The sequence below is a fragment of the Mauremys mutica genome, chromosome 12, assembly GCF_020497125.1.
Source record: "Mauremys mutica isolate MM-2020 ecotype Southern chromosome 12, ASM2049712v1, whole genome shotgun sequence".
NCBI lineage: Eukaryota > Metazoa > Chordata > Testudines > Geoemydidae > Mauremys > Mauremys mutica.
The window spans coordinates 14386292-14450139 of NC_059083.1; the positions used below are offsets into that span (position 1 = coordinate 14386292).

The following is a 63848-nucleotide window of genomic DNA, read 5'->3' on the forward strand; positions in this document are numbered from 1 at the left end:
TGATTTAACAGAATACAGGAAACCTTTGGATAGCTAAACATAGACGACTACAGTTACCCCTCTTAGAAACATAGAATATCAGGATTGGAAGGGACCTCAGGAGGTATCTACTCCAACTCCCTGCTCAAAGCAGGACCAATCACCAACTAAATCATCCTAGCTACGGCTTTGTCAAGCCTGACCTAAAAAACCTCTAAGGAACGAGATTCCACCACCTCCCTAAGTAACCCATTCCAGTGCTTCACCACCATCCTAGTGAAAAAGTTATTCCTAATATCCAACCTAAACTGTCCCCACTGCAACGTGAGATCATTACTCCTTGTTCTGTCATCTGGTACCACTGAAAACAGTCTAGATCCATCTTCTTTGGAACCCCCTTTCAGGTAGTTGAAAGCTCACCAAATCCCCTCCCTTTCTTCTCTTCTATAGACTAAACAATCCCCGTTCCCTCAGCCTCTCCTCATAAGTCATGTGCTCCAGCCCCCTAATCATTTTTGGTGCCCTCCGCTGGACTCTTTCCAATTTTTTCACATCCTTCTTGTAGTGTGGGGCCCAAAACTGGACACAATACTCCAGAGGAGGCCTCACCAATGTCAAATAGAGGGGAACGATCATCTCCCTCCATCTGCTGGCAATGCCTCTACTTATAGAGCTCAAAAGTCAAGGAATAACACATCCACTGCTTTTCCCTCATCCACAGAGCCACTTATCTCCTCATAGAAGGCACTTAGGTTACTCAGCCATGACTTGCCCTCTTCTTCCAAGTCTCTAAAAATACACAATTACATGTCAAACTCTAGCTTATCTAAGGTGGACAAACTTTTAAAATCTCTCTCTAAAAGTTGAATCTGAGTGAATTACACGCAAGTTGCTTAACCCTTTCTTGCCATGTGTCACAGAGGTTTAGATTCTTTGTGGATTCTTCCATGTTTAATGAGCTCAGACCTCCATATGAAACCTTTCCCACACTCCAAGCACTTGTGGGGTCTCGCTCCTGTGTGTAATGCCTGATGATGACTTAGGTGTGACTTCAGTATGAAATTTTTCCCGCAGTCCAAGCACTTGTGGGGTCTCTCTCCAGTGTGGATTACCTGATGTTCAACAAGGTTTGACTTTCTTAGGAAACTTTTCCAACAGACCAAGCACTTGTGGGGTCTCTCTCCTGTGTGGATTGCCTGATGTTCAACAAGGGTTGACTTTATTATGAAACTTTTCCCACACTCCAAGCACTTGTAGGGTCTCACTCCTGTGTGGATTGCCTGATGATTAACAAGATCTGACCTTTGTATGAAACTTTTCCCACAGTCCAAGCACTTGTGGGGTTTCTCTCCTGTGTGGATTGCCTGATGTCTAACAAGGCCTGACCTTTCTATGAAACTTTTCCCACACTCCAAGCACTTGTAGGGTCTCACTCCTGTGTGGATTGCCTGATGTACAACAAGGTGTGACCTCTGTATGAAACTTTTCCCACAGTCCAAGCACTTGTGGGGTCTCTCACGTGTGTGGATTGCCTGATGCTTAACAAGGTTTGATCTTTGTACGAAACTTTCCAGTAAGTCCAAGGACTTGTGGGGTCTCGCTCCTGTGTGTAATGCCTGATGACGAACTAGGTGTGACTTCAGTATGAAATCTTTCCCACACTCCAAGCACTTGTGGGGTCTCGCTCCTGTGTGTAATGCCTGATGACGAACTAGGTGTGACCTTCTTATGAAACTTTTCCCACAGTCCAAGCACTTGTGGGGTCTCTCTCCTGTGTGGCTTAACTGATGTCTAATTATTTGCGTCTTCGAAATGAAACTTTTCCCACACTCGAGGGATTGAGAGGGTTTTTCTCCACTGTGGCTTCTCCCGTGGTTATTAACATTGGAGAGCTTACTGAAGCTTTCCCCACGGTCCAAGCATTGAACGGGTTTCTCTCCAGTATGGATTGTCTGATGTGTCACAAGCTGTGATCTCACAGTGAACCCTTTCCCACACTGAAGGTAGTGCCAGGGTGTCTCTTCCTTGGGATTTGTCTGCTGCGCTCTGGGATCCTTCTCTCCTCCCCTACAGTTAATAGATTCATCCACTTTCTTCCCTGGGAGCTTTCCCAGAAGCCTCTCTGATCTGTGGTAATTTCCCCAGGATTCTCCCTGCTCCAAGCACTGGGAAAAATTTCCTTCAGCTCTTTCCACAAAGGTCCCCTGTGGTTCCACTTCCCCGGGATCTTCCTCATGATGATTCCCCTCCACGTTCTCACTCCCTCGCTCAGCACCTGCTGGGAGAGACACAATCCAGACACGAGTCATTGTGCTGGGGAGAAAGAGGAATAGCACCGAGGGAAAACCCAAGACAAAGACTGAGCAATTGGACTCTGTCTCCACATCCCACCCAAACACTCACAGGGCAGGAAAGCTGGGAAGCAAACTCCTGCAGGTAAGAGGCTGGGTGGAATGGCGTGAGCTACATCTGATGACTGCAGCCCTGTCCTGGTTGAGATGAGGAAGAACTGAGGGTGCTTACTCACACCATATTTGGGGATTCTCAACTTTTTCCTTCATTCCCTAGATGGTTCTTTGTCGGTCCTCACCTGAATGGGGGCATCTCAGAAGCCTTCTTTCCTCGCAGGCCTGGAGATCCGGCACCCACAGCTCTTCCCCTTGTTCCAGCTGGACAATCAGGTCAGGTTTGGGAATGGGAAATCCTGCGCAGAGGGTGAAATCAGACCAGATCAAGGTGCCTGGAGTATTGGTGGAGTATTTGTCAGAAAGGACATTCTGTGAGTGGAACCTGTCCCTGTGCTCTGCTGGAGCAACGTGGAATCCAAGAGGACGGAAATATGGTCAGTGAGCCCCCTTGCGGAGAGGAATTTGTCTGGGGAGGTGAGTTGAATTATTACTACACCCTCACTGGGCGATCCCAGAATCTGTGCGCTCTGGGGGCCTTGCTGACTCACACACATCTCTGCACTTAAAACCCTGCCTCTTTCTAAACCTGCAGAGTCCAGAGCCCTCCCCTGGGCTGGAGCTAGTCCCAATGAGGGAGGTGAAAAGGGATTGTGTATGCAGCCAAGAAACAACACAGAGACAGGACAATGATGCCCCTTTGAAAGCTGGAGGGGTGGGGATGGTTTAGTTCGTCCATTGGGTTTTGCAACCATGTCCCACTGCAGAGGGCAAGGAGATGCAAGTCTCCCTCACATGGCAGCTGTGCATTATGGAACCCACTCACCTCTGATTTAACTGACATGGGAAGAACATGATCAGATTCAGACATGCAGACCCCATGGCATCTGGTATCTGAGGGGATGGGAATCCCTTACCCAGCGAGATCACCGTCTCGTAGTTCTCCTGCATGACATCCCTGTAGAGGGCTCTCTGAGCGGGGTCCAGCAGAGCCCCCTGCCCCTGGGTGAAATACACAGCCACCTCCTCGAAGGTCACCGACATCTGAAACAACAAAAGGCCCCAGTCATTACCTGCTGCTCCAGCCACAATTCCTCTAGTCACATGGGAGGAAGGATAAAGAAATGGAAGCTCTGGGAGGGTCAGAGTAGCAGAATCCCACCCCCACCCTGCTCACAGCAGCCAGGAGGCTTCAGGGGGTGGGAGAAGGTGAGAGCTCCTTGTCCCCCCAGCACACGGAGCAGGGCAGCGTCTTCTCATTTTTCACACTCCTTCCAGACACAGGCTGATACGGGAAGCAGAGCTCTGAGCCAGGGACAGGGACAGGAATCCCAACAGCTTCCTGTTACATCCTTGGGGGCAGCCGGTTTAGGAAGCAATCTCTTGAGGCCAGAAAGCAGACAGCTAACAAAACTACCATTTTATTTACAGACACAGAGCTCACCCAACCGGCGGAAGCTGGCTGGGCTATCCCCTAATAATCTAACTCAGTTGCCATAGGAACAAAAACCATGACAACCAAATACACAACACTTCCCTGCGTATTTCACAGCAGCCTCAGGCTAGTGGGGTCTCACTCCAGCACTGGGAGCCTTGAAAATGTTCCCAGCCCAGTGCAAGGGGGTTGTATCCTGTTTGAGAAATGGGGGAATGTCCCGTCTCCCCTCCCCCATCACCAGTGGGCCCACTCAGAAAATCAGCAGGTTTATCACACCCTGTCTCCTCCCTGCCCCTGCCCAGGAGCTCCCTGAAAATTCCCTACCCCAGCTGGCTCCATCACAGACATTTCCCTTCCCTGCGTCCTGGAAGACGGGCCCATCTGGACCGAAACCTGGAAGTGATTCCTGAGCCTCTCAGGGCGAGAGAGGCAATGAGAGAGGTTACAGAAGGGGCTTCAGTCCATGTCACACCCGGATTCCCATCCAGACTCTTCAGACCCTCCCAGTAACAGCATCTCTGAGCCAAATGCTAGAAAAAGAGCAGAACTAAAGGGGCCACTTTGGGGGATTTCCCCGCACTGCCCTGTAAACTCCTCTCCCTGAGGAACAGCCGGAGCCCTCTGGTGGCATCACCTGAAGAACGAGCTGCCCGGGACGCCTGCAGCAGCCCCCAGGGACAGGCAGGCAGAGGCTGAGCCCAGTGGCCCATCCACACTCCCTGCCTGCCCAAAGCAGCAGTGACTCTGGTGGGGCTGAGATGTGAATCCTGCCCAGAAATCAGACCAGGGCCCCGAGCAGACCCCCAAAACTCATGAGACACAGACCCCGCCAGCACGGGGGTGTCTGACAATAACACACACTGGGAGCAGAGTGGGGGGTGGGGTGGGGCTGGGTTTTTGCCTCTGTTCCCCGCCAGTCTCCCCACACACCCCTTCCCTCGCAGTGCCCCCCCTCACATTTTCCCCAATCCCAGCCTGCCCCCCGCAGCCCCAGCACCCGCCTCCTGCCCCCACCCTGCTCCCCCGCCTGCCCTCACCCCCGGCACCTCTTTAGCCTCCGCCCCCTGCAGCCCGGGGGTGCCGGGGGGGGCGGGTCTCTCTCACCTTCCCTCCGAGCGGGGCCCCCCGGGGCAGGGGCCGGGCCGGGCTGGGGGCTCTGCCCTGGGAGAGGCTCCTGGGGGGGAGCAGCGGGAAGGGCCCTGCTGGAGATTCCCCTCTCCCGGCTGCAGCCAGGGCTCCGGGCTCCCAGCACCAGCCGCCCCACGGGGCTCGGGGATCTCGCCAGGAGCCTGGGAGCCAGAGTCACCGCAGCGGCTGCGAGTCACTTCCTGCTGCCGGGCCGGAGCCCAGCGCTCGCTGCCCCGGATCCGCCTCCCGGCTGCTCCTGGGTCCTAGCGCTGAAGGGATAGCGCTGCAGCGTCTCTGGTTTCGGCTCCTGTTCCGCTCCCAGGCGCTATGATCAGAAGGGCCCATCACGAACCTCTGGCCCAGGGGGTCTCATGACCAAATTTGGTGGCCTCAGAGTGTGGCCAGCAACTCTCGCTGGTGGCCGCTCTGACACTTTCCCCTATAATCCTAACTAACTTTAGGAGAAACCAATAAATATGCACAGAGGTAAGAGGGGGGAACGTTCCTGCCTCTCTCTTTGCGGGGAAGAGGCAGTGGAGGGGGGCAGCCCAGCAGGTCACACACAGCTTGTAGTGCAGCCGCATTGCTGGGAGAGAGCTGCTGCTGGTCGTCCAGGGAATTATCTCAGTCCATCAGCAGGGCACCCTCCTCTGGTGGCGTCTCACGCTCTGTCACTGCTTCGCTGACTCCATGTCTTCAGAAGCCAGAGCCGCATCTCTCCTGGACCAGTGTCCTCTTCGGGGTACAGCCCCCTGGCTGAGCCCCAAACTCCGTTCCGCTCCTTTCTGCGGTGTAAAGGTTTGCTTTAGTGGGACACCACTGAGAGTATCCAATTCAGGATGAACTGCTGAGACCAAGGGCAGGCACAGCCCATGATAGGTAGTCCTTCACTCACAAGGTACAGCGAAAAGCAAACTTCTTTGTCATCGCTCTGGCTAACAAAGTCAGAGAAGCAATTCCCTCGGATACTCCAGTCCCCTTGTATCACCACTAGAAGCATTGCTTAGAGGGATGAGTGGTCATTAAAATCAGTGTCCCCAGTTAAAGGTTCTCCTGATCCCAAAGGATCAGCTGCACACTCATGTCAATATACAAATCAGATCTTACCCAGAAATCATGCTGCTGCCAATTCTTTAGTATCTAACATTTAAAAGTTTATTAATAAAAAGAAAGATGAGTTAAAATTGGTCCAAGGAATCAAATACATACAATAATCACAAAGCTCTTGATTCGGCAGCGATGGAATAAACTGCAAGCTTATATCAAGGTTCCTGTTACTCACAAATCATTAGAAGGACCTCCGTTCCCCGATTGGAATGCTCCCCTTCATATAAATGCATAGTCCAAGGGTTTGAGCAGCAGAGAAGCTGGAGCAGGAAAGAGGTAAGATGGAAATGTTTCCTGGGTCTTTTATATCTTGCATCATGTGCAGGGAATCCCATTGAAAAGAACAGTAACAATGTCTAGTCACATGAGCCATCACATGGGCAAATCACCCATCCACGCATTACTTTATAGGCAGAAGCCATGGCCCACATGCTAGTTTGAATGTTCCCAGGAAGGCTCATCAGATGTGTACTGGCATCTCCCAAGGCCCATTGTCAGTCAGGTACTTCTTGATGGGCCACGCAATTTGAATCGTTCCTTCACAATACGCTGGCCAAATGCTTCACTGGGGCTACTGAGACTCAAACTCATGGAAGTACAAGTATGTAGCCAATACTCATAATTTCAAACACATCAATAACATATGCATGCAAATAGAACAAACATACCCAGCTATTGCTATCCTTTCCATAGGCACCTCACTTGACCACCTTTGCACAAGATTTCTTGCAAACGTAGAACAGTGGTTGCAACAATGATCCATATGATATTTTAATCAGGTCACGTCATACAGGAGAACCAGCAGCTCTTGCTCCCAGCCTGTCGCCGTGGCGCCAAACTGCAGCCCCTAGTACAGCCCTTCCCTCAGGGGCAAACTGCGGTTCTTCGATGGGCCACTCTCTTTGGCAGCAAGTGGGACAGACCCGCTTGCTTCTCTGGGCCCCTCCCCCAGGACCCTCTAGCAGCAGCACTTACTGCCTCCCCTCCAAGTGCTGCTACTTACCTCTTTATCCCTGGGCCACTTCCCTGTAGCCCCAGCCCCTTCCCTGCCTCCTATCGGGGCTTCTGTCTGGCAGCCAGTCAGGCTGCAGCTCCGCTTACTCGCCTGACCCCACCCTGCTGTTCCTGACACTTCTCTTTATAGACAGCTAGTCCTCTTCCATCAGGCTGGAGACAGAGACTGCTCTCTGCTCTGCAGAACAGTCCTTTTTATATGGCCCTCGCATGCTGCTCCATCAAGCCTCCTTTCCATTGGCTCTCTCCGCAAGTCCTCCTCTCATTGGCTGGGCTTTGCACAGCCTCCCCAAGGGCTGCTTTAACCCCTCTTCTCCCAGAGTGGGAAACTGCACTACACCTAGGGTGACCAGACAGCAAATGTGAAAAATTGGGATGGGGGAGTGGGGGTAATAGGAGCCTATATAAGAAAGAGACCCAAAAATCAGGACTGTCCCTATAAAAATCAGGACTTCTGGTCACCTTAACTACACCTCACCTTGTGAATACCCCTGCCGCATCCCCTCCAGCACCCACTCTACCCCCTCCAGCTCCCACCTTCCTCAGTGTCTCTTTTTGGGCACCTGGGATATGGTCACCCTAGCAACAAACAGACACTAAAAACTCACCATTCTACATGCACTGGTGTTACACGCATTTCAACGGCAGATCATGACTTTTCCAATGATCCCTCACCAGGCCTACGTTGTACACGATATATCAGAACCATACATAAGTGGTGAGCATGGGGGGCAAAGAGAGTCTCTGTCATCCCAACACAGGACACTGAGGTAGATGGGGAAGGGGTGACCGGGTGGACTGTCGGGTACCTCATCTCCCTCTGGCCTCAGTGATGGGGGTCGGCCTGGCTTCAAGGCTGCCCAGGTCTGTTGACATCCCCGGCTCCCTTCTTGCCTCAGCCCAACTTTGGCATCTCAAGAATAGGGAGACGCTACTGCCTCCCCTATCATTGTCCGGGGTGTCATTCATGGACCTTTAGAGTTCAGGGGCAGCTTCACACGACACAGCCAGTCCACGTTGAGTCCCTCCCTCTCTGGTACCAGTGCAGCGAGTTCACAGTTCTCAGCCTTGGCTGTCAGGCTCGGAGGAGCAAACCGAGCAGTTTCCCAGCTCTGTTCCCCCAACTTCTCCCCCTCCCAACGGTATCTCACATCTCTGCAGGGATCAGACAGTGTCATGGAAATTACCCAGGCGTTGCATTTGGAACAGACAGCCTGAGGCTTCTTTATTGTAATACAAGCATGCGGGGAGAGACAGCTGCACCGAGCTGCTCTGCAAAGATGAAAACAATAAAAGCTTACATAGATTTTTAACAATATACAGATAAGGAAATATTAATGAGGAAATGTGCTTATTAGGAACACAGCAAAACCAAGTTGTCCCGTTTTAAAGAGTTGTTCTTTTGCAGTTAACTGCTTTCTTAAGATTACCTGTTGCAATTGTGTTTCTCGGAGCTCCCTCATTCCCCCTCTTTATCATGTACACAGTTAACTTGACAAAAGTTTAGGCTCACTTAACATTGCTTTCACAGGCAGTAACTTCCATTTCAGTCTCTGCCTCTTGCATTCTGAATCTAGGGGCTGGTCTACACTGGGGGAGGGGGTATCGATCTAAGATACGCAACTTCAGCTACATGAATAGCATAGCTGAAGTCAAAGTATCTTAGATCGATTTACCTCGGGTCTTCACGGTGCAGGATCGACGTCCGCGGCTCCCCGTGTCGACTCTGCTACCTCCACTTGCTCCAGTGGAGTTCCGGAGTCGACAGGAGCGCGTTCGGGGATCGATATATCGCGTCTAGATGAGACGCGATATATTGATCCTCGAAAAATCGATTGCTACCTGCGGATATGGCGGGTAGCCTGGACGTACCCTACTGCGGATATGGCGGGTAGCCTGGACGTACCCTAGCTCTCACCATCAGTGTTCATGCTGAGAGACACTGATCACTGGAGGGATAGCTCAGTGGTTTGAGCATTGGCCTGCTAACCCAGGGTTGAGGGGGCCACTTAGGGATCTGGGGCAAAAATTGGTCCTACTAGTGAAGGCAGGGGGCTGGACTCGATGACCTTTCAAGGTTCCTTCCAGTTTTAGGAGATTGGTATATCTCCAATTATTATTATTATTGTCATTGTTCAAACCACACACACAAAAATCTCACGACAAAGGGTTACACAAACATTAAAATAAAATAATATATAAAGAAGGATGATTCGTGCAAATGACCATTTGTCTCTTGAAATCTGCAGGAAATCTGAGCTACAACCTATCCAACTAAACTAATATCAAATACGTGACCTCACGGCCTTCACAAAGAGAGAAAAACCCACAGGCCAGGGTGGACTATAAAATGATTTCACATTCATAAAGTAAAATCTCAGAGACTCTCAAATTTACCCATTTTCTTCTGAACCAGAAGAAACCTGTTGCAATTGTGAACAACAGCTGTTGCAATTGTGAAGCTAAGCCAGCTTCACTTCTCACCTCCTTATTCGGCTGTATGAGTTACAAAAGTTTTAGCATCATCATCATAAAAGAAAGAGAATGAAAGACAATACAACCTTCCAATCTATAAATGATCTGGACTAAACCTAGAAAAAGCCAGGAAGCAATTTTATCAATAGATGGAAATAGGGCTATAAAATCTGAAGGTCAAACTGTGCTTTGAAGTTCATTGAGATTACCCTGACCACTCCCACATCCGTGACACTTCCTTCTCCAGCACTCAGGCATCTGACCTAAGACCATAGCCATCAAAGCTGTGACTCCTAAGCATGGAGAGCCAGGTACAGGGTGGTAAGTGACACCTTGGGAGATGGAGGGATAGAATGGAGACAGGTTAAACTTTCCATTGCTGGGACAGAGCCTGCTGTGTTGAGAGTGGAGCGTGACAGTGACAGGGGAAGGAGGTTTTAGAGTGGGAGCCGTATTAGTCTATATCCACAAAAAGAATGAGGACTCCTTATGGCACCTTAGAGACTAACAAAGCTAAAACACCCCATTTTACTGTCCCTGCTCCCCACTTTTTTAGCATCTAGTTAATTCTGGTGCATAAGGGATAAAATGTACAAACACTAAATGCTTTCCGGCACGGCCTGGTGTAATGCGAGACTATCTGGGAAGGAGAAAGTCTGGCCCCCAAGGGGGAACTCAGGGACTAGCAATCACTCTGCTGACGGGAGATTGGGGTGGGGGGGTCAGAAACTGTGTTCCCTGCAGGCTACGCAGCTGCACTGCAGGCTATCGAGGGCCGTGGAGGCAGGCAGGGAGGGGCCCCTCTGAAGGCTTAGCCTGGGTCCACTGGAGCTGCAGGGGAGAGGAACCCCTCCCTCAGCCCGGCCCAGGACCACAGGAGCTGCGATGGCTGGGGAGAGGTGCCTCTCACCCAGGGCCGGCTCCAGGCACCAGCCAAGCAAGCTCTTGCTTGGGGCGGCAGATTCTATGGGGCAGCAATGCCCAAGGCTAGGGCGGCACGTTGCTTCCTGCTCTGGCCGCCCTGTAGGGGGTGGCAGTGTGGAGGAGGGGAGCGCACTGCAGCAAACTCAGCACTGCAGCCCGCGTCCTTCCCTCCCCGCCGACCGCAGCACAGAGGCCTCCCGGCAGGCGGCGCGGCGATCAGGGCCGCGGGGTGAGTGCCCCGCTGAAGCCCTCGCCACCCCCTTTTCTCTCTGGCCCCCGCTCCCTCCCCATTAGACCAGGTGTGCACTGCAGCACAGGGAGTCCCCTGGCTCCGGCAGCCCTGGAGGGTTTTGTTTTGTTTTTTCCCCCGTTTGCCGGCCGCGCTGTTCCCCCCCCCCCCAACACACCCCGCTTTGCCGCTCCAGAGGTTGGTTTTTTTTCACCTGCTTTGCAGTTCCGGCCGTGCAGTGTTTTTTGTTTTGTTTTTCCCCCCGTGCTTTCCCGCTCCGGCTGTGCTGCAGGTTTCTTTTTTCCCCCTGCTTTGCCGTTTCAGCCGCGCCATTTTTTTGTTCCCCACACCCTGCTTTACCGCTCCAGCCGCACCATGGTTATTTTTGTTTTTTTTCCCCTGTGCTTTGCTGCTCCGGCTTTGCTGCATTTCTCCCCCCCCGCCCACACTTAGCCGTTCCAGACGCGCTGTTTATTTGTTCACCCTACCCCGCTTTGCCGCTCTGGCCGCACTGTGGGTTTTTGTTTTTTTTCCCCTGCTTTGCCACTCCGGCGCCCCCCCCCTTTTTTTTTTTTGCTTGGGGCAGCAAAAAAGCCAGAGCCGGCCCTGCTCTCACCTGGCCCCGAGCTGCTGTGGTGAGAGTGGGCTGGGGAGAGTCCTGTCCCCAACGCAGCCTGCAACCCAATTCCCTCGTTCCCAGCCCCACCCCACAGGCCTAGCCAGAGCCATCACCCCTCCACACCCAACCCTCTACCCAGCCCTGAGCCCCCTCCCACTCACCGAACCCCTTGGCCCCACCCCCACCACATGAATTATCTTCTGTGCGCCAATATGGAGATGATGTGTCACATCCTGGTGCATAGAACCAAATTCATTCCGCACATGGATGTAAAAGACGAGGGAGCACTGGTCAGAGCACACAAGCTGCTCAGAGTGAGTTTACACTAGGAAATCTGGTGGAGGATCACAGAGATCTGCTGGCTAATCCCCACCACACCTCCTAGCGGAGCCAGAACTTCAGAGGCTGATGCTGCAGAGGCAGAGGTGGGGTGTCCAGGCCTCCCACAAAAGGCCCTGTAGGAACCAGTCCCTCTCAGTGGTGCTCTCTGCATGCAGACGGGCGGGGGTAGAGGGGCTGAGTGAAGAGAGGCAGCACCTCTCTACCCCGTCAGTGGACAAGGGAGAGGTTACTAGCACTTTATCTTGTCCTTTTTTCCTGCTGCCCAAAAAAAACAGCGGCACCAGAAGGAGAAACAGGCTGATCATCAGTCATAAAGTCCTCTTGAGGTGGAGAGGCCTTTTTGCAGTGAGAAGCACGGGTCCAGGCAGTCAGTTCTTGGCATTTTACAGCGGTGTTGGTAGTCAGCAGGACTTGATAAGGGCCTTTCCAGCGTGGAGCCGGGGTGGTCTTTCGCTGATGGACCTTCATGTAGATCCAATTTTCTGGTTTCAGCAAGTGGCAAGGTTGTTCATGTATAATCATTATTGTCGATTAAAAAAAAGGTAGAAAGTCTTGTTCCAACTGTTTATCTTTGGAGCCCTATCTGGAGTAAGAGAGATTCCCTGCCCGGGTGTGCAGTTCCCCTCTTGCAATTGCTTAAGAATAAACTGTCTCTGATTTGTTACAACCAACCTAAAAGTAAAAACTCTTTTTTCTTCCACAATTATTGATGCCGTGACTCGGATGGTAACGCTCAGCTGAGCCCGCGGCAGCTACTGCGGACTGTTCCACTTCGAACCCCAAGGCGCCAATCAAGAGGTAAGAGACCTTCTGAAATCTCTAATGGGGTATCGAAGGAGGACTGCCCGTGGAACCGTCTGTCCCTCTGGGGCTCATGCCATCCGAACTTATTGATTTTGTAACAAAATCAAATGCAGAGAGGTACTGAGGAACTGTTGCCGCTCTCAATAAGATTAGTTTGAAGTGATCAGGGCCAGCTCAAGCTTTTTTTGACACCCCAAGCAAAAAGTGCCACCCCAGGCACGTGCTTCCTCGTCTGGTGCCTGGAGCCGGCCCTGGAAGTGGTACTGAGGATTTAGTTTTCCCTGACATGTAACAAGGCCTGATTTGAGTCAATTACATGGAAGCTGCTTAACCCTTTTTGTCATGTGTCACAGAAGTTTAGATCCTGTGTGGATTCTCTCATGTTTAATGAGCTGTGATCTCTGTATGAAACTTTTCACACAGTCCAAGCACTTGTGAGGAGTCTCTCTCCTGTGTGGATTCTCCCATGTGGAACGAGGTCTGATCTCCATGTGAAACTTTTCCTACAGTTCAAGCACTTACAGAGTCACTCTCCTGTGTGGATTTTCTGGTGTTTAACCAGGACTGATCTCTGTCTGAATGTTTACCTACAGAGCAAGCACCTGTGGGGGTCTCTCTCCTGTGTGGATTGCCTGATGTCGAACAAGGTGTGACCTCAGTTTGAAACTTTTCCCACAGTCCAAGCACTTGTGGAAGTCTCTCTCCTGCGTGGACTACTTTATGTCTAAGAAGGTCTGACCTCCGTATGAAACTTTTCCCACAGTCCAAGCACTTATGGGGTCTCTCTCCTGTGTGGACTGACTGATGACAAACAAGGTCTGACCTTCTTAGGAAACTTTTCCCACAGTCCAAGCACTTGTGGGGTCTCTCTCCTGTGTGGATTGCCTGATGTCGAACAAGGTTTGACCTTCTTATGAAACTTTTCTCACAGTCCACGCACTTGTGGGGTCTCTCTCCTGTGTGGCCTGACTGATGACAAACAAGGTCTGACCTTCGTATGAAACTTTTCCCACAGTCCAAACACTTGTGGGGTTTCTCTCCTGTGTGGACTGACTGATGACAAACAAGGTCTGACCTTCGTATGAAACTTTTCCCACAGTCCAAGCACTTATGGGGTCTCTCTCCTGTGTGGATTGCCTGATGCTGAACAAGCTGTGACCTCCCTATGAAACTTTTCCCACAGTCCAAGCACTTATGGGGTCTCTCTCCTGTGTGGATTGCCTGATGTCGAACAAGGTTTGACCTCTGTATGAAACTTTTCCCACAGTCCAAGCACTTGTGGGGTCTCTCTCCTGTGTGGACTGACTGATGACAAACAAGGACTGACCTTCGTATGAAACTTTCCCCACAGTCCAAGCACTTGTGGGGTCTCTCTCCTGTGTGGACTGCCTGATGACAAACAAGGTCTGACCTCTGTATGAAACTTTTCCCACAGTCCAAGCACTTGTGGGGTCTCTCGCCTGTGTGGATTGCCTGATGTTTAACAAGGTGAGACCTTTGCTTGAAACTTTTACCACAGTCCAAGCACTTATGTGGCCTTTCTCCTGTGTGGGTTTGCTGATGATTAACAAGTGCCGACCTATATGTGAAACTTTTTGCACAGTGTAAGCACTTATGAGATCTCTCTTCTGTGTGGACTGCCTGATGTTTAACAAGGTCTGACCTAGGTATGAAACTTTTCCCACAGTCTAAGCACTTGTGGGGTCTATCTCCTGTGTGAATTGCCTGATGTTGAACAAGGTGTGACCTGTGTTTGAATCTTTTCCCACAGTGCAAGCACTTGTGGGGTCTATCTCCTGTGTGAATTGACTGATGTTGAACAAGGTGTGACCTCTGTTTGAATCTTTTCCCACAGTCCAAGCACTTGTGGGGTCTCGCTCCAGTGTGGATTGCCAGATGTTGAACAAGGTATGATCTCTGTATGAAACTTTTCCCACAGTCCAAGCACTTGTGGGGTCTATCTCCTGTGTGAATTGACTGATGTTGAACAAGGTGTGACCTCTGTTTGAATCTTTTCCCACAGTCCAAGCACTTGTGGGGTCTCGCTCCAGTGTGGATTGCCAGATGTTGAACAAGGTATGATCTCTGTATGAAACTTTTCCCACAGTCCAAGCACTTGTGGGGTCTATCTCCTGTGTGGATTGCCTGATGTTGAACAAGGTTTGACCTTCTTATGAAACTCTTCCCACAGTCCAAGCACTTGTGGGGTCTCGCTCCAGTGTGGATTGCCAGATGTTGAACAAGGTATGATCTCTGTATGAAACTTTTCCCACAGTCCAAGCACTTGTGGGGTCTCGCTCCTGTGTGGATTGCCTGATGTTTAACAAGGTGTGACCTTTGCGTGAAACTTTTCCCACACTCAAAGCACTTATGGGGTCTCTCTCCTGTATGGCTTTTGTTAAGTGACTTTTGTGCTGACTTTGGACTGAAACATTTCCCTTCAGCTCCTCCCACAAAGGTCGCCTGTGGTTGCACTTCTCCAGGAACTTCCTGATGATTCTCCTCCTCCTCATTCTCATTCCCTCGCTCAGCACCTGCTGGGAGAGAGACAATCCACACAGGAGTCATTGTGCTTGGAAGAAAGAGGAATAGCATCGAGGGAAAACCCAACAGAGAGACTGAGCAATTGGATTCTGCCTCCACATCCCACCCAAACACTCAAAGTGAAGGAGAAATGGGAAGGAAACTGCTGCAGCTAAGAGGATGGGTGGAAAGGCTTGAGCGATATTTGCTGACTACAGCCCTGTCCTGGCTGAAACGAGAAAGAACTGAGGGTACTTACTCACACCATATTTGGGGATTCTCAACTTTTTCCTTCACTCCCTAGATGGTTTTTGTGTCAGTCCTCACCTGTATGGGGGCATCTCAGAAGCCTTCTTTCCTCACAGGCCTGGAGATCGGGCACCCACGGCTCTTCCCCTTGCTCCAGGCGGGCGATAAGCTCAGGTTTGGGAAGGGGAAATCCTGCACAGGGGGTGAAATCAGACCAGATCAGGGTGCATGGAGCACTGGTGGAGTATTTGTTACTAAGGACATTCCGTGAGTGGAACCTGTCCCAACGAGGGAGGTGAACAGGGATTGTGTGTGCAGCCAAGAAACAACACAGACAGGACAATGCTGGATTTATGCCCCTTTGAAAGGTGGAGTGAGGAGATGGTTTGGTTGTCCACTGGGTTTTGACACCCATGTTCCACTGGAGGGGGCACAGAGATGCAAGTCTCTCTCACATGGCAGCTGTGCATTATGGAACCCACTCGCCTCTAATGTAACTGACTGAGGAAGAACCTGAACACATTCAGATACGTAGGTCCCCTGGCTTCTAATAACAGAGTGGACGGGAAGCCCTTACCCAGCGAGGTCACCATCTCATAGGTCTCCTGCATGACGTCCCTGTAGAGGGATCTCTGAGCAGGGTCCAGCAGAGCTCCCTGCCCCTGGGTGAAATACACAGCCACCTCCTCGAAGGTCACCGGCATCTGAAACAACAAGAGTCTCCCACTCAGCACCTGCTGCCCCAGATACAATCCCACGAGTCACGGGAAGGGGAAAAAGATGTGAAGCTCTGGGAGGGCCAGACTAGCAGAATCCCACCACCACCCAGCTCAGAGGCTTCAGGGTGGGAAGAAGGTGAGCGCTCCCTGTCCACTACATCAGATGGAGCAGGGCCGGGATTTCTTATTTCCCACATGCCTGCCAGCCACAGGCTGACATGGGAAGCAGAGCTCTGAGCCGGGGACAGGAATCCCAACAGCTTCCCTTCGTATTTCACAGCAGCCTGAGGCCAGTGGGTCCAGGCTCCAGCACTGGGAGTCTGGAAAATGTTTCCAGGCCTGCCTACGGGGTTGTATCCTGTTTGAGAAATGGGGGAATGTCCCCTCTCCCCTCCCCCGCCTCCAATGGGCCTACTCAGAAAATCAGCAGTTTTCTCACACCCTGTCTCCTCTCTGCCTCTCCCTCACCCCACCCAGTACCTCCCTGAAAATCTCCTACCTGAGCTGGCTCCATCACAGCCATTTCCCTTCCCAGTCTCCTGGAAGACGGGACCATCTGGAGCGAAATGTGGACGTGATTCCTCAGTCTGTCGGGGCGAGAGGAGCAATGGGGGAGGTTACGGAAGGGGCTTCTGTCCATGTCACCCGCAGATTCCCATGGAAGAAACAGAGTCTTCACTCTTGTGTTTGTTAGCAGCAAGTCAGAGGCAGTTTATTTCAAGCAATTGCAGGGGGAGCCTACAGAGAGGGGGGGTTCCCTTTCTTAGGCAGGTCTCCAAAGCAGGGCCGGCTCCAGACCCCAGCGCACCAAGCGCGCGCTTGGAGCGGCATTTTGCCAGCAGGGCGGCAGGCGGCTCCGGCGGACCTTCCGCAGTCATGCCTGCGGAAGCTCCACCGGAGCCGCGGGACTGGCGACCGGCAGCGCGCCCCCTGCGGCATGCCGCCTGCTTGGGGTGGCCGGATTCCTAGAGCTGCCCCTGCTCCAAAGTACAACAGTTTAAAGCACATATTTATAGGTTCACCTCACATATATCAACGGATACAGCTGAATCTTGTTATACATTTTCCTTCCCATTCTTATCTGAAAGCAAGGTTAGAAAACAGCTTCCCATGTCGTTTCCCCATCCGCCTCGCACAATCCCCGCTTCTACAAATCTCGTGACCTTAGGGTTAGGGTTAGCCTTGTCGTGGAAAAACGACCACGCGTTGTGTTTGGATCAGAACAGCCTGAGGCCTTTGATTGATTACCAGCGCACAGGGGCGGACCGCTATTGTTATTTCCTTACGAGAAATGTTGCAAAATCAATATAAATTAGAACAGACTTAAATTCTTCCCATGTTAGGCCTCTCCTGGTATTTAGTGTCTGTCCTTTTGCGGTTAAACGGTGACCGTGAAGGATATGGCACAATTGTTTTTGGCTAGGGGACTGTTGGATACTTTCCACTGCCTCCTCTGTGCCCTCATTTCAGCGAGCTGACCTTGGCAGCTCGACATGAGGCTTGGGCCTATAAGGTTTGGATGCCACTGGATTTTCCCTTACAAGGGGTTTGGGGTGCAGACTGCGGTGGGGAGAGGACACCCCCCCAGCCCTCTCTCACCGCAGCAGCTCGGGGCCGGGTGAGAGGCACCTCTCCCCAGCCACGGCAGCTGCTGTGGTCCTGAGCCGGGCTGAGGGAGGGGTTCCTCTCCCCAGCAACTCTGGTGGACCTGGGTCGAGCCTGGGGAGGGGATTTTTTCCATTCTGACTCCTTCTGCCCCTTGTACACAGAAACAAGCAGGATCTTAGTTCAAGGCCTGTAAGCAAGCTTGACCAAACTCAGGCCCTTGTCTAAAGTTTAAGGCCGGCTAAATTTTCCCTCACAGCCTGTCTTCTGCTCTGTCTCTTAAAAACACTAAGATGGCTGCTGCAAATCCCCTTTTCACACTTCCATATTCCCCCGAGGCTCTTCAGACCCTTCCCGTAACAGCAACTCTGAGCCAAATGCTAGAAAAAGAAAAGGAAAAAAAGGGGCCACTTTGGGGGATTTCCCCACACTGCCCTGTAAACTCCTCTCCCTGAGGAACAGCCGGAGCCCTCTGGTGGCATCACCTGAAGAACGAGCTGCCCTGGACTCCCCCAGCAGCCCCCAGGGACAGGCAGACAAAGGCTGATTCCATTGGCCCATCCACTCTCCCTACCGGCCAGAATCAGCAGCGACTCCGGTGGGGCTGAGAACTGAATCCTGCAGGAAAATCAGACCAGGACGCCGGGCAGACCCCAAAACTCATGAGACACAGACCCCAGCAGCACGGGGGTGTCTGACAAATAACACACTGGGACCGCCCCATCCCAGCCTGCCCCCCGCAGCTCCGCACCCGCCTCCTGCCCCCACCCCGCTCCCCCCGCCTGCCCTCACCCCCGGCACCTCTTTAGCCTCCGCCCCCTGCAGCCCGGGGGTGCCGGGGGGGGGGCGGGTCTCTCTCACCTTCCCTCCGAGCGGGGCCCCCCGGGGCAGGGGCCGGGCCGGGCCGGGCTGGGGGCTCTGCCCTGGGAGAGGCTCCTGGGGGGGAGCAGCGGGAAGGGCCCTGCTGGAGATTCCCCTCTCCCGGCTGCAGCCAGGGCTCCGGGCTCCCAGCACCAGCCGCCCCCCGGGGCTCGGGGATCTCGCCAGGAGCCTGGGAGCCAGAGTCACCGCAGCGGCTGCGAGTCACTTCCTGCTGCCGGGCCGGAGCCCAGCGCTCGCTGCCCCGGAGCCGCCTCCCGGCTCCTCCTGGGTCCTAGCGATCAGCCCATCCTCATGCAGCAGCTCTGGGTGCATGTTACCAGCACTGGGTGACCAGACAGGGAGTGTGAAAAATCAGGAGGGGATGGGGGGTAATAGGCACCTATAGAAGACAAAGCCCCAAACAGCGGGACTGTCCCTATACAATTGGGACATCTGGTCACCCTACCAGCACTGGTGCAAAAGTTGGAGCTGGCTGGGCTGGCTGAGCCAGACTTGTGGGAGAGAGAAGCGGGAGAGGTGCAGATGGACAATGGGGCAGCTCGGAACAGCTGCTCCCTCCGGGGGCACCAGCCTGCTCCCCAGGAAGCCCCAGCACATTCCCTGCTGGCATAGGTGTGGCCTTCTGCCGGCGCCGGTGGGTGCTTGACTCCCCCCCTTACCCCAACCCCGTTCCAACCCCTTCGCAGAAGTGCCCACCCCAACTCCACCCCCTTCCTGACCCTATTCCAACCCCCTCCCCAAATCCCTGTCCTGGACCCACCTCCTCCCCTGAGCACGCCACTGTTCCACTCCTCCCCCTCCCTCCCAGAGCTTTTACACCACAAAACAGCTGTTTTGCGGCAGCAAGTGCTGAGAGGAGAAGCGGGAATGCGGTGCGCTCAGGGGAGGAGGCGGAGGCGAGGTGAGCTGGGGCAGGGAGCTTGGCTGCCCGTGGGTGCAGAGCACCCTCCAATTTTTCCCCATGGGTGCTCCAGCCCTAGAGCACCAATGGAGTCAGCGCCTATGGCTGCTAGCTCACTGAGTCAGACAAAGACACTCCCCCCTCCTTGCTCTTTTCCCTTCCCAACCTGGCTCACCCCAGCCATCCCCAGCCTGCTTCCTCCTCCTCCACTCCACAGAGTCCCATGCCCGGCTCTACCAAGCTCGGCTCCAACCCCCCTCTTCCCAGCCTCCAGAGCCTGTTCCCAGCCTTGCTCAACCCCCCTGCCGGGTTTCACTCCCCCGGCCCTGCTCACTCACAAGCTACAAACTTTTGCTCCTGGCGCTGGCTGGTCTCATAGGGCCCCCACCACAGGCAGGGAGGGGCTCCGCACAGCTCTGAGCTCCCGGGAGTTGGTGAGGGGGATCCTGGGTAGAGCCAGAGCCCTCAGCCAACCAGCTGAAGGAATAATTCAATTCCAGAGGAAGGAAACAGGGTCACTGAGCCCCCTTGGGAGACGCAGGCCATGTTGGGATATGTACCTATATAAGCCATATATCCATGTAACATGTTATAGGTCTTGCGACCTAGTGTGGCTGGAGTGTGTTTCAACATCAGTGCATGATTTGCAGTTTGGCAACCAAAGCGAGAACTGAAGGGAGAATAGGTCAAAAAGAACGGTTTATAAAAAACAGTTTTGTCATGTCCCTGGAAAAAAATGAAGAATTGGCAAGAAAGGAAATAACACCAGCGGGACGGCTTTAAAACTGTGTAAGAATTGGAGGAAATGGCATCCCTTGGATCCTGGCTTCCTGCCCAAGACTGGCTCCTTGGAGTTGCATATGAAGGCCCAGGACAACAGAGACTCCTCCTCCTCCTCCATATAATAAAGGGTTCCACACTAAAGGGTTCCACAAGCTCATAGACCTTCCAAAGAGAATGTGATATGGCTGGGAGTCAGTATCCAATCCATCATTGCTCCAGATGGCTGCCAACACCATCGATAATTTATTGTCCCAACCTTTGCCAGTGACGTGCACCACTTTGCGAAGGGCTTGCTTGATAGTCTGATCCATCCTTTCTACTGCCCCTGACGATTGAGGATGGTAGGGGATAGGTACTGTAGCTTTACTCCTAAAGGTTTTAATATTTTTATAATTACTTTTCCTATAAAATGTGCTCCATCCTCTGAACCAATTACTTTTGGAGTCCCATATCTAATAAACAGAACTTTCCACAACTTCTTGGTGGTGGTCTCTGCAGAATGTTTCCTGGTGGAAATTGCCTCCGCCCAGCCACAAAAAGAATCTATTATCACTAATAAATACTGATTCCCTCTTTGGGTCTTAATATAATCAACCTGTATTCTACTCCATGGCCCTGCAAGTCTTTGGTGCCACAAGGGTCCCACATTCGGTGGTATATTCCCATCTGCTGCACACCTTATGCAGTTTTTAACCAAATTTTCTACCTCTTGCACCTTATGCCGTATTCCCCAAACTGGTTTTACCTTAAAAGAGAGTATTTTCTATTCCTCGGTAGGCCATAGATTGACACAGGTTAATGATCTCTTCTCTTTAAAGTTTCTCAGGTACCCACTTTTCCTCTCCTGTTTTCTTATTCACTGCAGAACCCCCTTTCATACTCCAGGTTCCTCATCTTTAGGTTCAGCCTCCTGTTTTATGGAGCCCTGGACCCTTTAAATCACTACCCAAATACCGGGGCTCCCGGCTGCTCCTGCTACCCTGGGGCTCTGGCAGCAGGACTCTGGCAGCGATTTAAAGGGCCAGGGGCTCTGGCCGCTGCTACTGCAGCAGAGCCCTGGGCTCTTTACATTGCTGCCAGAGCCCCGGGGCTCCCGGCCGCTGCCGCAGCTCCCGCCATAATTTAAAGAGCCTGAGGCTCTCAGCCACTGCTACGGCAGCCGGAGTCCCAGGCCCTTTAATTCTCAATGTAAAGGGCCAAGGGATTTAAAGATCCCACCAATTCTGGTTGAGGCCCCTCCCCCTGCTCAGGACTCTGGCATATCGCTAAGTCCTTTAAGTTACTTTTACCCCTGACTACTGGGAAGGAAACAGACGCGTGCGGGGAAGGCTGGCGGCAGAACCTCAAGTCTCACATCCCAGGGGGAGTTCAGGATTTAGCTGAAGCTGAAGCAGTTGAGGACGTTGGTTGGTTCCTCTTCTCTGCTTTGCCCTGCTCAGCTTCCCTTTCAGGATCAGGATGATGAAAGTCCAAGAGTGCCATGTGTGTCCCAGGAGAAAGCGGGTGTGAGACATACCCCAGGGTACAATCTGGACTGTTGAACCGCTTAATTCTCCATCCCAGGGCACGTTTTACACTGCTTCCCAGGGAGAATAAAAATCAATGACATTAAAAAAAAAATCAAGAAAATCAGACTTCTGTTATTTAAATAGGATTTTTTTCCTCAAAAACCCTTTTATCTAAAGATAGTTGTAATTGAGCTATAATGTATCTCATGGAATAGGGATTGAAAATTCTAATTCTATAGAATGAGACAATAGACACGTCTTGTTTAAGAAAAGTTTTGTCAATGAGTTCCTACAGTTCATACGTTAACGACCCAGTCTTATGGGGATCCACAGGCTTCTGTACACATTACTTAGGTTAATTTTTTTAGACTCAGTGTTCAGTCTAGAAGATACCATCAGAGATGCTTAGTTTTCCAGTTCTCAAACTGTGGCTTTGTCTCTCCAGAGGTAACATGCTTGTTAACAGCGAAAATGTTTTTAAATAAATTAATATATAGATGGGAGAAATAACAGACCTCACCTCTATTGTCCCTTTGCAAATTTGGGTACATAGAGTCAATCCCTTACCTCTCTCAAAAAGTGCAAAGTTTCAAAAAGTTGAATGAATAGAAGACTGTTGGAGGCGTAATAGATCTGGACAGGGAAAAGAAGCCTGCAGAGACATGTGAGAAGCGAGTGACATCTGCTTTTCTGATACAATATTATATATTTGCTGTTGAAGAAAAAAATCCAGAATACTTAACATTGTTATTTTAGTTAAATAAAACAATTTAAATGTCTGTCTGGTGATGTTCTCCTCCTAATACAACATGGCACGAATGGAATAACCAAACAATGAAATAAAATGAAATTAAATAATCAAACATTCATTGTCTGATATAGCTGTAAAACTCATCTAAAAAGTTTTCAAAATAAATCATTGTTTAAAAATGTAGTGTACCTTCCAAAAATGAAACCTACATCTCTCTCTGCATTCTGAAGAATACGTATTAAGGTTATAACAACCAACAAGAATACATTTTTATGTAGAAAACCATGATTAAATCGAGTCTTCCTGACTAGTGATTTAAATCAAATCCACCCTGCTGCTTCCCTGTGTGAACAACAAACCTCTCCACGCTCTGCTCACACACAGCCACCAGCCTTCAAAGTCACTCCTGGCTGCACTGCACTGAGTGTGACTTGCCAGACACTCAGGAACTTACCAAACGACACAGTAACATCAGCCACTTTTCGACTCCCAGCCTTGCGCCCCAGGAATGTGCATCTTGGACAGCTCAGTCTGGTCACTGGGCTGGACAAACTCAGTCATTAGTGGGTCACCTCCACAGAGGGGCCGGATTAGGCCACAGCCTTGTTCTCTCCAGTCAAATCCCCCAAACATTTCAGTGAAAACAATCAGGTCCAGACAAAACACTAAAACCACTTTACTAACTGGAGCAAGGGGGTTTACAGGGTTTACAAGGGAGAAAGATGTAAAAGGTCAGAAAAGGTTAAAACTACAAAATTTAAAACATGCATTTAAATCCTACATTTTACCAAACTAAGGAAGATGTGAAGCAAACAGGATTTTCCACCCCCTGTTGCAGGCAGTTCACAGTTCTGAATACCCAGGCTGGATTTCCTTCCAGCCTTGGCCTGCCCTCCCCACTGCAAGGCCCCACTGCAAAGGGTAGGAATTAATGGTAAATTAATTGGCCTGCCCTCCCCACTGCAAAGGGTAGGAATTAATGGTAAATTCTCAGAATGGAGAGGGGTAACTAGTGGTGTTCCCCAAGGGTCAGTCCTAGGACAAATCCTATTCAATTTATTCATAAATGATCTGGAGAAAGGGGTAAACAGTGAGGTGGCAAAGTTTGCAGATGATACTAAACTACTCAAGATAGTTAAGACCAAAGCAGATTGTGAAGAACTTCAAAAAGATCTCACAAAACCAAATGATTGGGCAACAAAATGGCAAATGAAATTTAAGGTGGATAAAGGTAAAGTAATGCACATTGGAAAAAATAACCCCAACTATACATACAATATGATGGGGGCTAATTTAGCTACAACGAGTCAGGAAAAAGATCTTGGAGTCATCGTGGATAGTTCTCTGAAAATATCCATGCAGTGTGCAGAGGCGGTCAAAAAAGCAAACAGGAAGTAAGGAATCATTAAAAAGGGGATAGAGAATACGACTGAGAATATATTATTGCCCTTATATAAATCCATGGTACACCCACACCTCGAATACTGTGTACAGATGTGGTCTCCTCACCTCAAAAAAGATATTCTAGCACTAGAAAAGATTCAGAAAAGGGCAACTAAAATGATTAGGGGTTTGGAGAGGGTCCCATATGAGGAACTAGGGTCACCAAATGAAATTAATAGGCAGCAGGTTTAAAACAAATAAAAGGAAGTTCTTCTTCACGGAGCGCACAGTCAACCTGTGGAACTCCTTACCTGAGGAGGTTGTGAAGGCTAGGACTATAACAATGTTTAAAAGGGGACTGGATAAATTCATGGTGGCTAAGTCCATAAATGACTATTAGCCAGAATGGGTAAGAATGGTGTCCCTAGCCTCTGTTCGTCAGAGGATGGAGATGGATGGCAGGAAAGAGATCACTTGATCATTGCCTGTTAGGTTCACTTCCTCTGGGGCACCTGGCATTGGCCACTTTCGATAGACAGATACTGGGCTAGATGGACCTTTGGTGTGACCCGGTACGGCCTTTCTTATATTCTTAATGGCTGGCTGAGCAATTACTGGCCACTTAGCACCTAGCTGATCCCTGATTTAACAGAATACAGGAAACCTTTGGATAGCTAAACATAGACGACTACAGTTACCCCTCTTAGAAACATAGAATATCAGGATTGGAAGGGACCTCAGGAGGTATCTACTCCAACTCCCTGCTCAAAGCAGGACCAATCACCAACTAAATCATCCTAGCTACGGCTTTGTCAAGCCTGACCTTAAAAACCTCTAAGGAACGAGATTCCACCACCTCCCTAGGTAACCCATTCCAGTGCTTCACCACCATCCTAGTGAAAAAGTTATTCCTAATATCCAACCTAAACTGTCCCCACTGCAACGTGAGATCATTACTCCTTGTTCTGTCATCTGGTACCACTGAAAACAGTCTAGATCCATCTTCTTTGGAACCCCCTTTCAGGTAGTTGAAAGCACTGACCAAATCCCCTCCCTTTCTTCTCTTCTATAGACTAAACAATCCCTGTTCCCTCAGCCTCTCCTCATAAGTCATGTGCTCCAGCCCCCTAATCATTATTGTTGCCCTCCGCTGGACTCTTTCCAATTTTTTCACATCCTTCTTGTAGTGTGGGGCCCAAAACTGGACACAATACTCCAGAGGAGGCCTCACCAATGTCAAATAGAGGGGAACGATCATCTCCCTCCATCTGCTGGCAATGCCCCTACTTATACAGCTCAAAAGTCAAGGAATAACACATCCACTGCTTTTCCCTCATCCACAGAGCCACTTATCTCCTCATAGAAGGCAATTAGGTTACTCAGACATGACTTGCCCTCTTCTTCCAAGTCTCTACAAATACACAATTACATGTCAAATTCTAGCTTATCTAAGGTGGACAAACTTTTAAAATCTCTCTCTAAAAGCTGAATCTGAGTGAATTACACGCAAGTTGCTTAACCCTTTCTTGCCATGTGTCACAGAGGTTTCGATTCTTTGTGGATTCTTCCATGTTTAATGAGCTCAGACCTGATGATGATTTAGGTGTGACTTCAGTATGAAATTTTTCCCGCAGTCCAAGCACTTGTGGGGTCTCTCTCCAGTGTGGATTACCTGATGTTCAACAAGGTTTGACTTTCTTAGGAAACTTTTCCAACAGACCAAGCACTTGTGGGGTCTCTCTCCTGTGTGGATTGCCTGATGTTCAACAAGGGTTGACTTTATTATGAAACTTTTCCCACACTCCAAGCACTTGTAGGGTCTCACTCCTGTGTGGATTGCCTGATGATTAACAAGATCTGACCTTTGTATGAAACTTTTCCCACAGTCCAAGCACTTGTGGGGTTTCTCTCCTGTGTGGATTGCCTGATGTCTAACAAGGCCTGACCTTTCTATGAAACTTTTCCCACACTCCAAGCACTTGTAGGGTCTCACTCCTGTGTGGATTGCCTGATGTACAACAAGGTGTGACCTCTGTATGAAACATTTCCCACAGTCCAAGCACTTGTGGGGTCTCTCACGTGTGTGGATTGCCTGATGCTTAACAAGGTTTGATCTTTGTACGAAACTTTCCAGTAAGTCCAAGGACTTGTGGGGTCTCGCTCCTGTGTGTAATGCCTGATGACGAACTAGGTGTGACTTCAGTATGAAATCTTTCCCACACTCCAAGCACTTGTGGGGTCTCGCTCCTGTGTGTAATGCCTGATGACGAACTAGGTGTGACCTTCTTATGAAACTTTTCCCACAGTCCAAGCACTTGTGGGGTCTCTCTCCTGTGTGGCTTACCTGATGTCTAATTATTTGCGTCTTCGAAATGAAACTTTTCCCACACTCGAGGGATTGAGAGGGTTTTTCTCCACTGTGGCTTCTCCCATGGTTATTAACATCGGAGAGCTTACTGAAGCTTTCCCCACGGTCCAAGCATTGAAGGGGTTTCTCTCCAGTATGGATTGTCTGATGTGTCACAAGCTGTGATCTCACAGTGAACCCTTTCCCACACTGAAGGTAGTGCCAGGGTGTCTCTTCCTTGGGATTTGTCTGCTTCGCTCTGGGATCCTCCTGTCCTCCCCTACCGTTAATAGATTCATCCACTTTCTTCCCTGGGAGCTTTCCCAGAAGCCTCTCTGATCTGTGGTAATTTCCCCAGGATTCTCCCTGCTCCAAGCACTGGGAAAAATTTCCTTCAGCTCTTTCCACAAAGGTAACCTGTGGTTCCACTTCCCCGGGATCTTCCTCATGATGATTCCCCTCCACGTTCTCACTCCCTCGCTCAGCACCTGCTGGGAGAGACACAATCCAGACAGGAGTCATTGTGCTGGGGAGAAAGAGGAATAGCACCGAGGGAAAACCCAACACAAAGACTGAGCAATTGGACTCTGTCTCCACATCCCACCCAAACACTCACAGGGAAGGAAAGATGGGAAGCAAACTCCTGCAGGTAAGAGGCTGGGTGGAATGGCGTGAGCTACATCTGATGACTGCAGCCCTGTCCTGGTTGAGATGAGGAAGAACTGAGGATGCTAACTCACACCATATTTGGGGATTCTCAACTTTTTCCTTCATTCCCTAGATGGTTCTTTGTCAGTCCTCACCTGAATGGGGGCATCTCAGAAGCCTTCTTTCCTCCCAGGCCTGGAGATCCGGCACCCACGGCTCTTCCCCTTGTTCCAGCCGGACAATCAGGTCAGGTTTGGGAATGGGAAATCCTGCGCAGAGGGTGAAATCAGACCAGATCAAGGAGCCTGGAGTATTGGTGGAGTATTTGTCAGAAAGGACATTCTGTGAGCGGAACCTGTCCCTGTGCTCTGCTGGAGCAACGTGGAATCCAAGAGGACGGAAATATGGTCACTGAGCCCCCTTGCGCAGAGGAATTTGTCTGGGGAGGTGAGTTGAATTATTACTACACCCTCACTGGGCGATCCCAGAATCTGTGCGCTCTGGGGGCCTTGCTGACTCACACACATCTCTGCACTTAAAACCCTGCCTCTTTCTAAACCTGCAGAGTCCAGAGCCCTCCCCTGGGCTGGAGCTAGTCCCAATGAGGGAGGTGAAAAGGGATTGTGTATGCAGCCAAGAAACAACACAGAGACAGGACAATGATGCCCCTTTGAAAGCTGGAGGGGTGGGGATGGTTTAGTTCGTCCATTGGGTTTTGCAACCATGTCCCACTGCAGAGGGCAAGGAGATGCAAGTCTCCATCACATGGCAGCTGTGCATTATGGAACCCACTCACCTCTGATTTAACTGACATGGGAAGAACATGATCAGATTCAGACATGCAGACCCCACGGCATCTGGTATCTGAGGGGATGGGAATCCCTTACCCAGCGAGGTCACCGTCTCGTAGTTCTCCTGCATGACTTCCCTGTAGAGGGCTCTCTGAGAGGGGTCCAGCAGAGCCCCCTGCGCCTCTGTGAAATACACAGCCACCTCCTCGAAGGTCACCGGCATCTGAAACAACAAAAGGCCCCGGTCATTATCTGCTGTCCCAGCCACAATCCCACTAGTCACGTGGGAGGAAGGATAAAGAAATGGAAGCTCTGGGAGCGCCTGAGTAGCAGAATCCCACCCCCACCCTGCTCACAGCAGCCAGGAGGCTTCAGGGGGTGGGAGAAGGTGAGAGCTCCTTGTCCCCCCAGCACACAGAGCAGGGCAGGGTCTTCTCATTTTTCACACTCCTTCCAGACACAGGCTGATACGGGAAGCAGAGCTCTGAGCCGGGGACAGGGACAAGAATCCCAACAACTTCCTGTTACATCCTTGGGGGCAGCCGGTTTAGGAAGAAATCACTTGAGGCCAGACAGCAGACAGCTAACAAAACTACCATTTTATTTACAGACACAGAGCTCACCCAACCGGTGGAAGCTGGCTGGGCTATCCCCTAATAATCTAACTCAGTTGCCATAGGAACAAAAACCATGACAACCAAATACACAACACTTCCCTGCGTATTTCACAGCAGCCTCAGGCTAGTGGGGTCTCACTCCAGCACTGGGAGCCTTGAAAATGTTCCCAGCCGTGTGCAAGGGGGTTGTATCCTGTTTGAGAAATGGGGGAATGTCCCGTCTCCCCTCCCCCATCACCAATGGGCCCACTCAGACAATCAGCAGGTTTATCACATCCTGTCTCCTCCCTGCCCCTGCCCAGGAGCTCCCTGAAAATCCCCTACCCAAGCTGGCTCCATCACAGACATTTCCCTTCCCTGCGTCCTGGAAGACGGGACCATCTGGACCAAAACATGGACGTGATTCCTGAGCCTCTCAGGGCGAGAGAGGCAATGAGAGAGGTTACAGAAGGGGCTTCAGTCCATGTCACACCCGGGTTCCCATCCAGACTCTTCAGACCCTCCCAGTAACAGCATCTCTGAGCCAAATGCTAGAAAAAGAGCAGAACTAAAGGGGCCACTTTGGGGGATTTCCCCGCACTGCCCTGAACTCCTCTCCCTGAGGAACACCCGGAGCCCTCTGGTGGCATCACATGAAGAACGAGCTGCCCGGGACTCCTGCAGCAGCCCCCAGGGACAGGCAGGCAGAGGCTGAGCCCAGTGGCCCATCCACACTCCGGCCTGGTCTACACTAGGACTTTAATTCGAATTTAGCAGCGTTAATTCGAACTAACCGCTCAACCGTCCACACCAGGAAGCCATTTAATTCGAACTAGAGGGCTCTTTAGTTTGAATTTGGTACTCCACCCCGGCAGGTGGAGTAACGCTAAATTCGACACGGCTAGCTCGAATTAGGCTTGGTGTGGATGCTAATCGAACTTAGTAGCTCCGGGAGCTATCCCACACTGCACCACTCTGTTGACGCTCTGGACAGCAGTCCGAGCTTGGATTCTCTGCCCAGCCACACAGGAAATGACCCGGGAAAATTTGAATTCATTTTCCTGTCTGGGCACTTTGAATCTGACGTCCTGGCTGGACATCGGGGCGAGCTCCGCAGCACCTGCAACGATGCAGAGCTCTCCAGCAGAGGAGTCCGGGCAATCCAAGAATAGAAAGAGGTCCCCAGCATGGACTGACCGGGAAGTCAAGGATCTGATCGCTGTGTGGGGCGAGGAGTCTGTGCTCTTGGAGCTGCGCTCCAACAAGCGTAATGCAAAGACCTTCGAGAAGGTCTCCCAAGCCATGACACAGAAAGGATACAGCCGGGATGCAATGCAGTGCCGCGTGAAAGACAAGGACCTGAGGCAAGGCTATCAAAAAGTCAGAGCGGCAAACGGACGCTCCGGAGCACAGCCCCAGACATGCCGCTTCTATGAGGCACTGCATGCCATTCTCGGTGGGTCTGCCACCACTGTCCCACCAGTGACCGTGGACTCAGTGGATGGCATAGTGAACCAGGACAGTTCCTACTCGATGTTCGCCGATGGGGAAGACGAGGAAGGGTCCGTGGAGGAAGGCGCAGGCGACAGCGAACACAATGCCGCTTTCCCTGACAGCCAGGATCTCTTCCTCACCCTCACAGAGATCCCCTACCAACCCTCCCCGGCCGTTAACCCGGACTCAGAGTCAGGGGAAGGATCAGGCGGTAAGTCGTATAAACAAGAAAACATTTATTTGTACGAAAACATGTATACAAAAAATAGAAATTCTATATATAAATACTATATCTAAAAGTTTTTAATGGGAAACTATACGAACAGTAGGTCCACACAGATTGGGATGGAACAATAGTCCTCCATGGACAATTCCACAAATGCATCATAAAGTTCCTCAAATACCCTCCGCAGGAGGTTTCTAGGAAGAGGTGCCTTATTTGGTCCTCCGGTGAAGCACACTCTTCCACGCCACGACATCCGTAGATACAGGGGAACCATCGCCTCAACCAGCATGGCCGCGTAGGGTCCCGGTCGGTGAAGTGCTTCCCTTAACATCCTGTCTTTCTGTACTTGAGAGACCCGCCTCAGGGTAATCTCGTTCATGAAGTGCTGCATCTAATTAGGGCAATTAGCGAATAGTTACTGTTCTTAATGGTTTACTTATACTTTGCATAACAAAGCCCCTCGCTTAGCAGCCACGTGCTGTAGGCCACAGAGGAAAAGCATACATTGATCTTTCCCCTGCAGTGTCGGGAGTGGCTGGAAAAGGGTCATAGTATCTGATTTCCAGATTGCCTTTAGCAGGAGGGCACAGCTATCCGTTAACTGATAAGCATAATCTACTGTAAGGCTTACCAGGACTGTCTGCTAGACGGATTCAGCTATCTCTCCCGACTTCTCCACTCTCCTGTGCAATGCCGCAGCCAATCAGAGCGTAGCCCAAAATGTCGTGCTTGTCTTGAGACCACGTGAGACTTGTTGCCCGGTACGGTCTTGTTCATAGAAATTGACTAGACGGTGTTCACTGTCCGCAAAAATGTATCTGTTCAAGGAAATCACTAACTTTCCCCATCACACAGCTTCGGCTCTTTCCTGGACTGCCCCGGCATCCCCCTCGCAGAGACTGGCAATGATTAGACGGCGAAAGAAAAAGACTAGGGACGAGATGTTCGCTGAACTGATGTCCTGCTCCCGAGCAGAGGCTGCAGAGCAGAAACACTGGAGGGAGACCCTATGTGAGCAGCATCGCACACTCATGGAACGTGAGGATAGGTGGCGGCAGGAAGACCAGCAGACCACCCAAACGCTGCTTGGTCTCATGAAGGAACAAACGGACACGCTTCGTCGCCTTGTTGATGTCCTGCAGGACCGCAGGCTGGAGGACAGGGCCCCCCTGCAGTGTCTCTGCAATCGCCCTCCCCCGCCAAGAAGTCCTGGCCCCCCCTCACCCAAAAGTACAAGACGGAGGGGCGGTAGGGGCCGTGAGAACTGTCACTGAACCAGAACAGAGTGACCATGTACCCCGCACTTCTCACGTTAGAAATTTGTAGAAGTGCTTCCCTTATAGGCTCAGCCAGTCCCAAATCCAAGTTTCATCCCCCCACTGTTTATTAGATTAATAAAAGATGTTTGCTGTTAATCACTGTTTCGGTCATGTCTTTCCTGTCAGAGGATTTTTCGGTGTATGGGGTGGACAGGGGTTTCATACTTGCACGGTATAGCCTACAGTACCAGGGTACAGACTTGGGGAAAGGATCAACTGCAGGGCACACACACACTGCAGTCAGTAGGCACCAGGGTCATTCTGTGTTGTGTATGCTGCCCCTGGTCATTCCGTAATGTGTATGCTTGTCCAGGGTCCTAGCGCCTGCCACGCCATTAATGTAAAGGCAGGCTGGCCTTTCCATGCACTTCCAACGGATCAACGAGCCTATCCGCTGCCCTGAGCCCCAACAAGAGCCCTCATCCACGGACAGATACTCACCCTTCTCCCACACCCATCACCCCTTCCTACGCACAAACCCGCAGCCCACTGCCGTCATCCAAACCCCTCTGCAAAGAAGGCACCACTCGCCCCTTCCTGCAAACCCTCCCCTTCATGCAGAACCACTTTCAGCCGTCCCCCACCCCAGAGACCTATGTAGGAGCAGGAGGATGTCAGTCCTCTATGGAGGAAGCGGTCTGTACGTCAGTGCACACTGTGCCCAGCACAGTATGCGTCCATGTTTCAACACCAGAACAGAAATGCAAAGTAAAACAAAGATTTATTAATAATGAGTGTAACAATTACTTTGCTTTAAAACGTGCTTTGGAAGTGGGGGAAAGTTGGAGAACGCGGCATGTAGCCGCAGATCGAAATCGACACAAACAGACACAGGCCCAGGGTCAGTTTCTCTTGAAAGCAAGTGGAGAGTCATAGGTTACCCTGATCTCCGAGGAAACTTGCTTTCAAAGCCTCCCGGATACACAGCGCTTCCCGCTGGGATATTCTCTCGGCACGGGTGTCTGGCTGAGCGTAAACTGCAGCCAGGCGATTTGCCTCAACCTCCCATCCGGACAAAAAGGCCTCGCCCTTGCTCTCACACAGATTGTGCAGCACACAGCAAGCAGCAATAACTACGGGGATATTCTTTTCGCTGATGTCCGAGCGAGTGAGTAAGCTCCGCCATCTCCCCTTGAGACGTCCGAAAGCACACTCCACCACCATTCTGCACTTGCTCAGCCGGTAGTTGAAGAGTTCCTTCTCTCTGTCCAGGGCGCCTGTATAGGGCTTCATGAGCCAGGGCATTAGCGGGTAGGCTGGGTCCCCGAGGATCACTGTAGGCATCTGCACATCCCCAACCGTTATTTTGTGGTCCGGGAAGAAAGTACCTGCCTGGAGGAGTCTAAAGAGACCAGAGCTCCTGAACACACGCGCGTCATGAACCTTGCCCGCCCACCCGACGTTGATGTTGGTAAAACGTCCCCTATGGTCCACCAGTCCTTGCAGCACCATGGAAAAGTAGCCCTTTCGGTTAATGTACTCGCTGGCCTGGTGGGCTGGTGCCAGGATAGGGATGTGAGTCCCATCTATAGCCCCACCGCAGTTTGGGAATCCCATCGCGGCGAAGCCGTCTATGATGACCTGAACGTTTCCCAGGTTCACTACCTTTGAGAGTAGTTGCTCAACGATTGCGTGGGCTACTTCAATCACAGCAACCCCCACGGTAGATTTGCCTACGCCAAAGTGGTTCGCTACTGACCGGTAGCTGTCTGGCGTGGCAAGTTTCCAGAGGGCTATGGCCACTCGCTTCTGCACAGTCAGGGCTGCTCGCATCCGGGTGTCCTGGCGCTTCAGGGCAGGGGACAGCAAGTCACAGAGTTCAAGGAAAGTACGCTTACGCATCCTGAAGTTTCGCAGCCACTGTGATTCGTCCCAGACCTGCAGCACTATGCGGTCCCACCAGTCCGTGCTTGATTCCCGGGCCCAGAATCGCCGTTCCACACCATGAACTTGACCCATTGCCACCATGATCTCCACGGCGCGGCGTACCCTGCTTTGTGAGAGGCCTGCGCCACTCTCCTCACCACGCTGCCGGAGCCTCCTCGCCCGATTTCTCAGCAGCTGGCTGTGGAAGAGGTGGACGATAAGGTGCGAGGAGTTGACAACGGCCATAAGTGCAGCGATGATCGCAGCGGGCTCCATGCTCGCAGTGCTGTGGCGTCCGCGCTGTAACCGACCAGAGAAGGGCGCGATCAGATTTCCCGCCGGCGCTTTCAGTGAGGGAGGGCTGTTGTGAGTGACGGTTGAATGATGACAGTTACCCAAAACCACCCTCGACACATTTTTTCACCCAGCAGGCATTGCGAGCTCTACCCAGCATTCCAATGGGCAGCGGGGACTGCGGGAACTGTGGGATAGCTTCCCACAGTGCACCGCTTCCAAAGTCGACGCTGGCCCCGTGAATGTGGACTCAGAAGTTCGAATTTGTGTATTTAGTATGGATACACAAATTCGACTTCTTAAGGTCGAATCCACAAATTCGACTTAAGTAGATTCGAAATAGTCCTGTAGTGTAGACAAGGCCTCCCTGCCTGCCCAAAGCAGCAGTGACTCCGGTGGGGCTGAGATGTGAATCCTGCCCAGAAATCAGACCAGGGCCCCGGGCAGACCCCAAAACTCATGAGACACAGACCCCGCCAGCATGGGGGTGTCTGACAATAACACACACTGGGAACGGGGTGGGGGTGCGTGGGGCTGGGTTTTTGCCTCTGTCCCCCCTCCCGCCGCCTCGCAGTGCCCCCCCTCACATCTTCCCCCATTCCAGCTTCGCTCCATCAGCCCCACAATCCCCCCGATCCCCCCGCATCGCCCCATCTTCCCTTCAGTGCCCTCCCCGTCCCCGGCGGGGGGGGGGGGGCTGGGATTTTGCTTTGTAATCTCTGCGCCCTGAGGGGTTAGTCCCTGATCACACCCAAAGCTGGTTTGATCAGTTCCAGGAGGAGAAAAGCTTCTCTCCGCCCCTCCCCACTCGTGTCCCGTGGGGCGGAGAAGCTGCCTGGGCATCTCCCCCGCCAGTCTCCCCACATCCCCCCCTTTCCCTCCCAGTGCGCCCCCGCCCCCATCCCAGCCTGCCCCCCGCAGCCCCCGCACCCGCCTCCTGCCCCCACCCCTTGCAGCCCGGGGGTGCCGGGGGGGGGCGGGTCTCTCTCACCTTCCCTCCGAGCGGGGCCCCCCGGGGCAGGGGCCGGGCCGGGCTGGGGGCTCTGCCCTGGGAGAGGCTCCTGGGGGGGGAGCAGCGGGAAGGGCCCTGCTGGAGATTCCCCTCTCCCGGCTGCAGCCAGGGCTCCGGGCTCCCAGCACCAGCCGCCCCCCGGGGCTCGGGGATCTCGCCAGGAGCCTGGGAGCCAGAGTCACCGCAGCGGCTGCGAGTCACTTCCTGCGGCGGGACCGGAGCCCAGCGCTCGCTGCCCGGAGCCGCCTCCCGGCTGCTCCTGGGTCCTAGCGATCAACACTGCAAAGTGCAGCATCTCTGGGTCCGGCTCCTGTTCCACTCCCAGGCGCTAAGGTCAGAAGGGCCCATCACGAGCATCTGGCCCAGGGGGTCTCATGACCAAATTTGGTGGCCTCAGAGTGTGGCCAGCAACTCTCGCTGGTGGCCGCTCTGACACTTTCCCCTATAATCCTAACTAACTTTAGGAGAAACCAATAAATATGCACAGAGGTAAGAGGGGGGAACGTTCCTGCCTCTCTCTTTGCGGGGAAGAGGCAGTGGAGGGGGGCAGCCCAGCAGGTCACACACAGCTTGTAGTGCAGCCGCATTGCTGGGAGAGAGCTGCTGCTGGTCGTCCAGGGAATTATCTCAGTCCATCAGCAGGGCACCCTCCTCTGGTGGTGTCTCACGCTCTGTCACTGCTGCGCTGGCTCCATGTCTTCAGAAGCCAGAGCCAGATCTCTCCTGGACCAGTGTCCTCTTCGGGGTACATCCCTCTGGCTGAGCCCCAAACTCCGTTCCCCCCCTTTCTGCGGTGTAAAGGTTTGCTTTAGTGGGACACTACTGAGCGTATCCAGTTCAGGATGAACTGCTGAGACCAAGGGCAGGCACAGCCCCTGATAGGTAGTCCTTCACTCACAAGGTACAGCGAAAAGCAAACTTCTTTGTCATCGCTCTGGCTAACAAAGTCAGAGAAGCAATTCCCTCGGATACTCCAGTCCCTTGTATCATCACTGGAAGCATTGCTTAGAGGGATGAGTGGTCATTAAAATCAGTGTCCCCAGTTAAAGGTTCTCCTGATCCCAAAGGATCAGCTGCACACTCATGTCAATATACAAATCAGATCTTACCCAGAAATCATCCTGTTGCCAATTCTTTAGTATCTAACATTTAAAAGGTTATTAATAAAAAGAAAGGTGAGTTAAAATTGGTCCAAGGAATCAAATACATACAATAATCACAAAGCTCTTGATTCGGCAGCGATGGAATAAACTGCAAGCTTATATCAAGTTTCTTGTTACTCCCAAATCATTAGAAGGACCTCCATTCCCCGGTTGGAACGCTCCCCTTCGTATAAATGCATAGTCCAGGGGTTTGAGCAGCAGAGAAGCTGGAGCAGGAAAGAGGTAAGATGGAGATGTTTCCAGGGTCTTTTATATCTTGCATCATGTGCAGGGAATCCCATTGAAAAGAACAGTAACAATGTCTAGTCACATGAGCCATCACATGGGCAAATCACCCATCCACGCATGACTTTATAGGCAGAAGCCATGGCCACATGCTAGTTTGAATGTTCCCAGGAAGGCTCATCCGATGTGGACTGGCATCTCCCGAGGCCCATTGTCAGTCAGGTACTTCTTGCTGGGCCACGCAATTTGAATCGTTCCTTCGCAATACACTGGCCAAATGCTTCACTGGGGCTACTGAGAATCAAACTCATGGAAGTACAAGTATGTAGCCAATACTCATAATTTCAAACACATCAATAACATATGCATGCAACTAGAACAAACATACCCAGCTATTACAATCCTTTCCATAGGCACCTCACTTGACCACCTTTGCACAAGATTTCTTGCAAACGTAGAACAGTGGTTGCAACAATGATCCATATGATATTTTAATCAGGTCACATCATACAGGAGAACCAGCAGCCCTTGCTCCCAGCCTGTCGCCATGGTGCCGAACTGCAGCCCCTAGTACAGCCCTTCCCTCAGGGGCAAACTGCGGTTCTTCGATGGGCCACTCTCTTTGGCAGCAAGTGGGACAGACCCGCTTGCTTCTCTGGCCCCTCCCCCAGGACCCTCTAGCAGCAGCACTTACTGCCTCCCCTCCAAGTGCTGCTGCTTACCTCTTTATCCCTGGGCCACTTCCCTGTAGCCCCAGCCCCTTCCCTGCCTCCTATCGGGGCTTCTGTCTGGCAGCCAGTCAGGCTGCAGCTCCGCTTACTCGCCTGACCCCACCCTGCTCTCCCTGACACTTCTCTTTATAGACAGCTAGTCCTCTTCCATCAGGCTGGAGAAAGAGACTGTTCGCTGCTCTGCAGAACAGTCCTTTTTATATGGCCCTCGCTGGCTGCTCCATCAAGCCTCCTTTCCATTGGCTCTCTCCGCAAGTCCTCCTCTCATTGGCTGGGCTTTGCACAGCCTCCCCAAGGGCTGCTTTAACCCCTCTTCTCCCAGAGTGGGAAACTGCACCACTACACCTAGGGTGACCAGACAGCAAATGTGAAAAATTGGGATGGGGGAGTGGGGGTAATAGGAGCCTATATAAGAAAAAGACGCAAAATCAGGACTGTCCCTATAAAAATCAGGACTTCTGGTCACCTTAACTACACCTCACCTTGTGAATACCCCTGCTGCATCCCCTCCAGCACCCACTCTACCCTCTCCAGCTCCCACCTTCCTCAGTGTCTCTTTTTGGGCACCTGGGATATGGTCACCCTAGCAACAAACATACACTAAAAACTCACCATTCTACATGCACTGGTGTTACACGCATTTCAACGGCAGATCATGACTTTTCCAATGATCCCTCACCAGGCCTACGTTGTACACGATATATCAGAACCATACATACGTGGTGAGCATGGGGGGCAAAGAGAGTCTCTGTCATCCCAACACAGGACACTGAGGTAGATGGGGAAGGGGTGACCGGGTGGACTGTCAGGTTCCTCATCTCCCTCTGGCCTCAGTGATGGGGGTTGGCCTGGCTTCAAGGCTGCCCAGGTCTGTTGACATCCCCGGCTCCCTTCTTGCCTCAGCCCAAGTTTGGCATCTCAAGAATAGGGAGATGCTACTGCCTCCCCTATGATTGTCCGGGGTGTCGTTCATGGACCTTTAGAGTTCAGGGGCAGCTTCACATGACACAGCCAGTCCAAGTTGAGTCCCTCCCTCTCTGGTACCAGTGCAGCGAGTTCACAGTTCTCAGCCTCGGCTATCAGGCTCGGAGGAGCAAACCCAGCAGTTTCCCAGCTCTGTTCCCCCAACTTCTTCCCCTCCCAACGGTATCTCACATCTCTGCAGGGATCAGGCAGTGTCGTGGAAATTACCCAGGCCTTGCGTTTGGAACAGACAGCCTGAGGCTTCTTTATTGTAATACAAGCATGCGGGGAGAGACAGCTGCACCGAGCCGCTCTGCAAAGATGAAAACAATAAAAGCTTATATAGATTTTTAACAATATACAGATAAGCACACTTCCTCATTAATATTTCCTTATTAGGAACACAGCAAAACCAAGTTGTCCCGTTTTAGAGTGTTGTTCTTTTGCGGTTAACGGCTTTCTTACGATTACCTGTTGCAATTGTGTTTCTCAGAGCTCCCTCTTTTCCCCTCTTTATCATGTACACAGTTAACTTGACAAAGGTTTAGGCTCACTTAACATTGCTTTCACAGGCAGTAACTTCCATTTCAGTCTCTGCCTCCTGCATTCTGAATCTAGGGGCTGGTCTACACTGTGTGTGGGGGGGTATCGATCTAAGATACGCAACTTCAGCTACATGAATAGCATAGCTGAAGTCAAAGTATCTTAGATCGATTTACCTCGGGTCTTCAGGATCGACGTCTGCGGCTCCCCATGTCGACTCCGCTACCTCCACTCGCTCCAGTGGATTTCCAGAGTCGACAGGAGTACGTTCGGGGATCGATATATCGCGTCTAGATGAGACGCGATATATCGATCCCCGAAAAATTGATTGCTACCTGCGGATATGGCGGGTAGTCTGGACGTACCCTAGCTCTCACCATCAGTGTTCATGCTGAGAGACACTGATCACTGGAGGGATAGCTCAGTGGTTTGAGCATTGGCCTGCTAAACCCAGAGTTGAGTTCAACCCTTGAGGGGGCCACTTAGGAATCTGGGGCAAAAACTGGTCCTGCTAGTGAAGGCAGGGGGCTGGACTCGATGACCTTTCAAGGTTCCTTCCAGTTTTAGGAGATTGGTATATCTCCCTTTATAACCTTTAAAGCTTATGCCCAAATAAATTTGTTCGTCTCTAAGGTGCCACAAGAACGCCTCGTTCTTTTTTTAGGGGAAGGAGGGAATCTCTCACACTCACCCCGTCGCCCTGAAATAGCAGAGAACCTAAAACACCCCATTTTACTGTCCCTGCTCCACACTTTTTTAGCATCTAGTTAATTCTGGTGCATAAGGGATAAAATGTACAAACACTAAATGCTTTCCGGCACGGCCTGGTGTAATGCGAGACTATCTGGGAAGGAGAAAGTCTGGCCCCCAAGGGGGAACTCAGGGACTAGCAATCACTCTGCTGACGGGAGATTGGGGTGGGGGGGGTCAGAAACTGTGTTCCCTGCAGGCTACGCAGTTGCACTGCAGGCTATCGAGGGCCATGGAGGCAGGCAGGGAGGGGCCCCTCTGAAGGTTTAGCCCGGGTCAACTGGAGCTGCAGGGGAGAGGAACCCCTCCCTCAGCCCGGCCCCAGACCACAGGAGCTGCGATGGCTGGGGAGAGGTGCCTCTCACCCAGGGCCTGCTCCAGGCACCAGCCAAGCAAGCTCTTGCTTGGGGCGGCAGATTCTATGGGGCGGCAATGTCCAAGGCTAGGGCGGCACGTTGTTTCCTGCTCTGGCCACCCAGTAGGGGGCGGCAGTGTGGAGGAGGGGAGCGCACTGCAGCAAACTTGGCAGGGCAGCCTGCGTCCTTCCCTCCCCGCCGACTGGAGCAGCGCAGAGCCCTCCTGGCAGGCGGCGATCAGGGCCGCGGGGTGAGCACCCCGCTGAAGCCCTCGCCACCCCCTTCTCTCTCTGGCCCCCGCTCCCTCCCCATTAGACCAGGCGTGCACTGCAGCACAGGGAGTCCCCTGGCTCCGGCAGCCCTGTAGGGTTTTGTTTTGTTTTTTCCCCTGCTTTGCCGGCCGTGCCGTTCCCCCCCCCCCACACCCCGCTTTGCCGCTCCAGCCCCTCCGCAGGTTTTTTTTTTTCACCTGCTTTGCAGCTCCGGCTGTGCAGTGTTTTTTGGGGTTTTTTTCCCCCCCGTGCTTTCCCGCTCCGGCTGTGCTGCAGGTTTCTTTCCCCCCCCCGCTTCTCCGTTTCAGCCCCCCATTTTGCTGCTCCGGCTTTGCTGCATTTCCCCCCCCCAACTTTGCCGATCCAGACGTGCTGTTTATTTGTACCCCCTACCCTGCTTTGCCGCTCTGGCCGCACTGTGGGTTTTTGTTTTTTTTCCCCAGCTTTGCCACTCCGGCGGCCCCCCCCTTTTTTTTTTGCTTGGGGCGGCAAAAAAGCCAGAGCCGGCCCTGCTCTCACCTGGCCCCGAGCTGCTGTGGTGAGAGTGGGCTGGGGAGAGTCCTGTCCCCAACGCAGCCTGCAACCCAATTCCCTCATTCCCAGCCCCACCCCACAGGCCTAGCCAGAGCCCTCACCCCTCCACACCCAACCCTCTGCCCAGCCCTGAGCCCCCTCCCACTCACCGAACCCCTTGGCCCCACCCCCACCACATGAATTATCTTCTGTGCGCCAATATGGAGATGATGTGTCACATCCTGGTGCATAGAACCAAATTCATTCCGCACATGGATGTAAAAGACGAGGGAGCACTGGTCAGAGCACATAAGATGCTCAGAGTGAGTTTACACTAGGAAATCTGGTGGAGGATCACAGAGATCTGCTGGCTAATCCCCACCACACCTCCTAGCGGAGCCAGAACTTCAGAGGCTGATGCTGCGGAGGCAGAGGTGGGGTCTCCAGGCCTCCCACAAAAGCCCCTGTAGGAACCAGTCCCTCTCAGTGGTGCTCTCTGAATGCAGACGGGCAGGGGCAGAGGGGCTGAGTGAATAGAGGCAGAACCTCTCTACCCCTGTCAGTGGACAAGGGAGAGGTTACTAGCACTTTATCTTGTCCTTTTTTCCTGGTGCCCAAAAGAAACAGCGGCACCAGAAGGAGAAACAGGCTGATCATCAGTCGTAAAGTCCGCTTGAGGTGGAGAGGCCTTTTTGCAGTGAGAAGCACGGGTCCAGGCAGTCAGTTCTTGGCATTTTACAGCCAAGTCCTGGTAGTCAGCAGGACTTGATAAGGGCCTTTCCAGCGTGGAGCCAGGGCGGTCTTTTGCTGATGGACCTTTATGTAGATCCAGTTTTCTGGTTTCAGCAAGTGGCAACGTTGTTCATGTATAATCATTATTGTCGATTAAAAAAAAGGTAGAAAGTCTTGCTCCAACTGTTTATCTTGGAGCCCTACCTGGAGTAAGAGAGATTCCCTGCCCGGGTGTGCAGTTCCCCTCTTGCAATTGCTTAAGAATAAACTTTCTCTGATTTGTTACAAACAACCTTAAAGTAAAAACTCTGTTTTCTTCCACAATTATTGATGCCGTGACTCGGATGGTAACGCCCAGCTGAGCCCACGGCAGCTACTGCGGACTGTTCCACTTCGAACCCCAAGGTGCCAATCAAGAGGTAAGAGACCTTCTGAAATCTCTAATGGGGTATCGAAGGAGGACTGCCCGTGGAACCGTCTGTCCCTCTGGGGCTCATGCCATCCGAACTTATTGATTTTGTAACAAAATCAAATGCAGAGAGGTACTGAGGAACTGTTGCCGCTCTCAATAAGATTACTTTGAAGTGATCAGGGCCAGCTCAAGCTTTTTTTGCCACCCCAAGCAAAAAGTGCCACCCCAGGCACGTGCTTCCTCGTCTGGTGCCTGGAGCCGGCCCTGGAAGTGGTACTGAGGATTTAGTTTTCCCTGATGTGTAACAAGGCCTGATCTGAGTCAATTACATGGAAGCTGCTTAACCCTTTTTGTCATGTGTCACAGAAGTTTACATCCTGTGTGGATTCTCTCATGTTTAATGAGCTGTGATCTCTGTATGAAACTTTTCCCACAGTCCAAGCACTTACAGAGTCACTCTCCTGTGTGGATTTTCTGGTGTTTAACCAGGGCTGATCTCTGTCTGAATGTTTACCTACAGAGCAAGCACCTGTGGGGTTCTCTCTCCTGTGTGGACTGCCTGATGTTGAACAAGGTGTGACCTGTGTTTGAAACTTTTCCCACAGTCCAAGCACTTGTGGAGACTCTCTCCTGTGTGGACTGCCTGATGTTGAACAAGGTGTGACCTCCGTATGAAACTTTTCCCACAGTCCAAGCACTTGTGGGGTCTCTCTCCTGTGTGGACTGACTGATGACAAACAAGGTCTGACCTTTTTAGGAAACTTTTCCCACAGTCCAAGCACTTGTGGGGTCTCTCTCCTGTGTGGATTGCCTGATGTCGAACAAGGTTTGACCTTCTTATGAAACTTTTCTCACAGTCCACACACTTGTGGAGTCTCTCTCCTGTGTGGCCTGACTGATGATGAACAAGCTGTGACCTTCGTATGAAACTTTCCCCACAGTCCATGCACTTGTGGGGTCTCTCTCCTGTGTGGACTGACTGATGACAAACAAGGTCTGACCTTCTTAGGAAACTTTTCCCACAGTCCAAGCACTTGTGGGGTCTCTCTCCTGTGTGGATTGCCTGATGTTGGACAAGCTGTGACCTTTGCTTGAAACTTTTCCCACAGTCCAAGCACTTGTGGGGTTTCTCTCCTGTGTGGACTGACTGATGACAAACAAGGTCTGACCTCTGTATTAAACTTTTCCCACAGTCCAAGCACTTGTGGGGTCTCTCTCCTGTGTGGATTGCCTGATGTTGTACAAGCTGTGACCTCCGTATGAAACTTTTCCCACAATCCAAGCACATATGGAGTCCCACTGCTGTGTGGATTGCCTGATGATAAACTAATTCTGACCTTCGTATGAAACTTTCCCCACAGTCCAAGCACTTGTGGGGTCTCTCTCCTGTGTGGACTGACTGATGACAAACAAGGTCTGACCTTCTTAGGAAACTTTTCCCACAATCCAAGCACATATGGAGTCCCACTCCTGTGTGGATTGCCTGATGATAAACTAATTCTGACCTTCGTATGAAACTTTCCCCACAGTCCAAGCACTTGTGGGGTCCCTCTCCTGTGTGGATTGCCTGATGTTGAACAAGCTGTGACCTTTGCTTGAAACTTTTCCCACAGTCCAAGCACTTGTGGGGTTTCTCTCCTGTGTGGACTGACTGATGACAAACAAGGACTGACCTTCGTATGAAACTTTTCCCACAGTCCAAGCACTTGTGGGGTCTCCCTCCTGTGTGGATTGCCTGATGTTGAACAAGCTGTGACCTCCGTATGAAACTTTTCCCATAATCCAAGCACATATGGAGTCCCACTCCTGTGTGGATTGCCTGATGATAAACGAATTCTGACCTTTGTATGAAACTTTCCCCACAGTCCAAGCACTTGTGGGGTCTCTCTCCTGTGTGGATTGCCTGATGTTTAACAAGGTGGGACCTTTGCTTGAAACTTTTCCCACAGTCCAAGCACTTGTGGGGCCTTTCTCCTGTGTGGGTTGGCTGATGATTAACAAGTGCCGACCTATATGTGAAACTTTTCCCACACTGTAAGCACTTATGGGATCTCTGTTCTTTGTGGACTGCCTGATGTTTAACAAGGTCTGACCTAGGTATGAAACTTTTTCCACAGTCTAAGCACTTGTGGGGTCTCGCTCCAGTGTGGATTGCCAGATGTTGAACAAGGTGTGACCTCTGCATGAAACTTTTCCCACAGTCCAAGCACTTTTGGGGTCTCTCTCCTGTGTGGACTGCCTAATGATAAACAAATTCTGACCTTCGTATGAAACTTTTCCCACAGTCCAAGCACTTTTGGGGTCTCTCTCCTGTGTGGATTGCCTGATGTTGAACAAGGTGTGACCTTTGCATGAAACTTTTCCCACAGTCCAAGCACTTATGGGGCCTTTCTCCTGTGTGGCTTTTCTTAAGTGACTTTTGTGCTGACTTTGGACTGAAACATTTCCCTTCAGCTCCTCCCACAAAGGTCGCCTGGGGTTGCACTTCTCCAGGAACTTCCTGATGATGATTCTCCTCCCCATTCTCATTCCCTCGCTCAGCACCTGCTGGGAGAGAGACAATCCGGACAGGAGTCATTGTGCTTGGGAGAAAGAGGAATAGCACCGAGGGAAAACCCAACAGAGAGACTGAGCAATTGGACTCTGCCTCCACATCCCACCCAAACACTCAAAGTGAAGGAGAAATGGGAAGGAAACTCCTGCAGCTAAGAGGCTGGGTGGAAAGTCATGAGTGATATTTGCTGACTACAGCCCTGTCCTGGCTGAAACGAGGAAGAACAGGGGGTGCTTAGTCACACCATATTTGGTGATTCTCAACTTTTTCCTTCCCTCCCTATATGGTTCCTGTGTGAGCCCTCACCTGTATGGGAGCATCTCGGAAGCCTTCTTTCCTCGCAGGCCTGGAGATCGGGCACCCACGGCTCTTCCCCTTGTTCCAGGCTGGCGATAAGCTCAGGTTTGGGAATGGGAAATACTGCACAGGGGGTGAAATCAGACCAGATCAGGGTGCATGGAGCACTGGTGGAGTATTTGTTACTAAGGACATTCAGTGAGTGGAACCTGTCCCTGTGCTCTGTTGGAGGAACGTGGCATCCAAGAGAATGGGAACGTGGTCACTGGGCCCCCTTGCGCAATGGAAGTTGTCTGGGGAGGTGAGTTGAATTATTACTACACCCTCACTAGGCATTCCCAGGATCTGTGCGCTGGGGGCCTTGTTGACACACACACGGCTCTGGACTTAAACCCCTGCCTCTTTCTAAACCTGCAGAGCCCAGAGCCCCTCCCATGGTTGGAGCTAGTCCCAACGAGGGAGGTGAACAGGGATTGTATGTGCAGCCAAGAAACAACACAGACAGGACAATGCTGGATTTATGCCCCTTTGAAAGGTGGCATGGGGGGATGGTTTGGTTGTCCACTGCGTTTTGACACCCATGTTCCACTGGAGGGGGCACAGAGATGCAAGTCTCTCTCACATGGCAGCTGTGCATTATGGAACCCATTCACCTCTAATGTAACTGACTGAGGAAGAACCTGAACACATTCAGATACATAGGTCCCATGGCTTCTAATAACAGAGTGGACGGGAAGCCCTTACCCAGGGAGGTCACCATCTCATAGGTCTCCTGCATGACGTCCCTGTAGAGGGCTCTCTGAGCGGGGTCCAGCAGAGCCCTCTGCCCCTTGGTGAAATACACAGCCACCTCCTCGAAGGTCACCGTCATCTGAAACAACAAGAGTCTCCCACTCAGCGCCTGCTGCCCCAGCCACAATCCCACTAGTAACGGGAAAGGGAAAAAATGTGAAGCTCTGGGAGGGCCAGACTAGCAGAATCCCACCACCACCCAGCTCAGAGGCTTCAGGGTGGGAAGAAGGTGAGCGCTCCCTGTCCCCCACATCAGACGGAGCAGGGTCGGGATTTCTTATTTCCCACATGCCTGCCAGCCACAGCCTGACATGGGAAGCAGAGCTCTGAGCTGGGGACAGGGACAGGAATCCCAACAGCTTCACTGCGTATTTCACAGCAGCCTGAGGCCAGTGGGTCCAGGCTCCAGCACTGGGAGTCTGGAAAACGTTCCCAGGCCTGCCTACGGGGTTGTATCCTGTTTGAGAAATGGGGGAATGTCCCCTCTCCCCTCCCCCGCCTCCAATGGGCCTACTCAGAAAATCAGCAGGTTTCTCACACCCTGTCTCCTCCCTGCCTCTCCCTCACCCCGCCCAGTAGCTCCCTGAAAATCTCCTACCTGAGCTGGCTCCATCGCAGCCATTTCCCTTCCCAGTCTCCTGGAAGACGGGACCCTCTGGAGCGAAATGTGGACGTGATTCCTCAGTCTGTTGGGGCGAGAGGAGCAATGGGGGAGGTTACAGAAGGGGCTTCTGTCCATGTCACCCGCAGATTCCCATGGAAGAAACAGAGTCTTCACTCTTGTGTTTGTTAGCAGCAAGTCAGAGGCAGTTTATTTCAAGCAATTGCAGGGGGAGCCTACGGAGAGGGGGGGTTCCCTTTCTTAGGCAGGTCTCCAAAGCAGGGCCGGCTCCAGACCCCAGCGCACCAAGCGCGCGCTTGGAGCGGCATTTTGCCAGCAGGGCGGCAGGCGGCTCCGGTGGACCTTCCGCAGGCATGACTGCGGAAGGTCCACTGGAGCCGCGGGCTTGGCGACCGGCAGCGCGCCTCCTGCGGCATGCCGCCTGCTTGGGGCGGCCGGATTCCTAGAGCTGCCCCTGCTCCAAAGTACAACAGTTTAAAGCACATATTTATAGGTTCCCCTTGTTGCCGGCTCAAAGAGCCCGAGGCGGAGCAACAGCAGGTTCGTTGCCCGGTGTGCGTCGCACTAATTATCACACCAGGGTGGAGAAGCAAAACCAGGTTTATTTGAGCCCAAATAAGGTGCCAGGGAGAAAAGCATTCTCAAATCCTGCACCCCCGCTCGCAGGCGGGGTCCCAGCATTTATACCCCCCTTGTTTGTGTAAGCCTTTTGTTCGGTTTTCCCCCTCACCCCTCCCTTCCCAACAGCAGCTACATTAGGCATTACATTTCAGCGTGTTAGAAAAGTTCTCATTCGCATTCTTATCTCTGGCCTTCACAGCACAAACGCATATAGATTTTCCTCCCCCCTCTCCTCCTCCTCCCCGCCGCTTCTGCTGTTTCAAACTCCTGCATCTGCAAGCTGAAACAGCTGACAGTTACACATTTTGCTTGCAGTCTGTTAGCATCTTAAGCTGGTTAAAGTTCACAGCATGGAAGACCTCTGGTTCACTCAGGCCTGCAGTCACAACTTTGGTTTACTTAGGCCTAGTGACACCAACAATTCCCCCCTTTGAGAATACTCAACAAACTTTTGGCGAGTTTTCTCAAACTTTAAAAACAAAAAGCAATGAAGCTGTGCAGATATATATACAACTGCTCTTTTGAGCTTAGTCACCCCCAACCCAGGAATGGACAAAAGAGTGGAATGTTTATTTAACAACTAAGGGATTGGGGCACTGACTATAAATTAGGTAGGTATACCAAGTGGTTTAATTTCCCAGATGTCTTGGTGAATAATGTAGTCCCACATGCATCCTCCCCATGGACCCAGCAGGATTCGGTATGTGGGAGCCCACACCCACCCTAACCGGTCCATATGCTTGGAAGGAGCACAAGTGTGAATGTCCACACTTCCATCCAGAAAGTGTCCAAGTATGTCTTCATGACCACAGATCAGATGGTACTCCTGATGCATCTGTAAGGGCAGTGGGCCAAGTCTGGTCTAGATCCCACTGCAATACCTTCCCAGCCTCAGTGATATGCAATACCATCTCTGTCAGTAACTTCTGGGTCATAGAACTAAGGGCTGAAATGACATTTAACTTACCAACTCCAGCCTGTACTTAAGATAGCTGAGTTTCAAGAATAAGGCTAGTAGCCTTTTCTAGTTGGCCCAATTTCTTATCATGTTCTTGGCTTTTAAGATATTGGCCCTAGCCCACAGAGATCTGCTCAATTCTCTTTCTTTCCAGAGGAAATAACCCAGGCCCTCTGTTGTGCTAATCTAATGGCAGCCCCTTGTGAGCAATCTGGGTATGTAGAAGTGATTTGAAAACCTGATAAGGGCAATGTCATTTAAAATCCAATTAGGGAGGGCAATACATACTGAAGGATTTATCCAAAACACAGGGCACAGCCTGTAGATTAAACCCCAAAATCCAATTAATACCACATTCCCAAGCATGGGTCCCATAAATTTCTTCCTTGCCAGTGTACAATTCTTTGTTTCTTCACCAGGGTCAGTTCTCAATGTCCTTTCTAGTCAGGAATTCCTGGACTTTGGCAATGTCAGTGGAGTGAGTGTTTCTTCTTTTTTCACAAAACAATTGTGGTTTAGCATCCTACAGGGGAGAGGTTGCCAGCACATATTACCCTGTAATAGCTTTGCTTTTTCTAGAAAAGTCTAAAGGCACAGTTGGTCTGTCAGTGGACAAGGGAGAGGTTGCCAGTACGTCACCTTGTCCTTTTTCCCTGCTGTCCAGAAGCACAGTAGAGCTAGAAGAAGAAATAGGCTAATCATCAGTAGGAAAATTCTTCCGATGTGGAGGGGTCTTTTTGCAGTGAGAATCCTGGGTCCAAGCAGTCAGTCTTTGGCACTTCACAGCAGTGTTGGTAGACAGCAGGACTTGGAAAGGGCCTTTCCAGCGTGGAGCCAAGGCAGTCTTTCGTTGATGGATCTTTATGTAGACCCAGTCTCCTGGTTCCAAGGAGTGGCAGGGCTGCTAGGATCTTTGGGTTGTTTCTTCTTTACCTGTGAGAAAAGAAACCTAACACATTGCATTAGTGATTTTACAAATTTTATAGCTGCATGGGCAAATTTAAGTCCCCCCTTTTTTCTGGTTTTTTAGCCAAGTAATGGTTCTTATACTTATTAGTGCCAAAGGAAGGGCATCTGGCCACTTTAAGTTTGTCTTAGCACAAATCTTGGCCAGTTTATTTTTAGCATGTTAACTATTCTTTTTTCTCAGTTAACTCATTCTTTTTCCTTTTCCCATTTTTTTTCTTTAACCTATAAAGGAAACTTTTACTTATACACCTTTTGTTAACAATAAACGCATACACAGTACATTAGTCTTATTTAATGTATGCCACATATACCCTTTCACTAAAATAACCTTATTACAGAGCTTTAGAACAACAAGCCAGGACAAGCACACCCACTTTGATGAGTTCATTTAATATAACCTCTAGTCCAATAGCTTTCCACCATCCCCAGCCCTCTGGCTAGAAGTCTGAGGTAGCCAGAAGGATCCCATGTACAATATGGGGAGTGGGTTAACTTTCCATGTCCTTGCTTTTAAAGACTGTTAGTATGCAAATTTTAATAACCATTCTAAATTAAAAGATTTGGCCAATGAAATTTCTTTCTCTTACTTAAGAAAATGTATTAGACTTTAGTATATCACATTTTTCTGATATATCCAAACACTTTATATTCTAAGTTGAACAAAACAAGTATCTGCATTTCAATTTAACACTGCCACTTGATTTTAAATCAGACCATCCCATAAAAATATTAAACACAACAATTCTGGCCACGAGACAAACACCACAAGACAGAACATAGAACACAAAACATAATTGTTACTCTGTCAGTAAATGCATGATATGTTGAATGCTGTTCAGCTGGCATTAGTTTTCTTTGATTATCTGAAAGACAAAACAAAAGTCTACCCCTTCTGGGCAGTCAATCATTACTTAAAATATACAAATACTCTTGTTAATTTTAGGCAAAACAGGAGAATTACCCCATATTTTCTTTGCCTGAATTTATTTACAAACATTTCAAAGACACCAAAAACTTTTCTCTTTAGCATTTTTACAAAGTTCAACTGCTGTTCCCTCCAGCAACTAAAGAGTTAACTTTTCACTTTCCCTTAAAAATCACTTGCTCTCCCCTTCAACAGCCACTTTACCAATTCAAATCACCATTCCAAATATCCTCCTGAGTATTTGAAATTTCCATGCTTATACTCACTTACTCCTTCTTTCCACTACACCCTCAAAAGTTTCCAACCATACCACTTCTACATACCCAGATCTCTCTGTTGCCTGCCTGCCTGGGCCCGATCCTGCTTTTCTCGCTGAATCGTCCCTATCCTGGACACAAACTTATTCCACTACCAGTTTAGCTAGGAGGGTGGGCTTCACAACTAGCCCCCACCCTTCTGGTCTTTTCCCTAAAACATTTTTACTCCCAAAACTACTCGAGTCCTCCCTAGTAAGGCTTGCCACCTGGGCAAAAATACATGGCCATTGGGTAAAGGCCATTTACTTAACACACAATCCAAACTCCTTTGGGGGTCTACCCAGAGACCCACCCATTTGTCTGCTGACACTTAAACAGAAAAGAAAATTACACAGAGAGCAGAGAAAATTACAGTCTAAGCCAGATTTTTCCTACTTCTATTACATTGTCCGTTACGGGGGGGTGGGACAGTAGGATCTCAATACAACCTCAGAGCTTCATCGCACACATGGCTTCCACTCTGAGGAATTACGAACGAGAAGTTCAGTTCCGCCCACACACCTAACGCCCAAATGAACAGAGCAGAAAAACAACAGTAACCGGTTAAACAGAACAGAGCCAAAACTAGATAGTGTTTCCTTATTCTATTAGGGCTCTCCTTTAATCATACAATCCTTATCATATAACACCAACAATACCAAATAAAGCAAACATAAAATAACAAGGATAAAACAGATAGATGGTGTAAATTCTGCAGGGCTCCCCCATTCTCTATTGCTCACCAAACTGTGACAAATTTCTGTTACCAATTTATCCCTCATGTCAGGTGATCAAACTGACACTGCAGGACAGTGGGGGGGGGGTGGATAGAGAAAACACACCATATAACCAAATTTTAAAGCTTTATTAAAAATAATAAAACAACAATGGAGAGTGTTGGGAACACTCCCACATCACTCAGGAAAAAATATGAATGCTCCAAGCCTTAAGCCACTTTAATACTTACACATATCCAGACTGGCCACGTCTGTGTATAATGTTCAGAGAAGGGAAATAGGTGGACGGGAGATTATCCTGTATATAGCTTGTCCAGAATTTCCAACATGCTTCTGCTCTTGGGATGGCTGTTCTTTTACATCCTGGAGTCTCCTGCGGCATCTCTTTCAGAGATTCCAGTTCAGGTCAGCTGCCTGTCCGGCTTCGGGGTTGCAAAAACTGTTGGATCTCACTGAACCGTTAAGCTTTGCAAATGCAATCTCAGTTCTGTAACTTGTACTGCCTTTGGTTTGCCTCTGTCTCTATTTTCCACAACCAGCTGGGGCTGAAAGCGGTTGTTTTTTTTTTCTTTGCACTTAGCATAATCTGTGCTGGTTCTTGACCTTGTACGCAGAGCAGCTTTCTCTTTATCTCTGGGGTTAGCCGAGTTTCAAATTAACCCGTTCCTAGACAAATTGCTCACACTGTGTCAGAGGCTTTTCTTTGTGATTAAAAGCTCCTCTGAGATATATGATCTTATCTAGATTGAAGATACCTTCTAATGGGCACTGTTTAGATGGATTTTCACACATGTGAAGATTCCAATTCTCTAAATACCTGCAGGTTTTAGGACCATAATGTACGTACATGTACTATGCTGGGGTATCCTTAGGGGGTGAGGTAGAATTTTTAGACTGTCCCTTACCCATTTTTCACTTACACACACAGAGAGGGTGCCCTGTCCGCGCTAGCGGCTCATAAACTAAGGATCTCTCCCTACAAGACACTCACACAGGAGAGACTAACGAGGATGACTGACTCTCCTACACCTCCCTTCAGCAAAGAGCGTCGGCTAGTCTCTGGGAGACACGGCGCCGCGTACTCTGATTGCATCCAGTGAGATGATCATACTGTCAGTAGCGCACACGGAAAGGAAGGGGGGGAGGGAAGATGGGTTCACACATTCCTAGACCCAGGCAGCTTCCTTGCCGGACGATGCCAGGCCGAGTCAGCCCACCGTGGGTCGGATCTCCTAAAGATCCACTAGTTACCGGGCTTGCGTTAGAATACTCCTGATCATTAGCATTTGCTTCACAGGGTAATCTGGGCGTCTTCCGGTAACGAACACTCACACTGGTATACACACACACACCAAGGCCATTGTTTCCTATTACCACGATGCATCTTATCTTGCTGCACAGTCAATAAGTTCAGATGGCATGAGCCCAACAGAGACAGACATTCCCACGGACAGTTCTCCTCCCAGTGCAGCTCTGGGGCATATGATGAGGGATTTTTTCCAAGAGCTCTCTATACAAACAGCTTCAGAAGCTACCCATTCGCTGACAAAACAGAAATAATTGAAGGATCATGTTGTAATTAAGTGATCCTTCTGGTGGCCACCTTTCCTGGTCCTCTAACTGATACTGAGGCCAGTCTACTGTACAAAATCTTTTCAGTTTACTTTTAGTCAATGGATCTGATTCAAACACTCTCCAATTCATCAGAATGCATTCTAAGGGTGTACACCATGCCCTGCCTATACTCTGTCCCTGCCCCATACTCTAGGGAGACACTGGTGTGGAAGCCAGTAAATAATTAACAAGGTTTTAAAGAGATCTTAATGAATGTTAGTTAGCATGAGTTAGGTTAACTGTGACCCTGGTGACGTGAGGAAGCAAGATAATGTAAGACAGAGGGAATTGTGTGAAAGTTATTACGACCTTGCAATATGCAGTCTTGCAGTCTTGTTTTTCTAGTGAGATAGCAGAGAAGCTTATGTATAAACAAAATGTAGTTGTTGCTTTTTACTGTCTGTATTATTGTTAGAAATTGTCTGTAAAAGGTATAAAGGCTTGCTGTGATTGTTTACCAGTTGAGAGACCTGTCCAGGACTGGGGTGACCCTGTGTCCTATGGCACTCTCTCCCTCCATGGTAATTACTGGAGAAATAATAAAGTATTTGGTTTTGCTGCACCCAAACAAAAAGCGAGAACTGAGTTTTTCTTCGACAATTTGGGGGCTCGTCCGGGATGGCAACGCCCACGGACCCACAGACAACTACTACGGATCATTCCCCTTCGAACCCCATGGCGCCACATGAGAGGTATGAGACCTTTTGAAATCTCTATTGGGGTATCGGAGGAGGACTTTCCGTGAGGACGTCTGTCTCTGTTGGGCTCACGCCATCTGAACTTATTGACTGTGCAGCAGGATCAGATGCAAGTGGTATTGGGGAGAGGCCCCAATAAGGTTAGTTTATAGCAGTACTGGGAACTGCTGAGTTGGCCAAGGAAATGCATAAGGTAATGCATAAGGTAAATGCATAGGTAAATGCATTAGAATGCACCGGTGCTGAGGGGTTTTTACCGCCTCAAGAGGGGTTGTCATACCGCCTCATGGTATTGGTCCGGACCAGGTAAAGATGCATCATGGTTAAAATAAAAAAAAAGAGATAAAAAGGTTAAAAAAAAAAAAAAAGAAAAAAGAAAAAGGAAGAAAAAGAGGCCTTGGTGTGTGTGTGTGTACACCAGTGTAAGTGGCTGTTCCCGGGCTAGCCCGGTAACTAGTGGATCTTTAGGAGATCCGACCCACAGTGGGCTGACTCGGCCAGGCATTGTCCGGCGAGGAAGCTGCCTGGGTCTAGGAGTATGTGAACCCATCTTCCCTCCCCTTTCCTTGTGAGTCTCTCCTGTGTGAGTGGAAAATGGGTAAGGGACTGTCTAAATATTCCACCTCACCCCCTAAGGGTACCCCAGCATATTACATGTACGTACATTATGGTTCTAAAACCTGCAGGTATTTAAATGATTGGAATTTGTACACGCGTGAAATTTCATTTAAACAATGCCCATTAGAAGGTACCTTCAATCTAGATAAGATCATATATCTCAGTGGAGCTTTAATCACAGAGAAAAGCCTCTGACACAGTGTGAGCAATTTGTCTAGGAACGGGTTAATTTGAAATTCGGCTTAGCCCTGAGATAAAGGAGAAGTTGTTTTGTCTTCAAGGTCATGAATCAGTGCGGACTATGCTAAGTGCAAAGGCTGTACAAGTTACAGAATTGGAATTATATTTGCAAAGCTTAACTTCCCAGTGAGACATGTGTGAGTATTGAAGTGGTTTAAGGCTTGGGGCATTCATGTTTTTCCTGTGTGAGGTGGGAGCATTCCCAATACTCTCCATTGTTGTTTTATTATTTTTAATGAAGCTTTAAAATTTGATTGTATGCTCTGTCAGTCTGATCACCTGACATGAGGGATAAATTAGTAACAGGAATTTGTCACAGTTTGGTGTGCAATTAATAATGGGGGGGCCCTGCAGAATTTACACCATCTCTCTGTTTACCCTTGTTATTTTGTGTTTGCTTTGTTTGGTATTGTTGGTTGCATGATTAAAGGTGAGCTCTAATAGAATAAGGAAACACTATTTAGCTTTGGCTCTGTTTTGTTTAACCGGTTACTGATGTTTTTCTGCTCTGTTCATTTGGGCGTTAGGTGTGTGAGCGGAACTGAACTTCTCGTTCGTAATTCCTCAGGGTGGAAGCCATGTGTGCGATGAAGCTCTGAGGTTGTCCTGAGATTTTTACAGTCCCGCCCCCCCGTAGCGGACAATATAATAGAAGTAGAAAAATTTGGCTTAGACTGTAATTTTTTGCTTTTTGTGTAATTTTCTTTTCTGTTTAAGTGTCAGCAGACAAATGGGTGGGTCTCTGGGTAGACCCCCAAAGGGGTCTGGATTATGTGTTAAGTGAATGGCCATGTATTTTTGCCCAGGTGGCAAGCCTTACTAGGGAGGACTCAGGTAGTCTTGTGAGTAGAAATGTTTTGGGGACAAGACCAGAAGGGTGGGGGCTAGTTGAGTAGCCCACCCTCCTAGCTAAGAACTGGTTGTGGAACAAGCTCGTGTCCATGGACGGGACGATTCAGTGAGGAAAAAAGGATCGGGCCCAGGCGGGAAGGCAACAGACAAAGAGATTTGGAAAACAGGTTGGAAACTTTTGAGGGTGTAGTGGAAAGAAGGAGTAAGTGAATATAAGCATGAGGATTTCAGATACTCAAGAGGATATTTGGAATGGTGATTTGAGTTGATAAAAGTGGCTGTTGGAAGGGAAAAGCAAGTGATTTTTAAGAGAACAGTTTTTGGTGTCTATGAAATGTTTGTAAATAAATTCAGGCAAAGAACTTATTGGATTGCAATAATTTGGCTGTGACCAATTTTGTTAAATCAGTTGAAGACTGTATACAGTACTATGTAATGATAATTTTATTAGGCTCTACAGGCACTATAAGTGGTGATGTTTTCTTTCAGTGTTTAAAAGCAGGAGTTAACAATAGGAAAGCAAGCCGGAAAGCATCTGTGATAATGCAAATTAACTAACTGATAAGGTAAAGGCCTCTGAAACCAAGGCTGTCTAAGAAACACATACGAGAAAATATGGGGTAATTCCTCTGTTTTGCCTAGAATCAACAAGAGTATTTGTATATTTTAAGTATTTAATTGCCCAGACGGGGTGGACCTCTGTTTTTGTCTTTCAGATAATCAAAGAAAACTAATGCCAGCAGCACAGCATTCAACGTACCTTGATTTACTGGCACAGTAAAAAATTATGTTGTGTGTTCTATGTTCTGTCTTGTTGTGTTTTTTTTTTGTGTGTGGCCAGAATTGTTGTGTTTAATATTTTCATGAGATGGTCTGATTTGATATCAAGCGGAAATGTTGGATTGAGATGCAGATACTTGTTTTGTTCAATTTAGAATACAAAGTGTTTGGTTACATCAGAAAATGTGATATACTAAAGTCTAATACATTTTCTTAAATAAGAGAAAGAAACTACATTGGCCAAATCTTTTAATTGAGAATTGTTGTTAAAATTTGCATACTGACAGTCTTTGGAAGCGAGGACATGAAAAGTTAACCCACTCCCCATATTGTACAAGGGATCCTTCTGGCTACCTCAGACTTTTAGCCAGAGGGCTGGGGATGGTGGATAGCTATTGGACTAGAAGTTATATTAAGTGAACTTCTCAAAGTGGGTGTGCTTGTCCTGGCTTGTTCTTCCAAAGTTCTGTAATAAGGTTATTTTAGTGAAAGGGTATATGTGGCATACATTGAATGATAATACTTCTGTACTGTATAACAGTACTGTTTATGTGTTCATGGTATGAAAAAGGTGTATAATTGAAGAGTAAAAGTTTTCTTTGTAGGTTAAATGAAAAAAATAAATAAAAAACAAAAAGCCAAGAAGAGAATGGCTAACATGCGCTGGCCCCAGTCAAGGACACCACTTGGCTGCCTACCAAGAGAAGGGGGGGGGGAACGCTGGGACAGTGGAACGGGACTTACAAAGAAATGAACTGGCCAAGATTTGTGCTGAGACACACTTAAAGTGGCCAGATGCCCTTCCTTTGGCACTGATGTGTATGAGAGCCATTCCCAATCGAACGACTGGACTCAGCCCTCATGAAATTTGACAGGACACCCAATGCTGACTACCAACTGCACCCCCACTAACCCCAGCTCAGATGGACATTCATTTGCTGGATAACATAATGCTTAAATATTGTCAGGCACTAATGAAATGTGTTAAGTCTTTTTATACACAGGTGATGGAAGCACTACCAAAGGATCCTGTGCAACCTTGCCACACGTTGGAACCAGGAGCCTGGGTCTACATAAAGATCCATCAGCGAAAGACTGCCTTGGCTCCATGCTGGAAAGGCCCTTTCCAAGTCCTGCTGACTTCCGACACCGCTGTGAAGTGCCACAGACTGACTGCTTGGACCCAGGATTCTCACTGCAAAAAGACCCCTCCACATCAGAAGAATTTTCCTATTGATGATTAGCCTATTCTTTTTTCTAGTTCTACTGTGCTTCTGGACAGCTTCTGGACAACCTCTCCCTTGTCCACTGACAGACCAACTGTGCCTTTAGACTTTTCTAGAAAAAGCACAGCTATTACAAGGTGATATGTGCTGGAAACCTCTCCCCTGTAGGATGCTGAACCTTGATTGTTTTGGGAAAGAAGAAGAAGCACTCACTCCACTGACATTGCCAAAGTCCAGGAATTCCTGACTGAAAAGGACACTGAGAACTGACCCTGGTGAAGAAACAAAGAATTGCATACTGGCAGGAAGAAATTTGTGGGACCCATGCTTGGGACTGTGGTATTAATTGGATTTTGGGGTTTATTCTACAGGCTGCGCCCTGTGTTCTGGATAAATCCTTCAGTATGTATTGCCCTCCCTAATAGGATTTTAACTGACATTACCCTTATCCAGTTTTCTACATACCCAAATTGCTCACAAGGGGCTGCCATTAGATTAGCACAACAAAAGGCCTGGGTTATTTCCTCTGGACAAGAAGGGAATTGACCAGATCCCTGTGGGCTGGGGCCAATAGTGTAGTAGTCATTTGGACTATTCTTAAAGGCCAAGAACATGATAAGAAATTGGGGCAACTAGAAAAGGCCACTAGTCTTATTTTTGAAGCTCAGCTATCTTAAGTACAGGCTGGAGTTGGTGAGTTACATGTCATTTCCACCCTTAGTTTTATGACCCAGAAGTTACTGACAGAGATGGTATTGAATATCACTGAGGCTGGGAAGGCATTGCAGTGGGATCTGGACCAGACTTGGCCCACTGCCCTTACAGACACGTCAGGAGTACCATCTGATCTGTGGTCATGAAGACATACTTGGACACTTTCTGGATGGAAGTGTGGTCATTCACAGTGCTCCTTCCAAGCATATGGACCAGTTAGGGGGTGTGGGCTCCCACATACCGAATCCTGCTGGGTCCATGGGGAGGATGCCTGTGGGACTGTAATTGTTTACCGAGACATCTGGGGAAATTAGACCACCTGGTATCTCCAACTGATTTCTAGACAGTACCCCTAGCTTGACATCTGACATTTTGGATAAGAATAGAGAGTCAATGGACATTTTGGCCGTTAGAACCACCACAGCTCAGTGTATCTATAAACTGCAGCTAGGGGAAGTTGTCACTGTTTATGACAATATTTGTTGAGAGGGTGGAGGTCAAGGAACTACCCTGATGGGACGCCCATTTTTTTCGAGCTAATGATAGCTGTGTGTGCGTTAATGCCACCACTTTACAAGATATACATATTAATTTTACCACTGCTGCAGGCAGTTATATCATTTACTGGCATGCAGATAGAATGCAGATAGAATGTTGTAAGTAGCTCTTGGATTTCAGGTATATCTTGATTGGACTAGGGTGGTGCCTGATCGGTTTCAAAATTTGCTTTCATTGTTACCAAAGGTTCAAAGAATCTCTGAATTGCAAGGGCAAATTCACATGCTTTAGAATATATATTAAGCTGAAAGGAATGCCTTTCATACAGCTTATAGGGTGTTTACTTTATGTGCTAGTTATGATGTTTTGTGCTTTGTGTTCACGATTGTACAACAGCCCCATTATATTATTCCTATAGGATTGTTATTGTTTTTCGTGTTGTTAGTTTAGGATTATGTTATTGTTGTTGTTTTTGAAAAAAAAACATAATTATAGTAATAATACCTTTTCTGATCATGCTAATCATGCATTGTCATTACATCCCTTGACAACCCCTCAGGTTGACATATCTGCTGTAGAATCTAAACTCCATGGTTTAATGCGAATTGAGATTTGAAATTGTTTGTTGTACTAGAAGTACAAAAGGGGGGAGTGTGGAAGCCAGTAAATAATTAACAAGGTTTTAAAGAGATCTTAATGAATGTTAGTTAGCATGAGTTAGGTTAACTGTGACCCTGGTGACGTGAGGAAGCAAGATAATGTAAGACAGAGGGAATTGTGTGAAAGTTATTACGACCTTGCAATATGCAGTCTTGCAGTCTTGTTTTTCTAGTGAGATAGCAGAGAAGCTTATGTATAAACAAAATGTAGTTGTTGCTTTTTACTGTCTGTATTATTGTTAGAAATTGTCTGTAAAAGGTATAAAGGCTTGCTGTGATTGTTTACCAGTTGAGAGACCTGTCCAGGACTGGGGTGACCCTGTGTCCTATGGCACTCTCTCCCTCCATGGTAATTACTGGAGAAATAATAAAGTATTTGGTTTTGCTGCACCCAAACAAAAAGCGAGAACTGAGTTTTTCTTCGACACTGGGCGTCCCCAGGTCTTAACAGGCAAACAAAAGGTTAACAGCACTGGACTGTTCCTACCTTATCCACGAGACCGGTTCCTCACCGTCGCCCGCAGCTGCTTCTCCACTATCTGAGTGCGTTGCACCGTTGTGTCCTCCAAGGTCAGCCTGACGCGTCTCTGCCGAGGCCCCCGGTAAAGGCACCGGTGCGCGCTGGGCGTCGGCTGTGACCATCGTCCACCGGCCATTGGAGGAGTCCGGGCAAGGCACAATTTTGCCTCGAGCCCACCCAGGGACGCCAAAACTGTTGCCAGCTCAAAGAGCCCGAGGCGGAGCAACAGCAGGTTCGTTGCCCGGTGTGCGTCGCACTAATTATCACACCAGGGTGGAGAAGCAAAACCAGGTTTATTTGAGCCCAAATAAGGTGCCAGGGAGAAAAGCATTCTCAAATCCTGCACCCCCGCTCGCAGGCAGGGTCCCAGCATTTATACCCCCCTTGTTTGTGTAAGCCTTTTGTTCGGTTTTCCCCCTCACCCCTCCCTTCCCAACAGCAGCTACATTAGGCATTACATTTCAGCGTGTTAGAAAAGTTCCCATTCGCATTCTTATCTCTGGCCTTCACAGCACAAACGCATACAGATTTTCCTCCCCCCTCTCCCCCTCCTCCCCGCCGCTTCTGCTGTTTCAAACTCCTGCATCTGCAAGCTGAAACAGCTGACATTTACACATTTTGCTTGCAGTCTGTTAGCATCTTAAGCTGGTTAAAGTTCACAGCATGGAAGACCTCTGGTTCACTCAGGCCTGCAGTCACAACTTTGGTTTACTTAGGCCTAGTGACACCAACACCCTCACGTATATCAACGGATACAGCTGAATCTTGTTGTACATTTTCCTTCCCATTCTTATCTGAAAGCAAGGTTAGAAAACAGCTTCCCATGTCGTTTCCCCATCCGCCTCGCACAATCCCCGCTTCTACAAATCTCGTGACGTTAGGGTTAGGGTTAGCCTTGTCGTGGAAAAATGACCAGGCGTTGTGTTTGGATCAGAACAGCCTGATGCCTTTGATTGATTACCAGCGCACAGGGGCGGACCGCTATTGGAAACAGCCTCCCCGAAGCTGGTTACAGCCAGGCTTATAAAGCCTAAAAGCACAAACTCGTTACACAAGGCTGCTGACATTTCCTTGTCATTTCCTTTCTAGAAATGTTGCAAAATCAATATAAATTAGAGCAAACGTAAATTCTTCCCATGTTAGGCCTCTCCTGGTATTTACTGTCTGTCCTTTTGCGGTTAAACGGTGACCGTGAAGGATATGGCACAATTGTTTTTGGCTAGGGGACTGTTGGGTACTTTTCACTGCCTCCTCTGTGCCCTCATTTCAGCGAGCTGACCCTGGCGGCTCGACATGAGGCTTGGGCCTATAAGGTTTGGATGCCACTGGATTTTCCCTTACAAGGGTTTTGGGGTGCAGACTGCGGTGGGGAGAGGACACCCCCAGCCCTCTCTCACCGCAGCAGCTCGGTGCCGGGTGAGAGGCACCTCTCCCCAGCCGCGGCAGCTGCTGTGGTCCTGAGCCGGGCTGAGGGAGGGGTTCCTCTCCCCAGCAGCTCTGGTGGACCTGGGTCGAGCTTGGGGAGGGGATTTTTTTCCACTCTGACTCCTTCTGCCCCTTGTACACAGAAACAAGCAGGATCTTAGTTCAAGGCCTGTAAGCAAGCTTGACCAAACTCAGGACCTTGACTAAAGCTTAAGGCCTGCTAAACTTTCCCTCACAGCCTGTCTTCTGCTCTGTCTCTTAAAAACACTAAGATGGCTGCTGCAAATCCCCTTTTCACACTTCCACGTTCCCCCGAGGCTCTTCAGACCCTTCCAGTAACAGCAACTCTGAGCCAAATGCTAGAAAAAGAGCAGAACTGAAGGGGCCACTTTGGGGGATTTCCCCACACTGCCCTGTAAACTCCTCTCCCTGAGGAACAGCCGGAGCCCTCTGGTGGCATCACCTGAAGAATGAGCTGCCCTGGATTCCCCCAGCAGCCCCCAGGGACAGGCAGGCAGAGGCTGATTCCATTGGCCCATCCACTCTCCCTACCAGCCAGAATCAGCAGCGACTCTGGTGGGGCTGAGATCTGAATCCTGCAGGAAAATCAGACCAGGGCCCCGGGCAGACCCCAAAACTCATGAGACACAGACCCCGCCAGCACGGGGGTGTCTGACAATACATAGGGTGACCAGATGACCCGATTTTGGGGTCTTTTTCATATATAGGCTCCTATCACCCCTCACCTCCTGTCCTGATTTTTCACACTTGCTGTCTGGTCACCCTAGACAATAACACACTGGGAGCGGGGGCTGGGTTTTTGCTTTGTAGCCTCTGCGCCCTGAGGGGTTAGTCCCTGATCACTCCCAAAGCTGGTTTGATCAGTTCCAGGAGGAGAAAAGCTTCTCTCTGCCCCTCCCCCTACGTGTCCCGTGGGGCGGAGAAGCTGCCTGGGCATCTCCCCCCCTTCCCCCACCAGTCTCCCCACATCCCCCCACTCCTCGCAGTGCCCCCCCCTCACATCTTCCCCAATTCCAGCCTCGCTCTCCTCAGCCCCACAATCCCCCTGATCCCCCCCGCATTGCCCCATCTTCCCTTCAGTGCGCCACCACCCCCATCCCAGCCTGCCCCCCGCAGCCCCAGAACCCGCCTCCTGCCCCCACCCCGCTCCCAGGGCCGTCCTTAGCCATAGGCAGAACAAGCAGCCGCCTAGGGCACCACTAGGTCTGGGGGCACCACTCTGCCGGGAGCCCGGACAGACGGAAAGCAGTGGAGAATGTAAGAGCAGGGCTGCTGGGTCCTAGAGAGAGCTGAATGCAGCACAGTCTGAGGGAGGGGATTGGCTGCTGGGAAGTCTCTGGGAAGGGGTGGGGGAAGGAACTCATCTGTGAGTGTGACTCTTTCCCCCAGCGTGAGGGCTGTCAGGGCTGGGTTGGGTGAGGTGCTGGGGGGTAGGTGGGGGGAGGAGGCTGGTTGCCTGCTGAGGAATGACAGTGAAAGTAACTCACTTCCTGGCAGGCAGCCAGGATTGGAATGGTCACACATGGCTGGGCTGTAGATAGCCAGATAGCATGTGTGAAAAATCAGGACAGGGGGTTGGGGTAGGGTGAGCAGATGTCCTACTTTTATAGGGACAGTCCCAATTTTTGGGTCTTTTTCTTATATAGGCTCCTATTCCTCCCCACCTCCCGTCCTGATATTTCACACTTGCTGTCTGGTCACCCTAGGTGGGGGTAATTGGTGCCTATATAAGACAAAGCCCCAAATATCGGGACTGGCCCTATAAAATCAGGACATCTGGATCTGGTCACCCTAGTTGGGAAGCGTGTCTCTCCCCCGGACTGACAGTGATCCATCTCATCCGGGGGGGAGCTGCACAGGGCAGGATGAGCTGCTGTGGCTCCATGGGTGCCCTGTCCCTGAGATCAGATGCTGTGGTAACTTCACCATGGTCTGTTGGGCTGGCGGTGGTGCCCACTGGCGTATGATCGGACCTGAGGGTTTGCTGCTGCTGTTGCCACTCTGCACCTCAAGAGGTGGATTTTGGGGTCCTGCAGTTTTCCATCTAGCTCCTCCTCTACTGCAGCTGTTGGACCAGCAGGCTGGTGTGTGGGGGGGAGGGTGAGCCAAGCATGAAAGCAGTATTGTGTTGCCATTTTGATTGTCATTGAGCAAATTTGTATGCCAAAAATGCTTGCTAACAATCCTGAATTCAATTTCAATATTTTTTAAAATCAATATCTTAGCCAAAAACAGAAAATTAAGTTGTTGACAATTATTTGTGACAAGTTTGGTATGGGGAAGGGAGTGGGCCAGTTTTCATCAGAGAAACAAAAAATGTTGACTGACTTTCCTATAGCCCTGTTACTACTAAATAGAGCCCTCCAACAACTGTAATACGCTCACCCCCTTACTAGTATATAGAGCAGGGGTCGGCAACCTCTGGCACACGTGCCAAAGGTGGCACGTGAGCTGATTTTTGATGGCACGCAGCGGTGGGCTGAGCAGCTCAGCCCGCCGCTGCTCTGGGGTTCCGGCTGCCGCCCCATTGCCACCCGGGGTCCCAGCTACCAGCCCCACTCAGCACCCGCTGCTGGCCTAAACAACCTCAAGGAACCCCAGGCTGGCAGTGGGCTGAGCAGGCCGGCGGTTGAGACCCCAGCTGAGCCACTCAACCCGCTGTCGGCCTGGGGTTCCATTCACTCAGCTGAAAGTGGGCTGAGCGGGACTAAATTCAATGAAATAGGAAAACAAGAGAATTCCTGAGGCGTCTTCACCCCCAATTTTGTTGCGATCACCAGGATAGAACCTAGGGTGTCGTATCCCCACTCTGGGGTGCTCTCTTCACTCTGGACGTTTCCCTAATGTCACCATTCAGCATTGCATAGAATTTAGAACAAATACGATTTATTAAACAGCAAGTAATAAAAAAAAAAAGGAAAAAATGGAAAAGGGGAAAGGAAAACATGATGTCATCCCATGCTGCCCAGGGTCCCCCCTCGCTCTCCCCAGCTGCTCACCACACCCAGCTCCAGACTGCTCCAGACCCAGCTACCCTCTGCCTCAGTGCTTCTGCTGCTCTGCCTCCAGCCCAGTTCCGGCTGCTCTTCTCCCCTTAGCTCTGCCCTTCTCTGGCAGGCAGCTCCAGCTCACACAGAGAACGGGCACCTGATTCCCTCATTGGCCTGCCTGCCCTGTCAACGAGGATGACCTATAAAAGCAGCAAAGAATCCTGTGGCACCTTATAGACTAATAGATGTTTTGCAGCATGAGCTTTCGTGGGTGAATACCCACTTCGTTGGATGCAAGTTGACCTAGTGCCTTGGCTTCTCTCCATTCGCCCTGGGGACTAGTCTCAGGGTTTTCATTTCTCATTGGCCCTTCCTGTCTTTTGCTACTGGGAGAAACCAACCAACCCCCCCCCCCCACACTATGTTTCAGTAAGGGGCCAACAGTTATGGGTCAGGCAACTTCATGGTCTATGTGAGCTCCAAAGCATGACTCAGGTGACACAAGAGATCCACTTCCTGGACACTACAGTGCAAATAAGTGATGGTCACATAAACACCACCCTATACCAGAAACCTACTGACCACTATACTTACCTACATGCCTCCCGCTTCCATCCAGGAAACATCACACAATCCATTATCTACAGCCAAGCCCTAAGATACAACCGCATTTGCTCCAATCCCTCAGACAGAGACAAACACCTACAAGATCTTTATTAAGCATTCTTAAAACTGAAATACCCACTTGGGGAAGTGAGGAAACAGATTGACAGAGCAAGATGGGTACCCAGAAGTCACCTACTACAGGACAGGCCCAACAAGGAATATAACAGAACACCACTGGCCATCACGTATGGCACCCAGCTAAAACCTCTCCAGCGCATCATCAATGATCTACAACCTATCCTGGAAAATGATCCCTCATTCTCAAAGACCTTGGGAGACAGGCCAGTCCTCGCTTACAGACAGCCCCCCAACCTGCAGCAAATACTCACCAGCAACTACACACCACACCACAGAAACACTAACCCAGGAACCAATTCCTGCAACAAACCCCGTTGCCAGCTCTGTCCCCATATCTACTCCGGCAACACCATCATAGGACTCAACCACATCAGCCACACCATCAGGGGCACATTCATGTGCACATCTACTAATGTGATATATGCCATCATATGCCAGCAATGCCCCTCTGCCATGT

General features: G+C 50.1%; 3 protein-coding genes and 1 pseudogene across 4 annotated transcripts; all 4 read right to left on the reverse strand.

The window, feature by feature from the left end:
* Positions 1-603: 603 nt before the first annotated feature.
* On the reverse strand, positions 604-3480 carry LOC123345486 (zinc finger protein 436-like). 2 transcript variants are annotated; one of them, XM_044982439.1, is made up of 3 exons: positions 3302-3480; positions 2570-2683; positions 604-2254 (listed from the first exon to the last, which is right to left on the reverse strand). In XM_044982439.1, exons 1-3 carry the CDS (start codon positions 3426-3428, stop codon positions 894-896), a joined length of 1602 nt encoding a protein of 533 aa, XP_044838374.1. In that variant the 5' UTR covers positions 3429-3480; the 3' UTR covers positions 604-893. The 2 variants fall into 2 exon arrangements, with proteins under 2 accessions (XP_044838374.1, XP_044838373.1); XM_044982438.1 differs by having other exon boundaries at positions 604-2257.
* Positions 3481-11524: 8044 nt separating this feature from the next.
* LOC123346580 (zinc finger protein 420-like) lies at positions 11525-28552 on the reverse strand. The gene is made up of 5 exons (XM_044984056.1): positions 28496-28552; positions 27651-27777; positions 26604-26606; positions 15315-15428; positions 11525-15001 (listed from the first exon to the last, which is right to left on the reverse strand). Exons 1-5 carry the CDS (start codon positions 28550-28552, stop codon positions 12975-12977), a joined length of 2328 nt encoding a protein of 775 aa, XP_044839991.1. The 3' UTR covers positions 11525-12974.
* LOC123345502 (zinc finger protein 69-like) lies at positions 15435-18169 on the reverse strand. The gene is made up of 3 exons (XM_044982460.1): positions 18046-18169; positions 16455-16542; positions 15435-15940 (listed from the first exon to the last, which is right to left on the reverse strand). Exons 1-3 carry the CDS (start codon positions 18111-18113, stop codon positions 15725-15727), a joined length of 372 nt encoding a protein of 123 aa, XP_044838395.1. The 5' UTR covers positions 18114-18169; the 3' UTR covers positions 15435-15724.
* A 12983-nt stretch (positions 28553-41535) lies between the features above and the next one.
* Positions 41536-44650, reverse strand: LOC123346581 (annotated as a pseudogene).
* Between the last annotated feature and the right edge of the window lie 19198 nt (positions 44651-63848).

Bases quoted from the DNA above. Each gene is read 5' to 3' on its own strand.
- LOC123346580 (XM_044984056.1), bottom strand. From the start codon at position 28,552: ATGGTCCCGTCTTCCAGGACGCAGGGAAGGGAAATGTCTGTGATGGAG. The intron at 27,778-28,495 runs GTAGGGGATTTT...TTGTTGTTTCAG, and splicing joins CTGTGATGGAGCCAGCTTGG to ATGCCGGTGACCTTCGAGGA. The intron at 15,002-15,314 runs GTGAGGACTGAC...TCTCTCTCCCAG, and splicing joins TCTGAGATGCCCCCATACAG to CAGGTGCTGAGCGAGGGAAT.
- LOC123345486 (XM_044982438.1), bottom strand. From the start codon at position 3,428: ATGTCGGTGACCTTCGAGGAGGTGGCTGTGTATTTCACCCAGGGGCAG. The intron at 2,684-3,301 runs GTAAGGGATTCC...CCCTCTGCGCAG, and splicing joins CGAGACGGTGATCTCGCTGG to GATTTCCCATTCCCAAACCT. The intron at 2,258-2,569 runs GTGAGGACCGAC...TGTCTCTCCCAG, and splicing joins TCTGAGATGCCCCCATTCAG to CAGGTGCTGAGCGAGGGAGT.
- LOC123345502 (XM_044982460.1), bottom strand. From the start codon at position 18,113: ATGGAATCAGCCTTTGTCTGCCTGTCCCTGGGGGCTGCTGGGGGAGTC. The intron at 16,543-18,045 runs GTGATGCCACCA...TCGCCCCGACAG, and splicing joins CAGGGCAGCTCGTTCTTCAG to ACTGAGGAATCACGTCCACA. The intron at 15,941-16,454 runs GTAGGAGATTTT...TTGTTGTTTCAG, and splicing joins CTGTGATGGAGCCAGCTCAG to ATGCCGGTGACCTTCGAGGA.